This window comes from Capra hircus, chromosome 9 (genome assembly GCF_001704415.2).
Source record: "Capra hircus breed San Clemente chromosome 9, ASM170441v1, whole genome shotgun sequence".
In the NCBI taxonomy this organism is placed as follows: domain Eukaryota; kingdom Metazoa; phylum Chordata; class Mammalia; order Artiodactyla; family Bovidae; genus Capra; species Capra hircus.
Genome location: NC_030816.1, coordinates 80,022,196 through 80,094,284, shown reverse-complemented (window position 1 = coordinate 80,094,284; position 72,089 = coordinate 80,022,196).

Here is a 72,089-nt window from a genome sequence, read left to right as displayed (position 1 = left end):
ATTCTTTTATTTTCTCCTTCAAACAGCATCTATATTACCTACGGATACTTCTCCCATAAAAACAAGCAGATAATACCCCACTTGAAGGATCTAGGATCACATTGGAGCAGTTTTCATGACAGACTTTTGATAGCACTTATATTTTGGCTTCTTACCTGCTTTTCCATTTCTCATCCACAATAAGTATAACTGTAGCTTAGAAGTCATTTTATGGTTCTCATTATACCACAGGGACTTCTCCACACTGTAATAAAAACTTTGGTTATGATTTAATCTACCTCATAAAGTTTTAACAACTGAAAAATACATAATTTAACCCCTTTTGTATTTAACTTAGGTGTCTCCATTTTTTCTTTGGCTTTAGTACTGCAATGAATATTTGTGCATCTGTCTTTTTTGTTGCTTTTGATTTTTTTGGAAGAGAAATTTCTAAAAAATGTATTATTTGGTATATCTTGATCGCTTATTGTTTGATTCAGATTGGGATCGGGGTAGCTGAATCCTTCCAATATTGTTATTATTGAGCTTATCATTTAAAATTTTGTTTTAAATGGTCTTTAGTTATTTTAACTCAAACTTGAAAAACAGGTCAGCTTATCTTTCTTTCACAGTTGTTAAAAACCCTTGAGAAGGAAGTAAGATTGAATTAGTTGCATAACCCAGTATTTAAAGTTTCCTGAGTTGATATGGTTGCAATAAGTTTTGTTCATAATATTCACATTTTCAAACTTCATAGTTAAAATTAGGTAAAAAATTAAAATACATATGTTGTTTTATTAGCATAATTATAAGTTTGTGAGAGAAAAGACCCAGGATGTGTAACTTCTTATTTTAATTAAATAGCATCATTGAAGCGTCTGCTATGCATGGTGGTGTTTTCCCCCTAATTTGCCACAGTAAACACATGTCCTAAATACTCACTACAGACTTGTTGAATATAAGATGATTCACCCCTTAATGAATTCATAAGTATCTGCTTAAGTTAGCTTTAGTAAACAAAATTGTCAGCTTATCATTCACTTTCCTAAAATGACTGCTGCTAAATTAATTTTCAGGCTTATCAAATTGCATTATGATTTTAAAATGTATAGTGATCCACATTGATTATGAATTTCCCTTTATATGGGATTTCTGACATGTGTACATTTAAGATAGTATGTCTAATTAAAGTTCAAGGCTTCCCTAATAGCTCAGTTGGTAGGAATCCACCTGCAATGCAGGAGACCCTGGTTTGATTACTGGGTCGGGAAGATCCACTGGAGAAGGGATAGGCTACCCACTCCAGTATTCTTGGGCTTCCCTTGTGGCTCAGCTGGTAAAGAATCCGCCTGCAAGCAAGAGACTTGGGTTTGATCCCTAGGTTGGGAAGATCCCTTGGAGAAGGGAAAGGCTACCCACTCCAGTATTCTGGTCTGGAGAATTCCATGGACTGTATAGACCAGGGGGTCACAAAGGGTCGGACCTGACTGAACAACTTTCACTTATGGTTTAAAAAATATATATCCTCAGGGATAGATGTTTTAAATCATGTCTACTTTATGTCAGTTATTTATTGTGATTGAATCCAAGAGTAGTCTGCTGAGGACTGACTGGCAAAATGGGATTTTATTTAACCATTATACTTTATTTCAAATTAATTATGATTTTCAAATTCTGCTATTTTTTACTGCAAGCATGGAGTTAGCCCCAAACTCAGAGTCAGTCTGGATACTCAATCTTACATTTATTTAATGCCAGTCTCCTTGTTGGCTTCTACCCACAGACTCAGAGTTGCCTTAGGTTTAGGAGACCTGGCCACTGCCAAATTAGACAAGAACATCAACCTCCATGTACTGAACTCAATATATAATAGGTCTTGATTCTGGTTCTCTTCTGATCCCAGAACCACATCACAGAACCAAGCAACCACACTTCCTTCTTATATATATATATATATATATATATATATATGTATATATATATATATATTCCTGCGTGTGCATATATATATATATATATTTATGTGTGTGTGTTTGCATATATTTAAATTTCCATCTTATCTCTCTCACGTTCTAGGCTTGTTTTGCAGTTCTAAAGTGGGTGGATAGTCAAATGTTTGTAATAGAAAAGGAAAAAGAATGCTATTAAAACTAACTTTAACTCCAAAAGGAAGAATCATCATTTACTCTTAGACCAGACGCCTTTTTGTCTAAGCGAAATATCTTGGTTGAACACATGCTGCCACATTCGAATGCTCAAGCGACTGAACTGGGAAGAAACAGTGACCCTGAGAGATAGCAGAGCTCCTTTGCCTGAAAAATGAACTTGACTTTGTGCAGGTGGGTGAGGCAGAAAAGAGGGGATGGGAAGGAGAAAGGGGGAGAGTGGGAGGGGCCGTCTGGAAATCTGAGGGGATGCTTGGTGAGAAATTTCTCTTAATGGTGGTGACCAGAGAAATGAAAAGGACAAGGAAGGCCTAACATTGAATTTGAACTTGTTACTTCAGCGTGTTCCTGTTTCCATCTCTCGGTGTCTTTGGGGAACCCAGAGAAAGAGCCCGTGTTCCCTATCGGGTCTGACATGAGCACAGTGAGTGGAGACTAGGCAGGAAAGATATTCTACTTCTTGAGAAATAATGACCTTGCTTTTATGGACCCATCATCCCCTCCCTTGAACTCTCTTTATTATAGAGTTTTTGCATTAGCTAAGAAGGCCTCTATTTGAGTCAACACTCTTCGCAGATAGTTTTGTCTGGTCCCAGATGGTTCACCTGAGTGTAGCAAGGGTTGACCTCAGCTTGTCCAGCACACAAGCCAGGTCCAGGAGGCTGTAGGACCCTGAGCATCACACAGCTGACATTCAGGTCTACACTGATTGTAGTCTGCCACACTGGGCTGTGGAATCCTCCAGGGCCTGTGATTCCAGTATCTGCCTGCTTACTCCTGAGCTGTTCCTGGCCACATGGAACCTGCTGGTCATCAAGCTCCCGGCTTAGACAGACTGGTCCTTGGACTCTGTTTTCTCACTTCTCTGTTATTTCTACTATATGCTTTGTCTGGTTTAAACTCTATTTTTTAAAAAGAAATCTACCTCCATATTTGTAAAATAACAGATGCCCACTCATGTTCCTTGGTAAATCGCTTGCCTTTGCCCACAGTTGAAGGATATCACCTGAATTTTCAGTCTTGGCCTTCCATGAAGGACTTTTAGAGGCATCTCCCTAATTATTACACAAAGTAGGACTCAAACCAGATAGGGACTCAAGCCTGTGTCTAGGGACTTCCCTAAACACAGCCCTCCTGACTAAGCTACAACTCAGCATTGGTCCAACTGGCTTCATCACCTCACTTTCCCCTAGTGCCTTGCAAATAAAATGCACTCAAAGTACATTTCTGAATAAATGGATGAATGTTTTATTCTGATGGGAAAACAAAGGGAAGAAGAGAAATGGCAAAGGCATTATAGTTGAAAAGGAATGCTATTAAGGCTAAATGTATTCATTTGTCTTTTTACCTAATAGGCAATAAAAGATTGCCCCGTTCGAAGAGAAACTCAAGGCTGGATGAGATGCCAAAGGGACTTTTGTACAAAGTTTCCTGATATCTGTAAGCTTGTCATAGTTTCCCCTGGAGCATCTTTTTTAAAGTTCAAAGGCATCAATTATAGATTCAGAAGGAAAAACACAAAAAAGGGAAACAAAAACATAGAGTTATATTCAGCAGAAATTAAGTATGAATAGAAATTCATTAGTGAGCTACCTGCCTTTACAACAGGTTTGTATTTTTATAGATCACACTCTAAATTATCCATTAGGTATTTGAGAGAAAGGACTGAGATGTGGAAACAAGCAAGCAAAGAACCATGATTTAGGCTTTGGCCAATTATCTATAAATTATTTGATCTTAAACAGTCACCAGCCCCTTGAAGTTTTCAGTTTCCGCATCTGAGTATTGGAAATAAAAATCATTGCTCTACTTGCTTCCAGAAATAATTTTCATTATCAAGATGAAGGTAATAGTAACCGGTTCAGTTCAGTGGCTCAGTCATGTCCAACTCTTTGTGACCCCATGGACTGTAGCACGCCAGGCCTCCATGTCCATCACCAACTCCTGGAGCTTACTCAAACTCATGTCCATTGAGTTGGTTATGCCATCCAACCATCTCATCCTCTGTTGTTCCCTTTTCCTTCTGCCTTCAATCTTTCCCAGCATCAGGGTCTTTTCCAATAATTCAGTTCTTCACATAAGGTAGCCAAACTATGGGATCTTCAGCTTCAGCATCAGTCCTTCCAATGAATATTCAGGACTGATCTCCTTTAGGATTGACTAGTTTGATCTCCTTGCAGTCCAAGAGACTCTCCAGAGTCTTCTCCAACACAATTCAAAGCATCAATTCTTTGGCACTCAGCTTTCTTTATGGTCCAACTCTCACATCTATACATGACTAATGGAAAAACCATAGATTTGACTAGAGGGACCTATGCAAGCAAAGTAATCTCTCTGCTTTTTAATATGCTGCTATGTTGGTCATAGCTTTTCTTTCAAGGAGCAAGCATCTTTTAATTTCATGACTACAGTCAGTCACCACCTGCAGTGATTTTGGAGCACAAGAAAATAAAGTATGTCTCTGTTTCCATTGTTTCCCCATTTATTTGCCATGAAGTGATGGGACCAGATGCCATGACCTTAGATTTTAGAATGTTAAGTTTTAAGCTAGCTTTTCACTCTCCTCTTTCACTTTCATCAAGAGGCTCTTCAGTTCTTCTTTGCTTTCTGCCATAAAGGTGGTATCATTTGCATATCTGAAATTATCGATATTTCTTCAAGCAATCTTGATTCCAGCTTATGCTTCATTCACTTTTCACTTCCATGCATTGGAGAAGGAAATGGCAGCCCACTCCAGTGTTCTTGCCTGGAGAATCCCAGGGACAGGGGAGCCTGGTGGGCTGCTGTCTGTGGGGTCGCACAGAGTCGGACACGACTGAAGTGACTTAGCAGCAGCAGTCTGGCATTTCATATGATATACTCTGCATAGAAGTTAAATAAGCAAGGTGACAATATATAGCCTTTATCTCAATTTGGAACCAGTCCGTTGTTCCATGCTGCTGCTGCTGCTAAGTCACTAGCTCCACTAGCTTTGTTTGTAGTGATACTTCCTAAGACCCAATTGACTTTGTATTCCAGGATGTCTGGCTCTAGGTGAGTGATCACACCATCACGGTTATCTGGATCAAGATCTTTTTTGTGTAGTTCTTCTATATTTTCTTGCCACTTCTTCTTAATATCTTCTGCTTCTGTTAGGTCCATATCATTTCTGTCCTTTATTGAGCCCATCTTTGCGTGAAATGTTCCTTTGGTATCTCTAACTTTCTTGAAGAGATCTCTAGTCTTTCCCATTCTATTGTTTTCCTCTATTTCTTTGCATTGATCATGGAGGAAGGCTTTCTTATGCCTCCTTGCTATTCTTTGGAATCTGCCTTCAGATGGGTTTATTGTTACTTTTCTGCTTTGCCTTTTGTGTCTCTCCTTTTCTCAGCTGTTTGTAAGGCCTCCTCAGACAACCATTTTGCCTTTTTGCATTTCTTTTTCTTGGGCATGGTTTTGATCACTGCCTCCTGTACAATGTCATGAACCTCTGTCCATAGTTCTTCAGACACTCTATCAAATCTAATCCCTTGAATCTATTTGTCACTTCCACTATATAATTATATGGGTTTTTATTTAGGTCAAATGGCAGAAAGTGAAGAGGAACTAAAAAGCCTCTTGATGAAAGTGAAAGAGGAGAGTGAAAAAAGTTGGCTTAAAGCTCAACACTCAGAAAGCTAAAATCATGGCATCTGATCCCATCACTTCACAGGAAATAGATGGAGAAACAGTGGAATCAGTGTCAGACTTTATTTTTCTAGGCTCCAAAATCACTGCAGATGGTGATTGCAGCCATGAAATTAAAAGACACTTACTCCTTGGAAGGAAAGTTATGACCAACCTAGATAGCATATTCAAAAGCAGAGATATTATTTTGCCAACAAAGGTCTGTCTAAGTCAAGGCTATGGTTTTTCCAGTAGTCATGTATGGATGTGAGAGTTGGACTGTGAAGAAAGCTGAGCACTGAAGAATTGATGCTTTTGAACTGTGGTGTTGGAGAAGACTCTTGAGAGTCCCTTGGACTGCAAGAAGATCCAATGAGTCCATTCTAAAGGAGATCAGTCCTGGGTGTTCTTTGGAAGGAATGATGCTAAAGGTGGTACTTTGGCCACCTCATGCGAAGAGTTGACTCATTGGAAAAGACTGTAATGCTGGGAGGGATTGGGGGCAGGAGGAGAAGGGGACAGAGGATGAGATGCCTGGATGGAATTACCGACTTTATGGACGTGAGTCTGAGTGAACTCTGGGAGTTGGTGATGGACAGGGAGGCCTGGCATGCTGCAATTCATGGGGTCCCAAAGAGTTGGACACGACTGAGCGACTGAATTGAACTGAACTGAATGGTCTAGTGGTTTTCCCTACATTCTTCAATTTCAGTCTGAATTTGGCAATAAGGAGTTCATGATCTGAGCCACAGTCATCTCCTGGTCTTGTTTTTGCTGACTGTATAGAGCTTCTCCATCTTTGGCTGCAAAGAATATAATCAGTCTGGTTTTGTTACTGACCATCTGTTGATGTTCATGTGTAGAGCAGTCTCTTGTTTTGTTGGAAGAAGGTGTTTGCTATGACCAGTAAGTTCTCCTGGCAAAACTCTGTTAGCCTTTGCCTTGCTTCATTTTGTACTCCAAGGCCAAATCAGCCTGTTACTCCAGGTATCTCTTGACTTTCTACTTTTGAACTACAGTACCCTCTGATGAAAAGGACATCTTTTATTTGGTGTTAATTCTAAGAGGTCTTGGAGGTCTTCATAGAACTGTTCAACTTCAGCTTCTTTGGCATTAGTGGTTGGGGCATAGACTTGGATTACTGTGATATTGAATGCTTTGCCTTGGAAATGAACAGAGATCATTCTGTCATTTTTGAGGTTGCACCGAAGTACTGCATTTCAGACTCTTGTTGACTATGATGGCTACTCCTTTTCTCTAAGGGATTCCTGCCCACATTAGTAGATATAGTGGTCTTCTGAATTAAATTTTCCCATTCCTGTTCACTTTTGTTCACTGATTCCTAAAATGTCAATGTTCACTTTTGCCATCTCCTGTTTGACCACTTCCAAATTACCTTGATTCCTAGATCTAACATTCCAGATTCCTATGCAATATTGTTCTCACAGCATCGCACTTCATCTCCATAACCAGTCACACATCCACATCCACTACTATTAATAACTGATTATTAATAGTAAAACAGTTCAGTTCAGTTCAGTCGCTCAGTCGTGTCCAACTCTTTGTGACCCCATGAATTGCAGCACGCCAGGCCTCCCTGTCCATCACCAACTCCTGGAGTTCACTCAGACTCACGTCCATTGAGTCCGTGATGCCATCCAGCCATCTCATCCTGGGTTGTCCCCTTCTTCTCCTGCCCCCAATCCTTCCCAGCATCAAAGCCCTTTCCAATGAGTCAACTCTTTGCATGAGGTGGCCAAAGTACTGGAGTTTCAGCTTTAGAATCATTCCTTCCAAAGAAATCCCAGGATTGATCTCTATTAATAGTAACATGTTATTAATAATTATGCTCCTTTAATATAGTTGTTTTGGGTTAAAATTGAATGAGGTGTGGTCCCTCCACAAACTTGGGTTAGGGATTTGAGGTTTCTACTAGGAAGAGAAGTTGTAGGATGAGAATGTAAGGTCTTGGGCAGAAAATAGGATTTAAAGAACCATAGTCTCATGTCTATGAAAATCTTTGTTGTTTCTACTTGATTAAGACAATAAAGATAGCACTTGGGCTTCCCTGGTGGCTCAGTGGTAAAAAAAATCTGCCTGCTAATAAAAGAGACAGGGTTTGATCCCTAATCCAGGAAGATCCCACATGCTGCTTAGCTATTAAGCCCATGCTCTAGCGCCCAGGAGCCACAACTTCTGAGACCTTGCAGTGCAGCCATGGAAGCCTGAGGGCCCTAGCACCCAGGCTCTGGAACAAGAGGAGCCACCACAATGAGAAGCCCGCACACCACAACTGGGGAGCGGCCCCCACTCACCACCACTAGAGAAAAGCCTGTGCAGCAGCAAAGACCCAGCACAGCCAAAAACAAAGAAATAAAATTGTATAAAAAAGACAACCCACTAAGCAAAGACAATCTAAATGTCATTTTACAAATATAGGCGATGGATGACTCTGGGTCCTAAACTTTCTAAACCTCAGTGTCCTCATAAATATAAAATGACAAAAATAGTGACTCATACATTTGTACCTTTCCTTTTTGCCATTTCTTTTCTGCTAGACACTTTCCAGGATTTTTCAAGGAGATTATTTTAACTTTGTTTTGCTTTATGTTTTCTTTCAAAGATGCATATATTAAGATGTGCTTGGTTTTTTTCTATCCAATCTTTTTACAAGAGACTCAGTGTCTCCTGGATATTCTTGGGATATTTTCCCAGTCCTGCCTCCCGGGCTCCCCCAACCTCTAAAACTTCCCCCCCCCCAAGAATGCAAGGTAACTGAATGCTTTAGCTGGGAAAGTCTTTAGTTATGTACCCATCTCAAATTTTTTTTTTTTCTCTTCTTGGATATCACTTCTAAGCATGAGTGTGCTTAGAAGTGTGCTTCTAAGCATGAGTTGACTTTTCCTATTCTTCTGTTCTGCCACTTTCATTCCCCCACCTCCTCGCAGCTCAGCCACTCCACAACTGAAGGCTGAGATGCAATCTTTTTCAGTTGGAACGAAATGTTGAAATGTTGAAGATGCCTCAAAGCCATGTTGAAATAAATTGGATTACACTAGAACTCCGTGTAAGAGAATCTCTCGTTTTTTAGAAGGTTTGCTATATTGGCTTAACTGCAGGTGCTTCCTTTCTTGGGGTAAGGAAACTTGGTCCAGACTGGGAGTCTAGTGGCCTGAGGGGCAAATTACAAGTCTGGTCATTGGGAGAAAGTCACAGCATCTGAGGACTGCCAGCTACACCAAACTCAACACCCCACGGGAAAAAGAAGCTGCCTCCTGTCCTCCTCCTAGCCCTCCATGTTCCTGTTCTTCTCCTCTCTTCTAAACCTATGTGAAAGGAAATCAGATCCACTTTCTTAAAGGAATTATCTCTCTTCCGAGTTCACTTTAAACCTATATATATAATCTTTCAGACTATTTTCACCATGACAATTTGATATGGACTTGGCAAAATTAGTGACAAAGATTATTTCACACTTTAGATTCCAAGGTAGTAGTCAACGTTCAGTGTCAAGACAGTTTCACCGTATTTTGAAGGTTAGGAGGAAACACTCACTCAAGTGGAATGTCTCTGCAGCACTGTGATTTCTTTCTTTCGTTCTTTCTTTTCTTTAATACTTAACTACTCTTAAAGTTCACACCTGAAGGCCAGGTGAGGGTAAGTAGGGTTTCTGATTTCAGTTCTATCGAATGTTGAGCGGTAATTAGATGATCAGATCTCTAGATTTATAGCACAAATGCACATGTATGTATAAATAATTACAACAAACATTTTTCTTTTCAAAGTGATCAAATTTTAAGTTAAAAAAAGAAGTCAACATCTAACAAATAATTAAATTATTAAATCAGAGTTGATTATTCACATTAAAAAATTTTTTTTTTTTGGCTTTAGAGAAGTGCTCAAATCAGGAAGCTTTCAAGCTTCTACCATGCAGTAGAAGTTAGTCATGTATAATACAATGATCTAATATTAGACAGCAATGGATCTTATATAAGAACTGAAACAAAGTTAGAATTGAAATGATTTCATGTGAATGTGAGGGGGTTGGAAATATTTTTAAAAGAATGTTTCTCATTGTTGCATGGATAGTGAGAATAACTGCCAAAATGTGGGCAAAATGAGAGAATTATACAATGGGAGGGAAGAAATCAAAATGTGTAACATAATTTTGAATCTATTGTTATCAGATGTTTTAAAAAAATTAATAATAAAACTGAGCAGGTGGAATGAGTCAGTTGATGACTCCGGAAGGCCCATGGGAAACTTCAAACCGTTTAGCAAAACACTCTTCCTTAGCATAAATTTCAGTTTCTTTAAATGGCCTTCTAACAGAAAACCTTATCTGTAAGGAGATCTGTCCACTGGGGTTAGCATCAAGCCACCTGTGCCCTGAAATGGTTTTCTAACTTGTCTCATGCTCGATTCTCTCTCCTGTATTCCCACCACCCTGCAACAAGAATTTTCTTTCTAGACTGTGACGGTGATCATGATGAAAACTACCAGTAGCCAGTCCATGGCCCCCCCAGGCTCTGACGACACGGAGCTCTTTCCAGCTGCTTTCAGGCTCTGTCCAACCTCGTGCTCTGGGGACACACTGTTGCCCCATCAGAGATACCTTCGCTTCATGTGTCATTTCTTCTTCATCCTTTCAAGCATTGCCTGCAGGTCTTCTCTGATCTCGTAACTGACGTGCTGTCCATTGCGCCTTTCTCTCCGTTATCACAGTGTTCTCTATTTACCTTATTTAGCACTTTATGGGGTTCTACAATCTTTCACATGGTTCCTCCCCTTCTGGATTGTGCGTTCCTGGCCCCTATGGACCAATCTTTCTGTTTTGGTGATCTTAACATTCCCTGGGCCTCTGCTAGGTTTCAGATGAAGCCATGAGAAGGGTTTAGTGTAGATTCCGCTGGCTGATGAAGGACCTCAGCTTTCCTGATGGAGTCTCTTCTTGATGTTCTTGGCCTCTGGAAATGCCTCCTGTGGGTGGATGTCACCCACCATGCCTCTCTGCTTGCACTTCTGTGGAATCTGTGCAGCTGTGTAGGAGCCCTAGCCGGGTTCCCACTCCTCAAGGCCTCACATGTCTGCTCATGCCACCCCCACAGGCCCCAGAAGATCCTGTGCTCTGTGTAGCAATGCGGGCAATGTTTTCTTCATCTCAGGGGTCAACCTTGGTCTGTGGAGCCAGGGCCAGGCTCAGAACCACACACTTGATTCTCTTTATTGTTTTTTCTGTGAATCAACTCCCGTGCAGTCGCTCAGGAGGAGCCATTTACCAACTGGTTTATCAAATTCACCCAAGATGTGCATCCAATTTCCATCTCAGTGGGGACACCCCAGTGCATTTATATTTCCCTCATCACCTTGACAATGGCTGGTATTTAGGGGCTTTCCTAGGCATCTCTGGGACTCTCTTAAGAAGGCTTTTATGTTCCTCAAAACCTCCCTATTGACACTTGCCAGTTGGCCTGGGATTCAGTACCCAATGCTGCCATTTTTCTTTGTGTGGATCGTAATCCACACCCTTGGAGCTGAATTCTCAGACTAAGCCTTACTTCCAGGTCCCTTAGCTAAAGGCTGGGAGTAACCTATAGACAATAATACAAAGCAAGAAATAAAACTCTTAAAATCAGATGCTAGTAACAGCTGCCTTTGTGAGGGCCTCTCAGACAGGCTTTGATGAACTCTCTGAGATCCTCAGAAAATAAAATACTTATTCTAAATAAAAACCACATACATCAACTGTGCCTTTTTTGACATTATTAAAATTTAGATCTTCATTGACATCTCAGCTCCTTATTCTAGGAAAAGATATTTACTTCGTTTTGACGTAATTGAAAGGAATCCCTAAAATAATCCCACAGGAACACAGGGATAATTTGCTTCCATATCCCAATCTCCTTGCAGAAGATATGCTTTCAGTCTTCAAGTTGTTAAAACCTCCTGGGGGACCCCTCCTCACAGTACAGGTGGCACAGTCCATGACTAATCAGTCAGGGTGCCCCTCTGTTATGAAAAGGATGTGTCTAGGATGGAATGCTATATTTTAGAAATGCTGGTCTGGAAAAGTGTTAAAGACCTCACATATATTCAGTTCAGTTCAGTTCAGTTCAGTCACTCAGTCATGTCCGACTCTTTTTGACCCCATGAACCGCAGCACGCCAGGCCTCCCTGTCCAACACCAACTCCTGGAGTTTACCCAAACTCATGTCCATTTAGTCGGTGATGCCATCCAACCATCTCATCCTCTGTTGTCGCATCTCCTCCTGCCCTCAATCTTTCCCAGCATCAGGGTCTTTTCAAATGAGTCAGCTCTTTGCATCAGGTGGCCAGAGGATTGGAATTTCATCTTCAACATCAGTCCTTCCAATGAATACCTAAGACTGATCTCCTATAGGATGTACTGTATTACCACCATCATACTTTGAAGGTGGGGTGGAAAGGCTTGTGTGCTGCTTCCCACGTGATGCTAGTGGTAAAAAACCTGCTGGCCAATGAAGGAGACATAATGAGATGTGGGTTCAATCCTTGGGTCGGGGAAGATCTGCTGGAGGAAGGCATGACAACCCACTCCAGTATTCTTGCCTGGAGAATCTCATGGACAGAGGAGCCTGACAGGCTTCAGTCCATGTAGCTGCAAAGAGTCAGACATGACTGGAGTGACTTAGAACACTTAGAACAGTGAAATAGTAGATTATGCTAGTATGATATTATTTTTATTTACCACTAGACTTTTAAGTGGAAATTTGTCAGTATTTGTCCACAATCATTTTTCTGAAAAACGTTCATGCCAGATGTGTTTCAGAGTCCAGAATTATTCAAATTTTATAATTTGTGTAACATTTCCAGTGGGATAAGCAGTGTCCCTAGTTAGACACCACCATTGCAGATCAGGGATATTGTGGCCAATGGCTTAAAAGCAGAAGTATCCAAGGCAGGTTTTGGAAAACATTCTGAAGAGATGGCTGGCACTCACCCTTGCTCTCTACATCTTCATCCTTGTCTCTTATTTGCCTTGTCTAGAAAATGGATGCTGCCATCTTGGGTTCTGAGGATGAGGAATGAGGAACATGAGCTGAAAGGACCATCAAGCTTCATTTGTATAAGGAAGAAAACAATTTTTATCTCTTTTAAGCCACAATTATGTATGTGTGTATTTTCTGTCACATACAACCAAAGTGAAAATGAAAGTCACTCAGTCATGTCCAACTCTTTGTGACTCCATGGACTATATAGTCCATGAAATTCTCCAGGCCAGAATACTGGAGTGGGTAGCATTTCCCTTCTTCAGGGGATCTTCCCAATGCAGGGATCGAACCCAAGTCTCCCACGTTGCAGGCAGATTCTTTACCAGGGGAGCCACAAAGGAAGCCAAAGAATATTGGAGTGGGTGGCCTATCCCTGCTTCAGCACAGCTTTCCTACCCAGGAATCAAACCGGTGTCTCCTGCATTGCAGGCAGATTCTTTACCAACTGAGCTATCAGGGAAGCCCACATACAATCAAACCTAACCCTAAATAATTCAGATCTAATGGAGAACATAAGTTCTAGATTTGTAATTCCTTACTGGACTGACACAGTCAATCTACACCTCAATTTGTGTATAGAGAAAGCCACATATAAGTGCATTACATTTCAGTTCAGTCGCTCAGTCGTGTTTGACTCTTTGCGACCCCATGAATCGCAGCATGCCAGGCCTCCCTGTCCATCACCAACTCCTGGAGTTCACTCAGACTCACGTCCATTGAGTCCGTGATGCCATCCAGCCATCCTCTGTTGTCCCCTTCTCCTCCTGCCCCCAATACCTCCCAGCATCACAGTCTTTTCCAATGAGTCAACTCTTCGCATGAGGTGGCCAAAGTACTGGAGCTTCAGCTTTAGCATCATTCCTTCCAAAGAAATCCCAGGCCTGATCTCCTTCAGAATGGACTGGTTGGATCTCCTTGCAGTCCAAGGGACTCTCAAGAGTCTTTTCCAACACCACAGTTCAAAAGCATCAATTCTTCAGCATTCAGCCGTCTTCACAGTCCAACTCTCACATCCATACATGACCACAGGAAAAACCACAGCCTGGACTAGACGGACCTTAGTCAGCAAAGTAATGTCTCTGCTTTTGAATATACTGTCTAGGTTGGTCATAACTTTTCTTCCAAGGAGTAAGCGTCTTTTAATTTCATGGCTGCAGTCACCATCTGCAGCGATTCTGGAGCCCCCCAAAATAAAGTCTGACACTGTTTCCACTGTTTCCCCATCTATCTCCCATGAAGTGATGGGACCAGATGCCATGATCTTCGTTTTCTGAATGTTGAGCTTTAAGCCAACTTTTTCGCTCTCCTCTTTCACTTTCATCAAGAGGCTTTTTAGCTCCTCTTCACTTTCTGCCATAAGGGTGATGCCATCTGCATATCTGAGGTTATTGATGTTTCTCCCGGCAGTCTTGATTCCAGCTTGTGTTTCTTCCAGTCCAGTGTTTCTCATGATGTACTCTGCATATAATTTAAATCAGCAGGGTGACAATATACAGCCTGGATATACTCCTTTTCCTATTTGGAACCAGTCTGTTGTTCCATGTCCAGTTCTAACTGTTGCTTCCTGACCTGCATACAGATTTCTCAAGAGGCAGGTCAGGTGGTCTGGTATTCCCATCTCTTTCAGAATTTTCCACAGCTTTTTGTGATCCACTCAGTCAAAGGCTTTGGCATAGTCAAGAAAGCAGAAATAGATGTTTTTCTGGAACTCTCTTGCTTTTTCCATGATCCAGCGGATGTTGGCAATTTGATCTCTGGTTCCTCTGCCTTTTCTAAAACCAGCTTGAACATCTGGAAGTTCATGGTTCACATATTGCTGAAGCCTGGCTTGGATAATTTTGAGCATTACTTTACTAGCATGTGAGATGAGTGCAATTGTGCGGTAGTTTGAGCATTCTTTGGCATTGCCTTTCTTTGGGATTGGAATGAAAACTGACCTTTTCCAGTCCTGTGGCCACTGCTGAGTTTTCCAAATATGCTGGCATACTGAGTGCAGCACTTTATATTTAGCACTACATATTTAGTATGCACTAAATATAGTGCAGATAATTAGATTTTATCCATGAAAATATGAAGACACCACAATAGAATCCAGAGTAGAGTAGGTCCTTTACAGGTTTGATGTGGGCTCTCTGTATTTTCCTCATTTATTTTTGGAATGACATTTTTTTTAAAACAAAACAAAACCAAACACGTTATACAAAATTAAGTCATCGTAGTAGAGGAAACCATTTCCTCATCTAAGGATAAGTTTAACAAGTAGTTTATTTTATCTCAGCTTTTCTAATTCTCACTGCATTGGTGATTAAACAGTGACCAAAAGATACATTCAGCTCGGAGTGGTCAAGGAGAGGTACCTATTTGACTATATTTACTATGGAGAAGATTAAGGGCAATCCTGGAACAAAATTCCTTTTCCTCATTCATTTAGGGCTTGATTCTTCCTGTGCATGGAAGTCACAACTATTATGTGTATCTAAAATCTGATTGGCCATAGTGGAAGGGTTGACCACTCTCAACAGCTCATTCCAGGCTGGTTTGTGGGAACTCCTTTAGAACTGTTTTTGAGAGGTCATGCTTGGCAGAATCTAGAACAGTAGGGCTCCAAACAGCTGTGAGTCAGGAGCTGCTAGTATTGGCACTTAACCATTTTTATTGATGGGCTTTATTGCTACTGGTATTTTTAACAAAATATTTTCTCTCCTGAAAAGGCCCAACTTATCCTTCAGTTTTATTTTATTTAATGCATATGCTTTTCCAAGATAGTTTCTTTGACTAAGGACTCAGATGGTTAGCATGCAGCACTCATGAGAGGTATACTGTCTGTGCATAATGAAGCTTTTTCCTTGTTACCACGACCTCTCTTGTGCACTCATTGGTTTGTTTTGCCTGAATGCCTGGGGCAGAGGTCTGCAAACTCTGCCCTCAGAACTGGTAGGATTCCATAGAGATCTCTCATGTGCTGCCAAGGAATATAAGATGGTTCCTGATCCCACTACCTACTCTTCTCATAACGGATCGAATTTTGTCTACTTTATGTACTTTACATATCAAACGACCATGTAGACTTCTGTTTGAATAAAAGGGCTCTGCTGCTGGAAGAGAAAATAAATTGGAAAGCACTGGCAGGGGGAAAATCCATCACTGCTATTGAAAAACAGCCTCCAATGTATATTCCATTAAGTGTGGATTAACATGACCAGTATTTAAGCATTTGAAGTACAACAGATTAATTTAATCAGTTTTGATATGTCATGGGCCGATCGAAGCAAAGAAAATAGGTTATTACTTTCTGTTCTTAGCAGGAAAGCCATTTTCCAATACTTTCCTTGTGAATTTGGGATGCTGGGAAGTCTAAGGGGTTTCAGGGCAGAGAGACTTAGGAGACACTGATGTCCTGAGCTGCTGCAGTGACCTAAAGAAGACTGAATCTGTTTCCACAATGCTTACGGCACAGGGTAAGACATAGACAGAGGGTGAATTGGGTGCCTCAAACTCTAAATTAGGTAAGCGTGAGTAGAATCATTCTTCCCTTTCTGAAGGATATGACATGGCTGAACCTCAGCGTGGCTGTCTTGACCACATCCATGTATCTGGATTTTATCAAGGCCGTTGGAGAAGCCCCTCAAGCACAAGTAGGTTCCCCTTCTCAACACAGTCTGACCGCGTTTTCTCCTTCCTCGCTTAGCATTCTCCACCTGTCTCCTTGGTGCCTCCCAGCCCTTTGCTCTCTGCTGCTGCCCTTGTCTTGTATGTCTGAGATGAAGCCTCTAAGAGGGAACCCCGTCTGTTCTCATCTCCATCCAGCCAAGCACTCAGGGAGCCTGACTGCCCTGGTTTGCCTGGAACAGAGTTGCTTACTGAGACCTGGAACTTTCAATGCTGAAACGAGGAAGGTCCCAGCAAACCAGAGGGTTAGTTATCTCACCAGCTCCATACTCATCTTCTTCTTATCTTTGACAACTCACTACCTTTAAGACTCTGTCTTTGGGTCAAGAAAGCTCACCAAGAGCCTGCTTAAGAGGTTCTTTGTAGTAAATCCCTGAATTGTTGATTTCACCATTGAACTGTCCAGATTCTTCAGCTCATACCTGGTTCTACTCAAATGACGTCTCACTGCTGGCAGGTCCCATTTGTCTGCCTTGCTTCGGCTGAGACCTGCTAGATCTGAAGCTCCAGCCTTTAGATTCCTCTGACCCTGCATTCTTGTCAGTACTTCTGTGGCTGCAACTCCAGGTGATGATGCCTGGCTTGGCAAATCCTGGCTCCCCATGCCCATTTTGATGCCTGTGGGTGTAGACAGGCATGCTGTCTGTCAATGGCCAATGAATGGGTTTATGTGAGGAATGAATTGAAATTAAAAATAACCTTTACATTCAAATTCAAATAAATCTCTCTACTCTTAGCTGGAACTAAAGCCTACAAGATTCTGGAGCCCCAGCTAAATCATCAACAGGGGATGTGATCTTTGGAAAAGTTTAGGCTGTTTTGGTTAACCTTAGTAGCCTAAAAGTGGGCTTCCCAGGTGGCATTGGTGGTAAAGAACCCTGCCAATGAAGGAGACTCAAGAGACATGAGTTTGATCCCTGGAGAGGGAAGAGCCCCTGGAGGAGGAAACGGCAACCTACTCCAGTATTCTTGCCTGGAGAATCCCATGGACAGAGGAGCCTGGTGGTTACAGCCTATGGGGCTGCAAAGACTCAGATACGACTGAGCACACAGCACACACACAATCTAAAAGCTATCTTCTGATCAGGTAATGGGAATGGTGGTAGTTTTCCAAAGATAAGTTCTCTGAGCTTTGCATAATAAGTCAAGTCTCAGTTTTGGTTGAAGTGGCACTGGGAACTGAGGAGCCCTCCAGGTGTTTAGTGACAAGGTTCTTACTTAGAGAGGACACAGATGAGGAATAATGCACTCTCACTGTCTCTCAGAAATAATTGCTGCAGCAGGTCATCCTTCATTCATTCATCCACTCAAGAATTATTTTTGAGCCAGTGCAGGCACTGTTCTGGGCACTGGAGGTATGGTGGTAACCAAAATAGACACATTTCTTTGTCCTCATCTAGCTTGTCAGTGAGGGAAAGAGGCAGACAATTAACAAACAAAGAAAGAAAATGCTCTTTTTTTGTGATCCAGTCGCTCAGTCATGTCCAACTCTGCAACCCCACGGACTGCAGCATACTAGGGTTCCCTGTCCTTCACTGTCTCTGGAGTTGGCTCTAACTCATGTCCATTGAGTCAGTAAAATGCTGTAGAGAAAAGTAAAGCTGGTAATGGAAAAGCATGAGGCTGGGGGAGGGGCTGCAGTTTTAAAAGGGCAAAGGGCATTCTCAATGAGAAGGTGACATTGACGCAAAGACGTGAAGGATGTGAAAGAGCTGATTGCATGGACATGGGTTGGTGGAGGGAGGATGTTGCCAGCAGAGGAGGGGTATCGAGGCCAGTGTGATGGTCAGAGGGAGGAAGGGGGACTGAAGACAGCACTGCCTTGCTCTGATGCCCACCTGGCTGCAGACTGGCCCAACGAGCCCCCAGCCCATCTGGGTTGGGTGGTATGAGCAATACCCCTTTTCCTGATCACTTCTCTTTGACCATTGTGGGCCATGGAGCACAGACTAGGCAATGGGCAACCTGGGTTTGAATCTCAGCCTTGTATCTAACTCACAAAACCCTTGTGACCTCTCCTGGCCCAGATTTCCTCATCACAGGACAGAAGGCTGGGCCAGTAGATTTCCAGCTCCTCCCCTTCCCAGAGCTGAAGTTCCCTGTTCTTTTAGAAGTACACCTTAAAATGACAGCATTTTATTTCATATGCTAATATGCCCTTTTCTAAACAATTTATTGTGGACATCCTTAATACCTACAACATACAAGTGAACAACAAAAGCAAGAGCTTTTGAGCTACAATGAAATATTTTGCATTTTGTTAGTAGTATTGGTATTATCGTTGGCACATTTATAGGAGAAGCTTGGTTAGATGAGGAAGAAGCAAAATTTAAGGAAATTCAATGAGACTATCATTTCCTTGTACAACCATTACATTCTGTCACATTGATTAGTTTTAAAAAAAAAAAAAACACCTCAAAACATGTGAGATAAAGTAGAGGAAAAAACAACACCAATGACTTTGACAGCTGAGGAAACTGACAGTGAGTAAATTTTAGGACAACATTCAACCAGTTAACGGCAGAAGCAATATTAGAACTGATGTCTCTTGGGTCTGAGTCTTATGATTTTTCTACCAAGTTGCAGTAAGAGGCACAGAGGCATTTAATGAGAATGTCGGCAGACATTGTCACTAAAATAACACCCTGTGACGAAGCTGATCCAGTCGACTGGCTTTTGGCTCCTTGATTCTAGGCTGTGTGACTCCTTACTGAAATGTACTTTCTCCCGTCTTAGGTGACCTTCATTCCTCCCACCTGCAAACATGGATGGAACACCCAAATTTAGCACAGTCTGGAGGGGAAGACAGGATAAAATATCTTAAGTGCCATGAGTGAGATCGGGGTTGTTTGCAGGGAAAACTTCTGGGGGAACCTGTAACAACTGCTGACTGAGAGATGGAGAAGGTTTCAGAGAAGATGACATTTCTGCTGGCTTGGCGGAGATGAGCAGGAGTCTGCCAGGCACAGGGAAGAGCAGACGGCACAGAGGCAGCATCACAGACAAATTATGCTTCTGGGGAAGTGCGGGGCACGTGGCACTCAGCGGGGATCCATCCTGGTAGGGCCCAGAGTAGGTTGTGTGTGGAAGGGGAGTGAAGCTTGAGAAAGCAACTGGAGAGAAGTGTCCTGAGATAAATGTCACATATTCTGTGTTTTAACATCTGGGAGGGGCCTCAAAATTCTCATGTCGCTTATGGGTGGGCAGTCTGGGTGTCCTGGTGTTTTCTCCTTCTCCCTGGGGTGTGAAGTGACCCTGAGGCATCTCTTCATTCCCTGCCCTCCTTTGCTCTCACATCCTTTTCTTCCTCTGATCATCAGGCTCCAAGTAGGTACATGCTTTTCTCTTCTCTGCTTTTCTCACGAACGTTCCAATCCTTCTGAGAATGCTGGGATATCACAGATACATGCTTATTTCTAACTCAGTTTCTCTGAGTGCCAAAACCCGGGAGGGAGCATTGAGCCTGATGGGAGGCCTTCCTCATGTGGGCTTGATGTTCTGGAGGGACCCTTACCAAGGGCAGAGTGCCAAACGTGCCTGTCCTCCACCCGCTGTGCTCCATCAGGAGCTCCAGAGCCACTTTTTCTACAGAGAACACTCTGAATCTCTGAACCTAGAAGAAGCTACCTGCCCCTGGGCCCATAATATGCTTTTCCAAATTGGAAAGAAAAAAAAAAAAAACAATCGTTCTTTTTAAATGGGGTAACATCTCTGGAATATATCATTCCCAAAATAAGATCCTCCAATTTGGAAAAATCTAGCTGAAATAAATGAAAATAACAGATGGAAGAGAAATAACAGAAGCTTTCCAAAGAACAGCAAGAGATATGACGGGGGGAATCATCTGTCTAGAAAATGGTACTCAGTTGTACTTTTGAAATTAAAGGTACATTGACTTCTGAAGAGATTGCGATGTTTCTCTTGACAGTTCCCCTTTACACATTACGTCCTTTCTGGGCCAAGGTTAGCGCGGGAGAGGTATGGTTTGCTTTGCTATTCCTGTGTCTCCCATTTGTGCACTTTCCATCTGTTCAAAGGTGTTAAGATCAACCGTTCTGGTCTCCTGGATAAAGGCTTGGGCTTTTGGCAGAGCACTGGATAAATACAGACTCATGCTGTTAGCATCGGGATGTTTAATAACAGATTTTTATGTCCTCTGAGGCTTGCCTGAGTGCAACCGCGGGCAATCCGGGCCTCCTCGGCAGCCTGCTTGGGCCCACGACAGCAGGGCTGGGCCTCCCACCCCAGCTCAGCCGCGGGCGCCCAGCGCATGGCAACAGCACGCGCATCCTCCGCCAGCTCCTCCCACGGTCCTCCTCTGGAAGAACACAGTTCGGCTCCCCCAGACAGAGGAGCCTACAGGTTACATAATTCATGACCCCATTCCTGCTCTTCCCTTAACTGTGAGCCTTGGCACACTGCCGACTTCCTGGGTTGCCTGCATACCCCTCGCCCACACCCCCTTAAACTCCCTTCTGATGACCCAGGAAAGCCTTTGAGGGGTCCATGCACCCTCGGGCACTAGGTGGGGCTTTGCCCTTGGCTCCTCGGGCACCCTGTCCAGCTGCTGGCCCTTCCCTTGGGTTGCTGAGAGAGGTTGATACCTGGAAGAAGGGAGAGAGTTGGTCAGACCATTGAGGTCTCCAGTCCCTATCCTATTGTGTCCCATCTAGAGAAGGCCACCTCTCACTTTAAGTTTAGGAAGAATAAGTCATGAGCCACTAGTCTTTTTCTCCTCCCCCCCACTGACTCTGTTGCCTGCTTTTCTTCCTCCAGCTCTCTGCACCCCTCCACAGACAAAGGCACTCCTGGCTGGAAATCTCTTCATTTAAAATGCTCCTGTAGAAGGAGGAGAGAAAAGAGAAAGAGAGAGAGTGGTGTCAGGAGCATTTCAGCAGTCCAGCGTTTCCCGTGAGATCTTGCCCCTTACCGATTCCTAGATTTAGAAGATCCTACAGAAACGACTGCTTTTCAGTCCCAGAGGAGGTGTATTTGCACCTGAGCCCCCCGGTGTCCTGGAGAGAGCTTCTGAGAAGACTGGGGTGAGAGTCACTAGGGTGGCATGGCCATCACCATTTATTTACTTCCCACCTCTTACAAAATAGGCATCAAGCAACTTCAGGGCAATTTTAAAATGGGGCAACTGGAGCATCTCCCTGAAATTTCCCTGTAATCTCTTCCAGAGTGAAAGCTGAAGGGCGGGTCCCAGAAACAAGGTGCTGTAGAACTTCTAGCTTTCCCCTGACTTCTCCTTTTACAACTTTATAAGGTCTTAGAGCAACAAGTGATGTAGGTACATCCTCACTCCCCAGTGTCAGCTTCAGGTCCTGAGGTCCATGTTCCCCAGTTACCATCTGAGGTGGGAAGTTACCCATCAAGGCTCTCTGAAATGCCTTGGCTCTTTCTGCCCCATTCCTCACCGTCATAAAGGGGTGGGTGGTGGCTGGGAGAGAAGAAGGGCGAGGAGGAGGTGCTGAGAGATAGAACTGTGTTGTGGAGCAGAGTGGAGAAGAAGGAGACAGCTAACTGCCCCCTGGAAATTCCCAAGCAGACAAGCTGTTGGAGCAATAGTTTGGCATCGAGTCTGAGCGTTAGGCTGAAGCGGTACATCTGCTTGCCATCAAAGCTTCCCAGATCATTGCTTTTCTTTTTGTTCCCTCCAGCTGCTAGGAAAGAGCATGTTCTTTCCTCATAGTCTGCATCTTTGGAATTTGCCGTCACTATTCTGCCTTCTGCAGCAACATTAACTCAACAAAGACAGCGGGCCAGGGTAACCAATCTTTTTCTGCAAGGAGATGAGAGAGACTTTGAAGAAGAGCAAACTCATGTCACTCTGTATGAGGAAGACTTTTTCCGCCTGACTCCATTTCTTGTTTTTCACATTGTTTTTTATCTTAATCATCAAAAACATCTGACAACATTGGACAGTTGCCTCCCTCGAGTTGTTGGTGGCCAGTTGTTTTTTCCTGATGAGGTCTACCCATCAGAGGTCAAATTCCTGTCTGGTTGATCCATGGAACCCAGGTCCTCACTACTAAACTTCAAAAAGGATGTGTCACCCATCCTCTGTGCCCCTTTTCTCCCAGTCACAGCCCCTCGCTTCTACTTCTTAATGCATGGCTTCTCCCTTTGCCATTCTATTGAAACTGCTCCTTTAAAGATCACCCTTGGTCTCTGAATTGTAAACTGTTTTAATATCTGCTCTCTTTAACTCTCTGCAACACTGTCACTCCTTCCTAAAAATGTCCTTTCCCCCTTTTCAGAGCCTCTCTCTCTTCTCTACTTCCTGCCCTAGAAAGAGGGTTATCTCCTACACTTTATCTTCTTCCTTTTTTCTCTTCCCCTTGGTAATTCCATCCACACTATGATCTCCCCATTTACCTCTCTGTCTCCAGAGCTGAATCATGCCTCTTATGAAGCCATGCATGCATGTGTGTGTGCATGCTAAGTCGCTTCAGTCTTGTCTGACTCATCGTGACCCTGTGGACTGTAGCCCAGCAGGCTCCTCTGTCCATGGGATTCTCCAAGTAAGAATACTGGAGTGGGTTGCCATTTCTTCTTCCAGAGGATCATCTGGACCCAGGGATCAAACCCACATCTGCTGTGGTTCCTGCATTGCAGGAAGATTCTTTACCACTGAGCCACTGGGGAATCTCCCTCCTCTGCTCGTAAACATCTCTAAAATTCTGTCTACCAAGCAACTAAAACTCATATTTCTAAGTGAACTTGCCTACGTTTCTCCAGCTTCTTCATGTTCCCTATTTCCAAGGCATTCGGGACGATCACTGAAACCTTTAATCTACCTTTTTTCCATTCCATTCCCACTTTCATTACCCAACTTAAGCACTTTATATCTGTTATCCACATCATTGCAGTGATGAAGCTGATGTCCTTTCCTCCATGCTTTTCTCGACTCAGGCATCACCATAGTTTGCACACTACACGTAGGTCTTACAAAATATGGCTCTGGTTATGCTTCTCTTCCTGTTCAGCAACCTTCGGTGATGGCTCTTCATTAACTCTCAAGTTAAATTTTGCCTTAGCTTTTAATACCCTTGATAAACTTGTCCCAGTCTACTATTCCACTTTTATTTCCTACCGCTCAACTAAAACCTAAATGTATGATTTTTCCTCTCTATAGTTTATATTTCAGGAGTGTTTGCATTTACCTTAAGATGCATGGCCATTAATGCTGTTTTAAATTATTTATTTGATTATTCTAGCATGTGAGTCTTCTCAAGTTTGGGACTATTGACTGTCAATTCTCATGATAACTGATCAAATTTTCTTGAGAATTTCAATCTTTCTCCTGAGTAGAGTACCATCACTCTATTCAATCTATTCTTTCTGCATTTCCCCCAATAATTAAAATTCAGCATCTCACTTTTCCTTGAAGGATTCCATCTTTTCATGAAGTCTATGTTGATTATCCTATTCTACGTTCCATTGCAGAATACTCATTATGGTTAATACTGATGACTTGGTGTTATCACACTTCAACTTATTTTAAAACTTTCGTGTCTAAGTTACTTGTCCTGCCAAACTCCTAGAAATAGGGAAACCTGCCTTACACGTGTTTTGAAATTCCTCCAGCATGTATTACACAGCCTTCCTTTCCTAGTAGGTGTTTTGTTTGTTAGAGAAATGGAATTCATCTTGATTTTTCTTACCATACTTGGTTAACAATCAAAACTACCTTTATCCCCTTCTCTCTCACTCCTCCTCCGCCCCCTACCCCATTTATATATAAAACACAGACTGCTACCATATGGTGCCTTTCTAATCACATGCTCGTAGGAGAGGAAGAGACATGTTCTTATAGACTACCAATCCTTCAGCTGTATGAAACAATTCTAACTTAAGAGCAGATAGTTGATTTAAAGTTTTGTAGTTTTAGTCTTATTCTGAAAAGTGGGCTCTTGAACCTTCTTTACCAGGAGGTTGAATGATGGACATATATCATAAAGACTGTGTTAATGTAACTTTACAAAGATTTTAATATATAATGTCATTTAACAAACTGGAAAATCAAAAGCCCATGGTGGGTGAAAAGTGAAAGTGTTAGTCACTCAGTCGTGTCCAACTCTTGGTGACTCCATGGACTGCAGCCCACCAAACTACTCTGTCCATGGAATTCTCTAGGCAAGAATACTGGAGTAGATATCCACTCTCTTCTCCGAGGGATCTTGCTGACCCAGGGACAAAACTTGAGTCTCCAGCATTGCAGGCAGATTCTTTACCATCTGAATCATGAGGGAAACCCTCATGGTGGGTGCAGGCTAAGTTGCTTCAGTCGTGTCCGACTCTGCAACCCTGTGGACTGTAGCTCACCAGGCTCCTCTGTCCTTGGATTTCCAATGCAAGAATACTGGAGTGAGTTGCCATTTCCTTCTCCAGGATATCTTCCTGACTCAGGGATTGAACCTGAGTCTCTTATATCTCCTGCATTGGCAGGCAGGTTCTTTACCACAAGTGCAACTGGGAACCATAGGTATAATTCTTGAAGGAACATTACTTTCTCTTAACTTTATTAAAGTAAATGCTGTTACAAAAAAAAAAAAAAAGTTAGGTAGGTGATGAGTAAGAAATAACAGTGGGAGAAGCCAATAGGCAAAGTGTTCTATATAGTGAACCTATGATGTACTTCTGGTATCAAACAAGTGGAGTGGGCCTTCTGACACCTACAACTTCTCTTTTGTCCCGCTTATGAAAACACAGACCTCTGGACAGAATACAAAAGGCAATTATTTGAAGACTCAGAAAAGTAACAGCAGTCAGGCAGGGGAGGGGAGTCAAAACTTTGAAAAACAGCCAGTACTGGTTGTTACTGAAAAGACCAGGGGTATAAAAATCATAGAGAAAATGAAAGAAACTTTAAAAGAAAAGAGTAGTGGTAAACTTCTGGCTAGGCTGACAAAGGAAATATGAAGACACTACAAATGATAGCAATCAGGAATAAAAGGGAAGCATTTAAAATATAATAAGTTCATAATACAGTTTATAATAAAGAAATCTTTGTGACATGGGGTTAGACAATGAGTTATTTATTGTTGTTGTTCAGTAGCTATGCTGTGTGAACTATTTCCAACCCCATGGATGGCAGCATGCCAGGCTTCCCTGTCCTTCACCATCTCCTGGAGTTTGCTCAATTCATGTCCAGTGAGTCAATGATGCTATCTGTCTCATTCTCTGCTGCCCCCTTCTCCTGTTGCCTTCAATCTTTCCCAGAATCAGGGTCTTTTCCAATAAGTCAGTTCTTCACATCAGGTGGCCAAATTATTGCAGCTTCAGCTTCAGCATCAGTCCTTCCAATGAATATTCAGGGTTGATTTTTTTTTTTTTTTTTTAGAATTGACTGGTTTGATCTTCTTGTAGTCCAAGGGTCTTGGACAACGGTCTTCTCCAGCACCACAGTTTGAAAGCATCAATTCTTTGACACTCAGCCATCTTTATGGTCCAACTCACATCTGAACATGACTACTGGAAAAACCATTGCTTTGACTATATGGACCTTTGTCAGAAAAGTGATGTCTCTTTTAAATATGCTGTTTAGGTTTGTCATAGTTTTTCTTTCAAGAGGCAAGTGTCTTTTAATCTCATGGATGCAGTCACCATTCACAGTGATTCTGAAACCCAAGAAAATAATATCTGCCACTGTTTCCATTTTTTTCCCCATCTGTTTGCCATGAAGTGATGGGACCAGATGCCATGATCTTAGGGTTTTGTTTTTTTTTTTAACTTTATTTTACTTTGCAATACTGTACTGGTTTTGGCATACATCAACATGAATCCACCACGGGTGTACATGAGTTCCCAATCCTGAACCCCCCTCCCACCTCCCTCCCCATACCATCTCTCTGGGCCATCCCAGTGCACCAGCTCCAAGCATCCTGTATCCTGCATTGAATCTAGACTGGCGGTTCATTTCTTACATGTTTCTTACATGTTTCAATGCCATTCTCCAAAATCATCCCACCCTCTCCCTCTCCCACAGAGTCCAAAATTCTGTTCTATACATCTGTGTCTCTTTGCTGTCTCGCATACAGCGTTATCATTACCATCTTTCTAAATTCCATATATATGTGTTAGTATACTGTGTTGGTGTTTTTCTTTCTGGCTTACTTCACTCTATATAATAGGCTCCAGTTTCATCCACCTCATTAGAACTGATTCAAATGTATTCTTTTTAATGGCTGAGTAATACTCCATTGTGTATATGTACCACAGCTTTCTTATCCATTCATCTGCTGATGGACATCTAGGTTGCTTCCATGTCCTGGCTATTATAAACAGTGCTGCAATGAACATTGGAGTACACGTGTCTCTTTCAATTCTGGTTTCCTCGGTGTGTATGCCCAGCAGTGGGATTGCTGGGTCCTAAGGCAGTTCTATTTCCAGTTTTTAAAGGAATCTCCACACTGTTCTCCATAGTGGCTGTACGAGTTTGCATTCCCACCAACAGTGTAAGAGGGTTCCCTTTTCTTCACACCCTCTCCAGCATTTATTTCTTATAGACTTTTGGATCACAGCCATTCTGACTGGTGTGAAATGGTACCTCATTGTAGTCTTGATTTGCATTTCTCTGATAATGAGTGATGTTGAGCATCTTTTCATGTGTTTGTTAGCCATCTGTATGTCTTCTTTGGAGAAATGTCTATTTAGTTCCTTGGCCCATTTTTTTGATTGGGTCATTTATTTTTCTGGAATTGACCTGCAGGAGTTGCTTGTATATTTTTGAGATGAGTTGTTTGTCAGTTGCTTCATTTGCTATTATTTTCTCCCATTCCGAAGACTGTCTTTTCACCTTGCTTATATTTTCCTTTGTTGTGCAGAAGCTTTTAATTTTAATTAGATCCCATTTTTTTTACTTTTGCTTTTATTTCCAGTATTCTGGGAGGTGGGTCATAGAGGATCCTGCTGTGATGTATGTCAGAGAGTGTGTTGCCTATGTTCTCCTCTAGGAGTTTTATAGTTTCTGGTCTTACATTTAGATCTTTAATCCATTTTGAGTTTATTTTTGTGTGTGGTGTTAGAAAGTGTTCTAGTTTCATTCTTTTGCAAGTGATTGACCAGTTTTCCCAGCACCACTTGTTAAAGAGATTGTCTTTAATCCATTGTATATTCTTGCCTCCTTTGTTGAAGATAAGGTGTCCATCGGTGTCTGGATTTATCTCTGGGCTTTCTTTTTTGTTCCATTGATCTATATTTCTGTCTTTGTGCCAGTACCATACTGTCTTGATGACTGTGGCTTTGTAGTAGAGCCTGAAGTCAGGCAGGTTGATTCCTCCAGTTCCATTCTTCTTTCTCAAGATTGCTTTGGCTATTTGAGTTTTTTTTGTATTTCCATACAAATTGTGAAATTATTTGTTCTAGCTCTGTGAAAAATACCACTGGTAGCTTGATAGGGATTGCATTGAATCTGTAGATTGCTTTAGGTAGTATACTCATTTTCACTATATTGAGTCTTCTGATCCATGAACATGGTATATTTCTCCATCTATTAGTGTCCTCTTTGATTTCTTTCACTAGTGTTTTATAGTTTTCTATATATAGGTCTTTAGTTTCTTTAGGTAGATACATTCCTAAGTATTTTATTCTTTTCATTGCAATAGTGAATGGAATTGTTTCCTTAATTTCTTTTTCTACTTTCTCATTATTAGTGTATAGGAATGCAAGGGATTTCTGTGTGTTGATTTTATATCCTGCAACTTTACTATATTCCTTGATTAGCTCTAGTAATTTTCTGGTGAAGTCTTTATGGTTTTCTATGTAGAGGACCATGTCATCTGCAAACAGTGAGAGTTTTACTTCTTCTTTTCCAATTTGGATTCCTTTTATTTCTTTTCTGCTCTGATTACTGCGGCCAAAACCTCCAGAACTATGTTGAATAGTAGCAGTGAAAGTGGGCACCCTTGTCTTGTTTCTGACTTTAGGGAAAATGCTTTCAGTTTTTCACCATTGAGGATAATGTTTGCTGTGGGTTTGTCATATATAGCTTTTATTATGTTGAGGTATGTTCCTTCTATTCCTGCTTTCTGGAGAGTTTTTCTCATAAATGAATGTTGAATTTTGTCAAAGGCCTTTTTTGCATCTATTGAGATAATCATATGGCTTTTATTTTTCAATTTGTTAATGTGGTGAATTACATTGATTGATTTGTGGATATTGAAGAATCCTTGCATCCCTGGGATAAAGCCCACTTGATCATGGTGTATGATCTTTTTAATGTGTTGTTGGATTCTGATTGCTAGAATTTTGTTAAGGATTTTTGCATCTATGTTCATCAGTGATATTGGCCTGTAGTTTTCTTTTTCTGTGGCATCTTTGTCAGGTTTGGTATTAGGGTGATGGTGGCCTCACTGATTGAGTTTGGAAGTTTACCTTCCTCTGCAATTTTCTGGAAGAGTTTGAGGAGGATAGGTGTTAGCTCTTGCTTGAAATTTTTGGTAGAATTCAGCTGTGAAGCCGTCTAGGCCTGGGCTTTTGTTTGCTGGAAGGTTTCTGATTACAGTTTCAATATCTGTGCTTGTGATGGGTCTGTTAAGATTTTCTATTTCTTCCTGGTTCAGTTTTGGAAAGTTGTACTTTTCTAAGAATTTGTCCATTTCTTCCATCCACATTGTCCATTTTATTGGCATATAATTGGATCATAGTCTGTTGTGATCCTTTGTATTTCTGTATTGTCTGTTGTGATCTCTCCATTTTCATTTCTAATTTTATTGATTTGATTTTTCTCCCTTTGTTTCTTGATGAGTCTGGCTAATGGTTTGTCAATTTTATTTATCCTTTCAAAGAACCAGCTTTTGGCTTTTTTGAGTTTTGCTATGGTCTTTTTGTTTCTTTTGCATTTATTTCTGCCTGAATTTTTAAGATTTCTTTCCTTCTACTAACCCTGGGGTTATCCATTTCTTCCTTTTCTAGTTGCTTTAGGTGTAGAGTTAGGTTATTTATTTGACTTTTTTCTTGTTTCTTGAGGTATGCCTGTATTGCTATGAACTTTCCTTTTAGCACTGCTTTTATAGTGTCCCACAGGTTTTGGGTTGTTGTGTTTTCATTTTCATTCGCTTCTATGCATATTTTGATTTCTTTTTTGATTTCTTCTGTGATTTGTTGGTTATTTAGAAACGTGTTATTCAACCTCCATATGTTGGAATTTTTAATAGTTTTTCTTCTGTAATTGAGATGTAATTTTACTGAATTATGGTCAGAAAGAAATGCTTGGAATGATTTCGATTTTTTTGAATTTATCAAGGCTAGATTTATGGCCCAGGATGTGATCTATCCTGGAGAAGCTTCCATGAGCACTTGAGAAAAAGGTGAAATTCATTGTTTTGGGGTGAAATGTCCTATAGATATCAATTAGGTCTAACTGGTCTATTGTATCATTTAAAGTTTGTGTTTCTTTGTTAATTTTCTGTTTAGTTGATCTATCCATAGGTGTGAGTGGGATATTAAAGTCTCCCACTATTATTGTGTTATTGTTAATTTCCCCTTTCATACTTGTTAGCATTTGTCTTACATATTGCGGTGCTCCTATGTTGGGTGCATATATATTTATAATTGTTATATCTTCTTCTTGGATTGATCCTTTGATCATTCTGTAGTGTCCTTCTTTTTCTCTTTTCACAGCCTTTGTTTTAAAGTCTATTTTATCTGATATGAGTATTGCTACTCCTGCTTTCTTTTGGTCTCTATTTGTGTGGAATATGTTTTTCCAGCCCTTCACTTTCAATCTGTATGTGTCCCTTGTTTTGGGTGGGTCTCTTGTAGACAACATATATAGGGGTCTTATTTTTGTATCCATCCAGCCAGTCTTTGTCTTTTGGTTGGGGCATTCAGTCCATTTACGTTTAAGGTAATTATTGATAAGTATGATCCCATTGCCATTTACTTTATTGTTTTGGATTCAGGTTTATATACCCTTTTTGTGTTTCCTGTCTAGAGAATATCCTTTGGCATTTGTTGGAGAGCTGGTTTGGTGGTGCTGAATTCTCTCAGCTTTTGCTTGTCTGTAAAGCTTTTGATTTCTCCTTCGTATTTGAATGAGATCCTTGCTGGGTACAGTAATCTGGGCTGTAGGTTATTTTCTTTTATCACTTTAAGTATGCCTTGCCATTCCCTCCTGGCCTGAAGAGTTTCTATTGAAAGACCAGCTGTTATCCTTATGGGAATCCCCTTGTGTGTTATTTGTTGTTTTTCCCTTGCTGCTTTTAATATTTGTTCTTTGTGTTTGATCTTTGTTAACTTGATTAATATGTGTCTTGGGGTGTTTCGCCTTGGGTTTATCCTGTTTGGGATTCTCTGTGTTTCTTGGACTTGGGTGATTATTTCCTTCCCCATTTTAGGGAAGTTTTCAACTATTATCTCCTCAAGGATTTTCTCATGGTCTTTCTTTTTGTCTTCTTCTTCTGGGACTTCTATAATTCGAATGTTGGAGAATTTCATATTGTCCTGGAGGTCTCTGAGATTGTCCTCATTTCTTTTAATTTGTTTTTCTTTTTTTCCTCTCTGATTCATTTATTTCTACCATTCTATCTTCTATTTCACTAATCCTATCTTCTGCCTCCATTATTCTACTGTTTGTTGCCTCCAGAGTGTTTTTGATCTCATTTCTTGCATTATTCATTATATATTGACTCTTTTTTATTTCTTCTAGGTCCTTGTTAAACCTTTCTTACATCTTCTCAATCCTTGTCTCCAGGCTATTTATCTGTGATTCCATTTTGATTTCAAGATCTTGGATCATTTTCACTATCATTATTTGGAATTCTTTATCAGGTAGATTCCCTATCTTTTTCTCTTTTGTTTGGTTTGGTGGGCATTTATCCTGTTCCTTTATCTGCTGGGTATTCCTCTGTCTCTTCATCTTGTTTATATTGCTGCGTTTGGGGTGGCCTTTCTGTATTCTAGCAGTTTGTGGAGTTCTCTTTATTATGGAGTTTCCTCGCTGTGGGTGGGGTTGTAGGGGTCGCTTGTCAAGGTTTCTTGGTTAGGGAAGCTTGTGTCGGTGTTCTGGTAGGTGGAGCTGGATTTCTTCTCTCTGGAGGGCAATGAAGTGCCCAGTAATGAGTTATGAGATGTCAGTGGTTTTGGAGTAACTTTGGGCAGGCTGTATATTGAAGCTCAGGGTTGTGTTCCTGTGTTGCTGGAGAATTTGCGTGGTATGTCTTGCTCTGGAACTTGTTGGCCCTTGGGTGGTGCTTGGTTTCAGTGTAGGTATGGAGGCATTTGATGAGCTCCTGTCGATTAATATTCCCTGAAGTCAGGAGTTCTCTGGTGTTCTCAGGATTTGGACTTAAGCCTCCTGCTTCTGGTTTTCAGTTTTATTTTTACAGTAGTCTCAAGACTTCTCCTTCTATTCAGCACCATTGATAAAACATCTAGGTTAAAGATGAAAAGTTTCTCCACAAGGAGGGACACCCAGAGAGGTTCACAGAGTTACATGGAGAAGAGAAGAGGGAGGGGGGAGTTAGAGGTGACCCGAATGAGATGAGGTGGAATCAAAAGAGGAGAGAGCAAGCCAGCCAGTAATCACTTCCTTATGTGCACTCCACAGTCTGGACCGCTCAGAGATGTTCACGGATTTATACAGAGAAGAGGAGAGGGAGGAAGGAGACAGAGTTAGCCAGGAGGATGAAAGAGGGGAATGAAAAGGAGAGAGACAGATCCAGCCAGTAATGAGTTCCCTAAGTGTTCTCCACCATCTGGAACACACAGAAATTCAGAGTTGGGTACAGAAGAGAAGGGGAAGGGAGGAGACAGAGGCGACCTGGTGGAGAAAAAGGAGAGTCCAAAGGGGGATAGAGCAGTCAAGCCAGTAATCTTGCTCTCAAGTAAAAATGGGTACTGAAGATTGAGTTTTTGAAGGTACAAATTGATAACAAATACCAAAAAGCAAAGATCAAAAATCTAGAGCAGAAGTTGGATTTTCAAAAATACAATATTAAAGAAAAGAAGAATAAGAAGGAAAAAAAAAACAAAGTCACAAGAATTATTATAAAAAAATATATATATACACGAAGTTTGCTTTAAAAATAGGGTCTTTTTTGAAAAGTAATAGTAGGTTATAAAAATGAAAATTAAAGGATAAATAGAGGACTTAAAAATTAAAAAATGTTTTAAGAAAAGAAGAAAAAGAAAAGAAGAGAAAACAAACAAACAAAAAGAATGATCATAAAAATAGTGAAGATATATCTAGAACTTTCTCTAGTGTTGTTGTGGGCAGTGTGGGGTCAGTTTATTTTCAGATAGTTCCTTGGTCCGGCTTATATTTCTCAGGATCTATAGGCCATTTCCTATGTAGTCGGAACCAACGACAGGGTTTTAATCTATTGCACCTGTCACTTCCAAGGCGGTTCCCTCTGTTTTAGCTTTTCTGTTTGCTGGTCTCTTCAGTGTCTGATTTCCGCCCTGACACATGGGGGCCGGTGGTGGACACATTTTTTAGGCTCACTTGTTCAGTCGCGCTGTGGGGAGGGAGGGATGCTGCAAACAAATAGCACTGGTGTGTGCTCGCAGTGTCTTAGCCATGTTGGGCCTGCCCCTGCCCACGGTGCACACAGCTCAGGCTCTAGGTTGCTCCGCCGGGAACTGTCTGAGGCCGGCCCTGGGCTACATGCATCTCCCCAGTCTAAACCGCTCAGGCTCAGGCACTCAGGTTGTCCTCAGGGGCACAGACTTGGTTGGGCCTGCGTTTTGCGCCCTTCCCAGGTCCGAGTAGCTCAGGTGTTTGGCGAGCGCGGTCGATGTGACTTATCGCCTCTCCCATTCCTGCTGCTCAGCTTTCTGGGTGTACAACTGGTGCACCTTCTCAGGCGGATGATGACTGTCCAGAACCCCAAGAAGTCTTAGTTAGCAAAGAAGCCTGCTTGCAGTTTGGTAGTTAATGTCTCTCTGGGGCTGCTATTGTCCCCTTCCAGCCCTTCCGGCTCTGGCTGCCTGTCACTGGAGGGGGATGGTCTGCAGCCGGCTAATTCTCAGTCCTTTGTTCTGTGCACAGTCCTCACGGAGTCTTATGTTAGAGCTTTTTGCGTGGTAGCTATCCCACTGTCTGGTATGCTAGCCCAAGTTAATTCGCTCTGGTTACACTCGGGGCATTTGGGCCTGATCCTTAAAAAGCACTGCAGCCTGCACCTCCCTGCCCAGCCCCCGCTTGCTAGTGGTGGATGCAGGCATCTGCGCTGCTTCTCCACTGGGGGAGTTACCATTGGGCTCATAATCTGTGGGTTTTAATTATTTATTTTTCCTCCCTGTTATGTCACCCTCTGTGCTTTCAAGGCTCGCCACAGACTATGCAATGAGAGTGTTTCCTGGTGTTTGGAAACTTCTCTCTTTTTAAGACCCCCTTCCCTACCTCTTTTATCTCTTTTTTTTTTTTTTGTCTTTTATATTTTTTCCTACCTGTTTTCAAAGACAATGAGCTGCTTTTCTGGGTGCCTGATGGCCTCTGCCTGCAATCAGAAATTGTTTTGTGGAATTTACTCAGGGTTGAAATGTTCTTTTGATGAATTTGTAGGGGAGAAAGTGGTCTCCCTGTCCTATTCCTCCGCCAACTTAGGACCGCCTTCCCATCTTAGTTTTTTGAATGTTGATTTTTAAGTATGCTTTTTCTCTCTCCTCTTTCACCTTCATCTTTGTTTCTTTCTCCTCTTTCACCTTCATCTTTATTTTCTTTGTTCTTTAGTTCCTCATTGTTTTTTGCCATTAGAGTCGTTCAGTTCAGTTCAGCCACTCAGTCATGTTCAACTCTTTGTGACCTCATGGACTGTAGTACTCCAGGCCTCCCTGTCCATCACCAACTCCTGGAGTTTACCCATACTCATGTCCATTGAGTCAGTGATGCCATCCAGCCATCTCATCCTCTGTCATCCCCTTCTCCTCCCACCTTCAATCCTTCCCATCATCAGGGTCTTTTCCAATGAGTCAGTTCTTCACATCAGGTGGCCAAAGTATTGGAGTTTCAGCTTCAGCATCAGTCCTTCCAATGGACACTCAGGACTGATTTCCTTTAGGATGGACTGGTTGGATCTCCTTGTAGTTTAAGGGACTCTCAAGAGTCTTCTCCAACACCACAGTTGAAAAGCATAAATTCTTCAGTGCTCAGCTTTCTTCACAGTCCAACTTTCACATCCATACATGACTACAGGAAAAATCATAGCCTTGACTTAGACGGACCTTTGTTGGCAAGGTAATGTCTCTGCTTTTTAATATGCTGTCTAGGTTGGTCATAACTTTCCTTCCAAGGAGTAAGCATTTTTTAATTTCATGGCTACAATCACCATCTGCAGTGATTTTGGAGCCCCCCCAAATTAAGTCAGCCACTGTTTCCACCATTTCCCCATCTATTTGCTATGAAGTGATGAGATCAGATGCCATGATCTTAGTTTTCTGAATGTTGAGCTTTAAGCCAACTTTTTCACTCTCCTCTTTCACTTTCATCAAGAGGAAATCACTTTAGTTTTTCTTCACTTTCTGCCATAAGGGTGGTGTCATCTGCATATCTGAGGTTACTGATATTTCTCCCGGCAATCTTGATTCCAGCTGATCTATGGAGTACATACATACATGATGTACTCTGTATAGAGGTGAAATAAGCAGGGTGACAATATACTGCCTTGATTTACTCCTTTTCCAGTTTTGAGCCAGTTCATTGTTCCTTATTTGGTTCCAATTGTTGATTCCTGGCCTGCATACAGATTTCTCAGGAGACAGATAAGATGGTCTGGTATTCCTGTCTTTAAGAATTTTCCAGTTTGTTGTGATCCACACTGTCAAAGGTCTTAGTGTAGTCAATGAAGCAGAAGAAGATGTTTTCTGGGATTCTCTTGCTTTTTCTATGTTCCAGTGGATGTTGGCAATTTGATCTCTGGTTCCTCTGCTTTTTATAAATCCAGCTTGTACATCTGGAAGTTCTTAGTTCATGTAATGCTGAAGACTAGCTTGAAGCATTTTGAGCATTACCTTGTTAGAAGAGAAAATGAACACATTTGTCTGATAGTTTGAACATTCTTTGGCGTTGCCTTTCTTTGGGACTGGAATGAAAACTGACCTTTTCCAGTTCTGTGACCACTGCTGCTTTCCAAATTTGCTGATGTATTAAGTGCAACACTTTAACAGCATCAGTTTTTAGGATTTGAAATAGCTCAGCTGGAATTCTGTCACCTCCACTAGCTTTGTTCATAGTGATGCTTCCTAAGTCTCTCTTGACTTCACACTCCAGGATGTCTGGCCCTAGGTGAGTGACCACACCATTGTTGTTATCATTAAGACCTTTTTATTTATCAATAAAATTGATAAATTTGATTTCTTTGAAATTAAGAGCTTTGGTTTTTCAAAGGACACTAGTAAAGAAATGAAAATACTAGCCATATGTTAAGGGAAAATATTTTCAGAGTATATATCTGTTGAAGTAAGCCAAATATATAACCAATTCTCAAAACTCGACAATAAAAAGTGAATATGTTAATAAGAAATGGGAAAAGGATTTGAAAATATATTTTTAACACAGAAGATATATGGGTGGCATTTAAGGACCTGAAAAGATCATTCAACATTGTTAGTTATTAAGATAAGTCAATTTAAACCATGATGAGAGACCACCATACAATTACTGAAATAAGAAAGAAAAACAAACAAAAACTAACCTGATAAAGCCAAATGCTGGTGAGGCTGAAGAGCAATTTGAGTTCTCATACATTGCTTGTAGAAATACAAAATGGTAGGGCTTCTTTGATAAACATTATGATGTTTTTATGAACTAAGCATACATTTAACATATGACAGTAATCTCACTCCTAATTTACTAAAGAGAAATAAAAATATTTCACACAAAAACTTAAAGATGAGTTTTTATTACAGCTTCATTCATAACTTGATCTCCAAACTGTGGACAGCCCAAGTATCCTCCAAGTGGTTTTATTAGTTTTATTTTATTTATTAGTTTATCCCAGTCCTGTTATAACAAAGTACTATAAACTGGATGACTTAAAACAATAGAAATTTCTTTTCTGACAGTTCTGGAAGCTAGAAGACAAAAACCAAGGGGTTGGCAGGGTCATATCCCCTTTGAAGGCTCTAGGGAAAAGTCCTTAGGAGAAGGCAATGGCACCCCACTCCAGTACTCTTGCCTGGAAAATCCCTGGACAGAGGAGCCTGGAAGACTGCAGTCCATGGGGTTGCTAAGAGTCGGACACGACTGAGCGACTTCACTTTCACTTTTCACTTTCATGCATTGGAGAAGGAAATGGCAACCCACTCCAGTGCCCTTGCTTGGAGAATCCCAGGGATGGGGGAGCCTGGTGGGCTGCTGTCTATGGGGTCGCACAGAGTCGGACACGACTGAAGGGACTTAGCAGCAGCAGCAGCAGCAGCCGGGAAAAGTCCTTGCTTGTCTCTTCTCAGCCTCTGGTGGCACTCAGCAATAATCCTTGATGTTTCTTGGCTTGTAGATGCTTCTCCCATAGGTCATCTCCGTTTTCACATAGCCTTCCTCCCCATGTCTCTCCCATGTCTCTGTATTCAAACCTCTCTTTCCCTTTTCTTATAAAGATGACAGTTATTGGATTTAGGTTCTACTCTAAAGTGTGTAGTCTCATTTTAACTTGACTCATCTGCCCAGCCCCTAGTTTCAAATAAGATCACATTCACAGGTAATGGGACATTTTTGGAGACATAAGTCCACATGTTAAACTGAGGATGGGATAAATACACTGTAGTGTAATATCCAATTCTGGAATATTACTCAGAAATAAAAATGAGTGAACTATTTATACATGCAGCAACATGAATGAATCAGAAATGCATTGTAGTAATGAAAAAGCTACATATCGTATGATTGCATTTATATGATATTTTGGAAAATGTAAAGTGACAGAGAGGGAGAACAGACCAGTAGCTGCCATAGGTTAGAGAAAAGAGGGAGGGTTTGATCACAAAGGGGCAGCATGAGGAAACATTTGCAGGGAAGTTTTCGGTTTCCTGGTTGGGTTGAATGTTACATGACTGTGTGTTTGTTAAAATCCATAAACCACCTACCAAAAAGAATAAATTAAAAATACATTAAAAATAAAAAGCATACCTGGATGTTAATTGGACTTATTTTGATGACTTTTTGCAATATATGCAAATATCAAATCTTATGTTGTATATCTGAAACTAATAATGTTATATGTCATGTATCTCAATTAAAGGAAATAAAAAGCATAAGGACAGAGTTTGGAGAGTACAGAAAGCCAGATGCTCAAGGAGGATCACAGATGCAGTGAGACAGAGACTTCTATAAAGGATGGAACTGTAAGGAAAGAGAGTAGTGTAAGAAATACCTTTTTATAAATCTTGTTGATGCTGTGAAATATGTTTTCTGCCTCTCTATTAAAAGAAAAGTTCAATTGGGATGTATGCTATTCATCAGTGCCTTTGGAATCACATTTTTGTTTGATTGTTTTTGGAATTAAACAATTTTGAGTCTGGCCTTAAGAGAAGAGCAAGTTTATTATTGGTTATAAAGTAATCAGGGGCCTAAATGAGTTGAGGCACTTTTTCATGTCAGTTATTTTCAAATGTGACGCACAGCTTCACCCCTGGAATGTTGAGCTAGGATGAGCTTCCTACATACAAGAGCACAAGATATACCATCTATATATACACATTTTCAAAAATTACTTCCACGTGTATTTAGACCATCAAGAAAAGAACCAAAATCCAACATATAAGTCAGGCAATTTCTTGGCTTAAAAGAATCTGCAGAGTGAACCTCAATAATTATAAATGTAAGGATTTATAATGTTTGAAAGTGTCTAACACTTTAGTGCGATTTTAAAACCTTTGAAAGAAAAGTTACATAATGTAAAATTATAATTTAGTAGAACAAAAAGTTTTAAATTTTATATTTAAATTCATGAATACCAAGAATTAAAATGTGGTCGTGTAGGAGAGGGGCTGTGGGAGAAGAGAAGCAGCAGCAGGCAAACACTTTCACTCTTGACTTGGGCAACCTTAGAAATAATGGGTAGGCAATTTCTGTTCTGCTAAAATATATTCTCCCTTCTTCCTGACTAAGGAAAACCCAGTTTTGTTCAGACTGACAAAGTACCCAGATAAAAATCCTCTTTCCTAGCCTCCTTGCAGAGAGAAGTAGTGTGTGACAGAGTTCTAGGCAGTGAAACAGAAGGGGGAGTTGACTGAGGTTCTGGGCGAGTTTCACTGCACAGATCTAGACAATGCCTCTTTCTTCCTGTGTGCTCCTTCTCTGTTTTTTTCTTCCTCCTCCTTCTTTCCTTGCTCCTTCCCCCGTTTTTCTTTCCATTTGGAATGTGGTTGGGAGGTCGAAGATATAACCATCCTTTGGGACATTGATAGCTTTGTGGGGCGAAAGTTTATGCTTAGGATGACGAAACAGAGAGAGAGGAGGAGCCTGAAATATGGGGACCCTGGGGAGCAGCTGCACAAGTTCTCAGTGTTCTGACTTTCTGTTTCATGAGAACAGTGAGTCCCAGTCTGGATGATTTTGTATTTCAGTAACTAAACTCAATCCCTAATGAACAATGTTTTTGAATGCATAAATCTAAACAATATGAGAGTCTTAAGTAAAATATATATTTACCCACTACCAAAGAAGATAAAGGCAGAAAAATGTTTTCTGAATAGCAAAAAAACAGAAATCATCTTAAGAGAACCTAAAAATAAAAGTGATAAAATGATAAAAAGTAAGTCCACATAGATCATGTATGACAATAGAGAACAAAGATTAAAGTAAAATAAAACCCACTATAATCTGTTTACAGGAGTTGGTTCTCAGTTAAGAATGAACAGAAAAGTTAAAATCTTTTTCAAATATCAGGGACACAACAACAGCAAAGCATATGTGGCAGAATTAACACCAGACAGACAGAAATTGAGGCACAAACATTAAGACAGAGTTCCTTTATTTTGATAAAATACACATTAATTATGAAAATGTTCTTTTAAGAGACATTTATCTAAACTAAACAAATTAATTAAAATGTATTAGAAGGAAAAAGATGAATTGATTGAAAAGTCTTGTGAAGGTCTTTAACATAATCTTCAAAGATCTTGGAGATAAAAAACAAATAATGGCATAGAAAATTTCAATATATACTTGAGATTGAAATAATGATTTATATTATGCTAAGAATGTATGTTCTTTTTGAGGGTTGAGTGCATTTTCAAAACTCAAAAATTTTAATATCTTAGGTTATATATATTATATATATATATATATATATATATATACACATATATATATATATCTTAGGTTACCACTGACTTTTATGCAGTGGGAAAGCACAAAACTTGAGTTGTGTGGCACTGCAAACCATATTTTGATGATCTGGGAAATATTCCTAATATTATGAAAATACAATGGTGTGAAAAATGTACAGTTCAAAATTATGTATCTTATTATGCAAATTTTTTTAATGTGAAGAAGAAATAGTACAATTTTCACAGTGGCTACCTTTTGTGAAATTCGAGGAAATATAACTTCTGTACTTCGGAGCTTTATGAATTTTCTACCAGTGAGTAGGTACTATATTTAGAATACATGAAAAACAGTCATCCGTCATAACAACAGAAAACCAAACTGAATGTACAGCAAGAACTAATCTCTTCAGCATGTGTCTGCGTATAAATTTATAGACACGAAAGTTTGAAAGAAATATGCTGAAGTATTAGCAGTGGTTATCTCAGAGCTATGGGATTTATATGTTTCAACATTTTCCAAATTTTCTGCAATGAATATCCATTATTCCTCTAATTGGGGGAAAAAATAAAAATTAAGCAGTCATTGGAAGCCCCCTTCTCAGAATGGCATAGAGGTTCATGCTTCAGAGCACACTGTCTTTCCAAATATACGGCAATTTAAGCTTAAACATTCTTTAAAGGAGCATAGAAAAAAAAATAGCTGGGGTTAAAAAACAATAGCAATTTAATGTGCTGAGTGGAGTTGACCTATAGCTCTATAAGCCAGAAGAGGGGATCCGTGGCTGAGAGTTTAACTTTGGTGGGAACTAACATCTAAATGTGTTCCCTATGAGACAAGCCCGAACAACAACAATGATCAGGCAAGCCATGTAAACCACATTCATTGATTAGAGCCTATGGCACCACCCACTCCCCAGGCCCCAAGAGAGGCATCTGGACACGTGGCACCTGACCAGCCTAGGATCTATGAGGACCTACTGCCTAGACCTGTAGTAATGGGAGCAAGGATGGACGAGGACAAAATGACTACCACATGTCCAAGGAATGAGCTGGGTGGTCAGCTGGACTGGAGGTTGGATCTGGGATAGCCCTGGTATCACCATGGATTAGGAGCCCAGAAATGTCATCTTTAGAACTAGCTCAATGGTGACAGGTGTGCTGAGAAGGAGGCAGGGAGAATCAAAAGTTCCAGAAAGAAGTGGAAGGGTGGTCAATAAGTGAGGAGGAGAGAGAAAGAGATATAGGGAGAAAAAAGAAAGATTGAGAGAGAGGGGGGAGAGAGAATAACAGATAACTTCTCACTCAAAATTCCTAAACACATGCTGCTGCTGCTGCTGCTGCTGCTAAGTTGCTTCAGTCGTGTCTGACTCTGTGTGACCCCAGAGATGGCAGCCCACTAGGCTCCCCTGTCCCTGGGATTCTCCAGGCAAGAACACTGGAGTGGGTTGCCATTTCCTTCCCCAATGCATGAAAATGAAAGTGAAGTCACTCTGTCGTGTCCGACCCTCAGCGACCCCATGGACTGCAGCCTTCCAGGCTCCTCTGTCCATGGGATTTTCCAGGCAAGAGTACTGGAGTGGGGTGCCATTGCCTTCTAGAAAGACCCAATAAACTCATCAGTCAAGGCATGAGTTCATTCCATATGAATTGTTGCAGTGGATGTCGAGGGAAGTCCAGTAAGCAGCTCAGCATTAGTCCTGTTCATCATTCACTAGAACTCCTTTAGGGAGTGGTCAGTGCCTGTTAAAGGGCTTCCCAGGTGACACTTCCCAGGTGGGTAAACATCCCACCTGCCAATTCAGGAGACGCAGGAGACCTAGTTTCCATCCAAGGGTTGGGAAGATCCCCTGGAGAAGGGAATAGCTCCTCACTTCAGTATTCTTGCCTGGACAATTCCATGGACAGAGGAGTGTGGTGGGCTCCAAGGGGTCACAAAGAGTTGATGGACCCAATGTAGTTATTCTAGTTTTCTAACGGCTGTTCTTGTGAAGTGCTTGTTACAAAAAAGGTTAATTTAACATGGTTCTATATCAGTTCAGTCCAGTCACTCAGTCGTGTCCGACTCTGTGAACCCATGAACTGCAGGATGCCAGGCCTCCCTGTCCATCACCAACTCCTAGAGTTTACCCAAACTCATGTTCATTGAGTCAGTGATGCCCTCTAAACATCTCATCCTCTGTCGTCCCCTTCTCCTCCTGCCTCAATCTTTCCCAACATCAGGGTCTTTTCAAATGAGTCAGCTCTTCGCATCAGGTGGCCAAAGTATTGGAGTTTCAGCTTCAACATCAGTCCTTCCAATGAACACCCAGGACTGATCTCCTTAAGGATGGACTGGTTGGATCTCCTTTCAAACCAAGGGACTCTCAAGAGTCTTCTCCAACACCACAGTTCAAAAGCATCAATTCTTCTGTGCTCAGCTTTCTTTATAGTCAAACTCACATCCATAAACAATTACTGGAAAAACCATAGCCTTGACTAGATGGACCTTTGTTGGCAAATTAATGTCTCTGCTTTTTAATATGCTCTGTAGGTTGGTCATAGTTTTCCTTCCAAGGAGCAAGTGTCTTTTTATTTCATGGCTGCAGTCACCATCTGCAGTGATTTTGGAGCCCCCAAAAATAAAGTCTGCCACTGTTTCCACTGTTTCTCCATCTATTTGCCATGAAGTGATGGGACTGGATGCCATGATCTTCGTTTTCTGAATGTTGAGCTTTAAGCCAACTTTTTCACTCTCCTCTTTCACTTTCATCATGAAGCTCTTTAGTTCTTCTTCACTTTCTGCCATTGGGTGGTGTCATCTGCACATCTGAGGTTATTGATATTTCTCCCAGCAATCTTGATTCTAGCTTGTGCTTCATCAAGCACAGCATTTCTCATGATGTACTCTACATATAAGTTAAATAAGCAGGGTGACAATATACAGCCTTGATGTACACCTTTTCCCTATTTGGAACCAGTCTGTTATTCCATGTTCAGTTCTAACAGTTGCTTCCTGACCTGCATACAGATTTCTCAAGAGGCAGGTCATGTGGTCTGGTATTCCCATCTCTCTCTTTTGTTTTTAATTTTTATTTTTACTTTATTTTGCTTTACAATACTGTATTGGTTTTGCCATACATTGACATGGATCTGCCACGGGTGTACATGAGATCCCAATCCTGAGCCCCCCTCCCACCTCCCACCCCATATCATCTCTCTGGATCTTCCCCGTCCACCAGCCCCAAGCATCCTGTATCCTGTATCGAACATAGACTGGCAATTCGTTTCTACATGTTTCTTACATGTTTCAATGCCATTCTCCCAAGTCATCCCACCTTCTCCCTCTCCCACAGAGTCCAAAAGTCCGTTCTATATATCTGTGTCTCTTTTGCTGTCTCGCATACAGGGTTATCATTACCATCTTTCTAAATTCCATATATATGTGTCAGTATACTGTATTGGTGTTTTTCTTTCTGGCTTACTTCACTCTGTATAATAGGCTCCAGTTTCATCCACCTCATTAGAACTGATTCAAATGTATTCTTTTTAATGGCTGAGTAATACTCCATTGTGTATATGTACCACAGCTTTCTTATCCATTCATCTGCTGATGGACATCTAGGTTGTTTCCATGTCCTGGCTATTATAAACAGTGCTGCGATGAACATTGGGGTACACGTGTCTCTTTCAACTCTGATTTCCTCGGTGTGTATGCCCAGCAGTGGGATTGCTGGGTCCTAAGGCAGTTCTATTTCCAGTTTTTAAAGGAATCTCCACACTGTTCTCCATAGTGGCTGTACGAGTTTGCATTCCCACCAACAGTGTAGGAGGGTTCCCTTTTCTCCACACCCTCTCCAGCATTTATTTCTTGTAGACTTTTGGATCACAGCCATTCTGACTGGTGTGAAGTGGTACCTCATTGTGGTCTTGATTTGCATTTCTCTGATAATGAGTGATGTTGAGCATCTTTTCATGTGTTTGTAAGCCATCTGTATGTCTTCTTTGGAGAAATGTCTATTTAGTTCTTCGTCTTCTTTAGTTCTCTTCCCATCTCTTGAAGAGTTTTCTACAGTTTCTTGTGTTCCACACAGTCAAAGACTTTGGCATTGTCAATAAAGCGGAAATAGATATTTTTCTGGAACTCTCTTGCTTTTTTGATGATCCAGCAGATGTTGGCAATTTGATCTCTGGTTCCTCTGCCTTTTCTAAAACCAGCTTGAACATCTGGAAGTTCATGGTTCACGTACTGCTGAAGCCTGGCTTGGAGAATTTTGAGCATTACTTTGCTAGTGTGTGAGATGAGTGCAATTGTGTGGTAGTTTGAGCATTCTTTGACATTGCCTTTCTTTGGGATTGGGATGAAAACTGACATTTTCCAGGCCTGTGGCCACTACTGAGATTTCCAGATTTGCTGGCATATTGAATGTAGCACTTTCACAGCATCATCTTTTAAGATTCGAAATAGCTCAACTGTAATTCCGTCACCTCCACTAGCTTTGCATAGTGATGATTTCTAAGGCCCAGTTGACTTCACATTCCAGGCTGTCTGGCTCTAGGTGAGTGATCACACCATCGTGATTATCTGAGTCGTGAAGCTCTTTTTTGTACAGCTCTTCTGTGTATTCTTGCCACCTCTTCTGAATATCTTCTGCTTCTGTTAGATCCATACCATTTTTGTCCTTTATTGAGCCCATCTTTGCATGAAATGTTCCCTTGGTATCTCTAATTTTCTTGAAGAGATCTCTAGTCTTTTCCATTCTATTGTTCTCCTCTAGAACATAATTCCACCAAGTCATGCCCTTGTGGGATGGTCTGTGCACTTCCTTCCAGCTGCTCCTCCCTTCCAGAGGCTCACTTGACTTCCTCTTCACCTCCATCTGCCTGCAGCCCAGGCTTGGTGATCACCAATTCTGTTTGCTGTCTCCCAGATCTTGCCACTTGTGCCCTTGAACTCACGCTTTCAGTTAGACTCCCTTCTTTCAGGAGCACACACCCCAGGGACTGTTTGGGAAGAGCATTAGGGATAACCTCTGAGCTGTCCTCCAAAGCCTTGTCCATAAAACCGGTCCCTTGACTTTCTCATATGTGGAGATGGCTCCCACCTCCCCAGAGACCCTTCTCAGCAGTTTATCAGGATGGCTTTTGACTCTCTTTTAAAAGAGCCTTAATCTAGGCATAAGAGAGCCTGACTGTAAGCTGCAGGGTATCCCCCCAACAAAGGTAGGAAATAGAATAGAATCCCCAGGAAAATAAGTTACTCCTCTCCCACTGCCTGACTCCATTTCCCAGGGTTCAGATGGTTGCTGTCTGGACCACTAATGAATCACACAGGAGAGGGTGTGTAGCCATTTCCCTCTTCAGTAAAAACAGAGCAAGGAAGAAAGGGTCTGACCTGCAGCAAAGAGAATTTTAGGTAGACTGTCAGTAACAATTTTCTACTGTCAAAGATTGCTAATCATTAGAATGCCTGTGAGAGATACGTTTCTAAGTGAATAGATCCACCAACAACTGATTCTCCTGTGCCCATCCTCTAGGGGCTGGGGATTCAGAGACATCTAAGAAACAATTTCTGTGGGCTTATTATGGTTGGATGATGGTTCTTCTACAGGAAGGTTTCTCAGCCTCCTCACCATTAACATGTGGGACCAGATACATTTTTGTGCCAGGAGGTTGTTTTGATATTTTGAGATAGGAAGCAGCATCCTTGGTCTGTACCTACTAGAAGCCAGTAAAAACCCCTCCCCCAGGTAGTGACCACCCAAAATGTCTCCAGACATTGCTAAATGTCCTCTGTAGAGTGGGCATGGGATTGAGGACACAATTGCCCATATTTGAGAATTGCTAGTCGAAGAATATATTAAAAGCCACCAATCCTGATTTTTCTCTCATGGGACATGTATTTTGGGGAAAGAGAATTCTCTTCATAAATGCTTGTATCTTGAACTGACCAACTAAATGGGTAAATGGAGAAAGAGGGGAGGCGGTAACCTGTTGGAACCCCAGAGTTATAACCCTGGCAGGCAGACTTTAGTCTGCCCCTAAAATAAGATAATGGAATAAGGGCTACAATCACTCATGGAGGATAGGGAAGGCGCCTGTAGTGATCAATCGCATCCAATGTAGCATTAAGGACCAAGAAGGCAAGCCGTGAAAACAAGTCCTCACTGGCATCAAATAAAAGGTTTTAAACCACATGGAGCAAATCATTCTCTGCACTGTGCCAGGAAGGAATCTGGAAGGGACACAATTATGGAGATTATGACTAGAGAGATGATTAGAGACTTGGGGAATTCTTTTTTCAAGGACTTGCTAAGGAAATGGGACTGTAATTAGAAAGGGAAGCAGAATGAAGGCTTTCTCCCCCCTCTCTCTTTTAGGTGAACTAAAAAGCTTCTGTAAATACATAACAAGAGCCTATGAAACTTCCAAATCAGTGGGAAAATGTTCTGACTTCAAAAGTCACTGATGAATACATCCTCAAGCGAAGTATACTGCATGTGAAAATCAGTCTCTTGGTTACCTGTCATGTCCGAGCCTTCAGGAGTTTTAGGTGTTTCCTGAAATGGCAGCTGACAAGTGATTGAAATAAAAATTCTGAATAAAATTAGGGCAGCCCATTAGCCCAAACAGGGGGAAACATGGTAAAAGATTTAACGGATTTCTGAGCTGTGATAGTTTGTCACTGATATTCTTACTTTGAAAAAAATATAGAAAGCAATTTGTGCCCTTTTTTGGGGGGGGTGGCGCGGGGGGAGTGGGGTGGCTGGTGGATAAGAACCCAAGCTAAGATATGAGGTTTTTCTCTTTTGGCAAATTTCAAAGATATGAAAGCAGAATTTTTGGCACTCAAGAATTGAGAGGCAAATGACATCATATGGCTTAAGGGAAATAGAGAGCTAAAAAAGTACATTTGGAGACTTTCAGAAGCTGGCTGCCACTGAAATAATTTTGAATTTTTTTCCAGTAAATTTAGTTGTCACAAAAGGTGCTAGATTGACAGCCCCGCAGAGGAAATCATGCAAGTCTGGGGGATGCGATGTCAGCTCCTGGCTGAGAGCACGATGGCCAGGATCTCTGCATGTTCCTCATCAGAGCTGGCCTTCCAGGGGCAACTCCCCGCCTTGGTGACACACTGGGGGGAGCTAAATGATACACCTGCAGTCCCGCTGTCTTGTGGAGAGGAAGTAAAGCAAGTTCTCACCAGCCAGACTCAGTTTCTGGAGCCTTGTGGCATCCCGGAGTGTTACTGGGGTGAATTGGAGTATAGTCACCTGGGGATTAGGGTGGGTCCTCTCTGGAAGCTTCTATGTTAGCATTGCATTCCCTAGAGAGTTCATGGAAATGGTATCATCTTCAAACCATGGCAGATGAATTCAAACACGGAACACAAAGATGGTGAGAAAGGATGAGTGGGCATAGTATTGCCCCATAAAAACACTATGGACTCCTTTCCCCATCCCTCAGTGCATGAGGGAAAAGTGATGGTAAATGGAGATCATCCATGGTCAAAAGCTGAAGTGGCACAAGGATGGAGAGCTGAGCCAAGAGGAATTTTTCTGTCCTCCCTTTTCTCCCCAAGTCTGTTAATTCTCAACAACCGACTGAGAGCGTGTGGCTTTGCAGAGAGATGGCAAATGAAAAGTCATGTAAAAAACATCCTTAAATGAGAAAAAAAGGATGACAATGGGATAAAAATAACGGGGAAGGGTTAGAAAGTGCACTCTTAGAAATGGGAAAACTCTGAAGGCACCACACGAAAAATCAGGATGAGTAACATATAGTGATTTTCTGTAACATCCGGCCTGTGTTCTGTTGTTGTATTCAGTCCTCCAAGTTGAGCTCTGGACTGCTTGAAAAATTCACCTTGGTGTTGATCCTCAAGTTGGAAATGCAGAACTGGGCCATGGGCTATGCTCATCTATGTGTATGTGTGTGTTAGTCGCTCAGATGTGTCTGACTCTTTGTGACCCCACAGATTGTAGCCTCCCAATCTCCTCTGTCCATGGAGTTTTCCAGGCAAGAGTACTGGAGTGGGTTGCCATTCCCTTCTCCAGAGAGTCTTCCTCACCCAGGGATAGAACCCAGATCTCTTGCACTGCAGGCAGATTCTTTACCATCCGAGTCACTAGGGAAGCCCAGCTCAGCTATATATTAATATATAATCAATGTCCTACTTGTTTTCAAGTCTTGACTCAAAATATTTGATTTCCTTCCCTTATTGTCTGCCATGGTGCTGGATTGTCCACAGCCATGACCAGATAGGACCTGTGTCAAGCTTTCCCCTCTGTAACCAGTTTAGGGATGTTGCCTTCTGATTTCAGGCCCCTCGTTGTACTTTCTCTCCGGGTTCCACCTCCCACCTTGCTTGTTCCAGGATCTCACTGAACTGAAGAAGAGAAAAGCTCTGAGCGGTGGAAACTGAGTACTCCCTCCCTGCTTCTCTTCCTTGCTGCCCTGAAACCATGGGGATGAATGCTGTCTACTACTTGCGCTCTGATTTACCAGCTTGGGTTTTGTTTTGTTTTTTCTCTTCCTTCCTTTCCCTTTTGTTGCAGGCTAACTGAGAGGAGCTACCCCATGTCCGAAGTCAGGGGCGGTGGCCAAGAGTGTCAGGCTGCAACGGCGCAGGAGCGGCTGAGAGGAGGTATCACACATCCGAGGCCAGGGGCAGCAGCTGGGAGGAGCTACGCCATGCCTGAGGCCAGGGGCAGCAGCCGAGAGGAGCAACCCCGCGTCCAAGGAGCAATGGCTGTGTGGAAGGAGGAGGGCAGAGAAGAGCTACTCCACCTTCAAGGTCAGGAGGGGCAGCCGTGAGGAGATACCCCTCATCCAAGGTAAGGAGCAGCAGCTGCGCTTTGCTGGAGCAGACGTGAAGAGCTACCACACGTCCAAGATAAGAGAAACCCTAGTAAGATGGTAGCTGTTGCCAGAGGGCATCAGAGGGCAGACACACTGAAACCATAATCACAGAAAACTAGTCAATCTAATCACATGGACCACAGCCTTGTCTAACTCAATGAAACTAAGCCATACCATGTGCGGCCACCCAGGACTGGCGGGTCGTGGTGGAGAGGTCTGACAGAATGTGGTCCACTGGAGATGGGAATGGCAAGCCACTGCACTATTCTTGCCTTGAGAACCCCATGAACAGTATGGAAAGGCAAAATGATAGAATACTGAAAGAGGGACTCCCCAGGTGGGTAGGTGCCCCATATGCTACTGGAGGTCAGTGGAGAAATAACTCCAGGAAGAATAAAGAGGTGGAGCCAAAGCAAAAACAATAACCAGCTGTGGATGTGACTGGTGAAAGAAGCAAGGTCTGATGCTGTAAAGAGCAATATTACATAGCCACCTGGAATGTTAGGTCCATAAATCAAGGCAAATTGGAAGTGGTCAAACAGGACATGGCAAGAGTAAAGGTCAACATTCTAGGAATCAGAGAACTAAAATGGACTGGAATGGGTGAATTTAACTCAGATGACCATTATTTCTACTACTACTGTGGGCAGGAAACCCCTAACGAGAAATGGAGTAGCCATCATGGTCAACAAAAGAGTCTGAAATACAGTACTTGGATGCAATCTCAAAGATGACAGAATGATCTCTGTTTATTTCCAAGGCAAACCATTCAATATCACAGTAATCCAAACCTATGCCCCAACAAGTAATGCTGAAGAAGCTGAAGTTGAACTGTTCTATGAAGACCTACAAGACCTTTTAGAACCAACACCCAAAAAAGATGTCCTTTTCATTATAGGGGACTGGAATGCAAAAGTAGGAAGTCAAGAAACACCTGGAGTAACAGGCAAATTTGGCCTTGGAGTACGGAATGAACCAGGGCAAAGGCTAATAGCGTTTTGCCAACAGAACACACTAGTCATAGCAAACACCCTCTTCCAACAATGCAAGAAAAGACTCTACACATGGACATCACCAGATGGTCAACACTGAAATCAGATTGATTATATTCTTTGCAGCTAAAGATGGAGAAGCTCTATAGAGTCAACAAAAACAAGACCGGGAGCTGACTGTGGCTCAGATCATGAACTCCTTATTGCCAAATTCAGACTGAAATTGGAGAAAGTAGGGAAAACCAATGTACCATTCAGGTATGACCTAAATCAAATCCCTTATGATTATACAGTGGAAGTGAGAAATAGATTTAAGGGACTAGATCTGATAGACAGAATGCCTGATGAACTATGGACGAAGGTTCCTGCCATTGTACAGGAGACAGGGATCAACAGCATCCTTGTGGAAAAGAAATGCAAAAATGCAAAATGGCTGTCTGGTGAGGCCTTACAAATAGCTGTGAAAAGAAGAGAAGCAAATAGCAAAGGAGAAAAGGAAAGATATAAGCATCTGAATGCAGAGTCCAAAGAATAGCAAGAAGAGATAAGAAAGCCTTCTTCAGCGATCAATGCAAAGAAATAGAGGAAAACAACAGAATGGGAAAGACTAGAGATATCTTCAAGAAAATTAGAGATACCAAGGGAACATTTCATGCAAAGATGGGCTCATTATCGGACAGAAATGGTCTGGACCTAACAGCAGAAGATATTCAGAAGAGGTGGCAAGAATGCACAGAAGAGCTGTACAAAAAAGATTTTTATGGCCCAGATAATCACGATGGTGTGATCACTCACCTAGAGCCAGACCCCCTGGAATGTGAAGTCAAGTGGGCCTTAGAAATCATCACTACAAACAAAGCTAGTGGAGGTGATGGAACTTCAGTTGAGCTATTTCAAATCCTAAAAGAAGATGCTGTGAAAGTGCTGCACTCAATATGCCAGCATATTTGGAAAACTCAGCAGTGGCCACAGGACTGGAAAAGGTCAGTTTTCATTCCAATCCCAAAGAAAGGCAATGCCAAAGAATGCTCAAACTACTGCACAATCGCACTCATCTCACACGCTAGTAAAGTAATGCTCAAAATTCTCCAAGCCAGGCTTCAGCAATATGTGAACCGTGAACTTCCAAATGTTCAAGCTGGTTTTAGAAAAGGCAGAGGAACCAGAGATCAAATTGCCAACATCCGCTGGATCATGGAAAAAGCAAGAGAGTTCCAGAAAAACATCTATTTCTGCTTTCTTGACTATGCCAAAGCCTTTGACTGTGTGGATCACAAAAAGCTGTGGAAAATTCTGAAAGAGATGGGCATACCAGACCACCTGACCTGCCTCTTGAGAAATCTGTATGCAGGTCAGGAAACAACAGTTAGAACTGGACATGGAACAACAGACTGGTTCCAAATAGGAAAAGGAGTACGTCAAGGCTGTATATTGTCACCCTGCTTATTTAAATTATATGCAGAGTACATCATGAGAAACGCTGGACTGGAAGAAGGCACAAGCTAGAATCAAGATTGCTGGGGGAAATATCAATCACCTTAGATACGCAGATGACACCACTCTTATGGCAGAAAGTGAAGAGGAACTAAAATGCCTTTTGATGAAAGTGAAAGAGGAGAGTGAAAAAGTTGGCTTAAAGCTCAACATTCAGAAAACACCAGAAGATCATGGCATCTGGTCCCATCACTTCATGGGAAATAGATGGGGAAACAGTGGAAGCATTGTCAGACTTTATTTTTTGGGGCTCCAAAATCACTGCAGATGATGATTACAGCCATGAAATTAAAAGGCGCTTACTCCTTGGAAGGAAAGTTATGAGCAACTTAGATGGGATATTCACAAGCAGAGACATTACTTTGCTGACAAAGGTCCGTCTAGTCAAGGCTATGGTTTTTCCTGTGGTCATGTATGGATGTGAGAGTTGGACTATGAAGAAAGCTGAGCACCAAACAATTGATGCTTTTGAACTGTGGTGTTGGAAAAGACTCTTGAGATTCCCTTGGACTGCAAGGAGATCCAAAAAGTTCATTCTGAAGGAGATCAGCCCTGGGTGTTCTTTGGAAGGAATGATGCTAAAGCTGAACCTCCAGTACTTTGGCCACCTCATGGGAAGAGTTGACTTATTGGAAAAGACTCTGATGCTGGGAGTGACTGGGGGCAGGATGAGAAGGGGACGACTGAGGATGAGATGGCTGGATGGCATCACCGACTCGATGGACGTGAGTCTGAGTGAACTCCGGGAGCTGGTGATGGACAGGGAGGCCTTGCGTTCTGCAATTCATGGGGTCGCAAAGATTCGGATACTACTGATCGACTGAACTGAACTGAACTGTGGCACTTGTGGACTTGATTTTATCTCCTTTTCTTTCCCCAAAGTCTGCTATGTCAGTTATTCCCCATCTTCAATTACTCTTTCTCTACACTGGCTTCTTCTGCCTCTGGCCACAAATATACCTAGATATCCTTCATCTTCAGAGAAAACACATCCTATGAAAGCGTCTGTTTCTCCCTCAACTTTCGAAACTCCCTCTAAAAGGAATGCTTCTTTTTCTTAACGTACACTTGACACATCAACACAATTTGATTCTGCTGCCAGCCCTGCCCCCACCCCACCCCTTTCCATGGAAACTGCTCTGGGAAAAGTCAACAGTGATCAGCTCCTAATAGTCAAATCCAGTCATCTGCTGCGGTCTTCCTTTTAACTGACCTCTCAGTAGCCTGACATCAATATTTATTTTTCCTCTTGGAACTCTTTTCTTCTGATGTTCCTCCCACAATGGATACTCATTCATGTAATCCCATGTGCCTTGTGAGCGTGTGAGTGTGTGTATGTACGCACGTGCGTGCACATGCATACGTGCATGCATGTGCTCAGCTGTGTCCGACTCTTTGTGACCACACGGACTGTAGCCCAACAGGCTCCTCTGTCCATGGGATTTTCCAGGCAAGAATACTGGAGTAGGTTGCCATGTCCTCCTCCAGGGGATCTCCCCAACCCAGGGATCAAACCTATGTCTCTGCGTCTGCTGCATTGCAGGCATGTTCTTTACCACTGCACCACCCCCTGGCACCCTTCCTCCCCCTAAATGTTGACCCTCCCCCTCACCTGCTTTGCTTCTCAATCTACAAGCTCTGTCTGGGCAGTTTTATTTACTCTTTTGTTTTCAATAGTGTCTTTCCTGTGTGTGCGCAGTCGCTCAGTCATGTCTGACTCTTTGTGACCCCATGGACTGTAATGCCCCAGGCTCCTCAGACCATGGAATTTTTCAGGCAGGAATACTGGAATGGGTTGCCATTTTCTTCTCCAGGGAATCTTCTCGATCCTGGGATTGAACCTGAGTCTTTTAGAGTCTCCTGCATTGCCAGGCGAATTCTTTACCACTGTACCACCTGGGAAGTCTTCCCTGTGGGTTGACGTTAAAATTATATCTCCAGCCCTGACCTCCTGCCTGAACTCCCCTCTCATATTTCCCGTTGCCTTGTGATATTTCACATTCAAGCTGTCGAAAACTGAGCTCATTATCCCCAGAATCTAGCGTGCTGCTTGGCATGAGGCAATCTTGCTGACGCAAACGAGGAGAGTTTGCAGGTTGACCACATCTGCATTCTCCTTTCCCCTGGAGAGCTCAAAATCAGGCAGAAACAAACTGGCAATTCCCATCCTGACTTATCTTCAGATTCTCCACAAGTTTTGTAATTCCAGAAAACAATGAATTCAATCTCTTGTAGAAACAGATGTGTTGGCCTGCTTTGTTGTAGGACCAGAAGGCCTTGAGCAGCCTGACTTCTGGGCCGGTATAGAATTGCTAGAAGCTTCAGAATTATCTCTGTGTGTCTTAATCTATTCTTGTTACTTCCCTCCAAAGAGATAACAAGTACATCCTAGAAATTCTGGCTCTGGAATTCTGCTATGGATGTACTCTGCTGAGTCTCTGTTATGTGTCAAGGTTCAGCTCTGCTATTTTCCTAATACAACATTTATTAACCAAGTTATTTTAGTCTAGGTTCATTATCCTTTCTGGTAGAGACTGACAAGTCAGTCTTCACCCGAGATTTTGAGAGGCAGAGAGGGGCACTCTGTCAGCATGTGGTACTCCTGATCTCGGACCCCATCAGATGAGTGATAGTTCTCCTGAATGCCTGTCCCATGAGACCCAGAAAGCAGAGCAGTAAATGTGTTTAGGGTGAAGCTCTGGGGGCTCACCTCAGTCTCCTTTAAAATACAAGATGTCTCCATCACAGTGGTCACATCTTTCAGTTCAGTTCAGTTCAGTCGCTCAGTCGTGTCCGACTCTTTGCGACCCCATGAACTGCAGCTTGCCAGGCCTCCCTGTCCATCACCAACTCCCAGAGTTCACTCAGACTCACGTTCATTAAGTCGGTGATGCCATCCAGCTGTCTCATCCTCTGTTGTCCCCTTCTCCTCCTGCCCCCAATCCCTCCCAGCATCAGGGTCTTTTCCAATGGGTCAGCTCTTCGCATGAGGTGGCCACAGTATTGGAGTCACGTCTTCAGCTAGTGCCTATTTATAATAAAGCTTAGTGTTAGCGGTAGTTAGTTGGGGCCACTTGAAGTGTTCCAGAGGCTCTTTGTGGGTTAGTGTGTGTGTGTCCTCAGTCACTCAGTCGTGTCCGATTCTTTGTGGCCCCATAGACTGTAGCCTGCCGGGCTCCTCTGTCCCTGGGATTACCCAGGCAAGCATACTGGAGTGGGTTGCCATTTCCTACTCTAGGGGATCTTCCTGATCCGGGGATTGAACCTGTGTCTCCCACACTGCAGGCAGATTCTTTACCAACCGAGCCATAAGGGAAGCCCAAGCATAGCGGAGTGGGTAGCCTATCCCTTCTCCAGCGGATCTCCCTGACCCAGGAATTGAACATGGGTCTCCTGAATTGCAGGCAGATTCTTTACCAACTGAGCTATCAGAGAAGCCAAAGGAGTCTTGAACCAGTATTTTAAAAAATCAAGATTAGGAGACACTCAGGGCACTAGGACAAACACTACTGCACTATTTTTCCTTGGGGTCAGCAAAATCACCCCAAGATTTCTGGCAATAAACAGCTTAGAGAGCATCAGGAGGACTCATTATTTCCCTTGGGAACACTGTTCTATGTTTGAATTTGTGCTGCATCAGATCTAATAATGATAAAGATACCCATGGATCAAGCACATCAGGCTGTCAAGGTTTTGCATTAATATTAGAAGTGAGTGTTACCAATGGAAGGTTTACCTATGGATGGAGATGAATGTTGGAGTCCTTCTAAGAATACAAAGACCTTCCTGGCTTGATGGGAGGGCAATGCAAACAAGGATAAAATACATAATGATTGATTCCATAATTCCTTTCTGTCTTTAGTATTTTTATCTGAACCCACATTTAAAGGTGTGGTTAAGAGATCTATCGAAGATAGATGTCAGATGCTTCTCAGGGGTCGCTGAGCAGAGAGGTGGGGAGGGGGAAGGCCAGCTGTCCGTGCAGGAGGATGGCTTGGCTCTGCTAACTCTTGGAGAGCACTTTCTAGGGGAGAGGGCCAGGTGGAACCTTGCTTAATCCTCTCATGGCGTTTCCCTCTCAGATCTTTTGAACTTGACGCTTTTATCTTACACTGACTCAGTCGATGCAGATGAGACAGTCCTGTGAGGCAGTCATGTCACCAAAGAGCCTTCTGTCCTCAGCTCTTATTGTCGTAATTGCATCTGCCCCATCAGGCATTGGAATTGACACAGCCTGATCAATAATGACGACTCTTAAGTGAGGAACCTTTCTTGGAGACGCTGCTGCAGCATTGCAGATTTACAGATATTTTCTCATTCAATTAAGAAGATGGAGACCATTCAATCCCTGCTGGCCTGAGGTCTGGACTTCCTGTAACAGACTTCTACCTGGCTAAATTTGGCTGCAGACTTCCTTCAGAAGAGAAATTTGGGGCCTTGGCCCCTGACTCGACGCCCAGTGCTTTAAATACTCAAAGGAACTGTGTGTGACATGTAACAGAATGTCCTTGCAGTCTACCGGGAAGACGGTCTCCTCTTCCAAGCTCTCCTTCTGACAACTTTGCTGGCAGAAGGGAAAACGGTGTCCACAGATGATACAAGCTGTCTCTTAACAGCTTGTATCTGCTCTTTGTGACCAAGGAGAGGGGATCACCCAAACTGTATTGTCCCATAGAGAAGCATAAAGGGTTCAATCTGAGTATGGGAAATAATTTGAATTTCTGAATTTGGTTATTTGATGTAAACTCTGTCAACCTACCATGGACAGAGGGGTTTCCAACTGTAGAAGATGCCTCGAACCTGAGGTGGAGACTATGGCAGGTAAAAGCAGCAGGAGTAATTAAGATACCCAGGGTTCAAAGTAATTTAAGCAATTACTTCTATTAAGATATAATACATATACAGTAAAGTGCTCAAATATTACTTGTATAGTCTGATGAATACCCCCAACCCTACATACAATACTGCCAGTATTCCAGACAATTCTATCTTATCTTCTCCTAGTAAATACCCTCTAAAGCATATCATTACTTTGCATCTTTTTTCTCCATACATTACTTTTGGCTGTTTTTGAATTCTTTTGCATTTTGCTTTTTATCTCAACATTGTGTTGGTGAGATTCACTGTAATGATGTTTGTAGCTTAAGTTTGTTCCTTTTTATTGCTACTTAGTATGCCACTGTATGAATGTACTGAAGTATATTTACCTATTCTACTGCTGATAGACATTTTGAATTGTTTCCAGTTCTTGGCTCGTGAAAATAACTGCTGAGAATATTCTTATACCATTGTATACATGGCCAAAATTTTCCCCAAATGATTATAATAACTTATATTTCTACCATCAGAGGAGGAAAAATTCAAATGTTCTCCATTTTCATCAGTACTTAGTATTTTTAGTCTTTTATATTTTAGCCATCTTGACAAGTGTGTAAGTGATATCTCATTGTGGTTTTTAAAAAAATTATTTTGATGTGAATTGCTTTTTAAAAAGTCTTGGGAACGCATGTAAGAATTAAAGATTTTAAAATTTAAAAAATAAAAAAAATAAAAAAAATAAAAATAAAGAAAAAAAAAGTCTTTGTTGAATTTGTTACAGTATTGTTTCCATTTTATGTTTTGGTTTTTGGCCATGAGGCATGCGGAATCGTAGCTCCTCCACCAGGAATCGAACCTACATCCTCGCATTGGAAGGTGAAGTTTTAACCACTGAACTGCCGAGGAAGTCTCATCATTGTGTTTTCAATATGCACTTTTCTAATGAATATACCACTTTGCATTGAGCATCACTTTATGTGCTTATTGGTCATGTGGATGCCCCATTTTTGAAGTATCTGTCCAAGTGTTTCTCTCATTTTGAAAAACTAGGTTGTATGGTTTTTTCTTATGGATTTATAGTAATTCTGTGGATAGTCTAAGAAAGAGTATTGTGTCAGGTATACGTATATGGCAAATACCTTCTCCTAGACTATTAGCTGCTTCAAAAGTGTTCTCTCTCCAGAACTTTCTCTCATTGATACTGATGGTTACGCATAATTCCAGCCTTCCAATACTGAAATCCAATGGAAACAAGGACTCCCCAGTGAGGGAGTGGACATTCTCACATTAGGGGTTATCCAGTGGGAAAGTGCACTTTCTGTGAAGCTGTCCCTAGCCCCCACACCTCATCTCCTTGCCTTGTGCCACGTCTGCTGGCACACACGTCATACTGCAGTGGGTGTCGTGTGAGTCTCTCGTTGGACTGTGAGCTCTGGGAGCCCCAGAATAGCTCTTTTTATCCATGCAGCCTCAACAACCTACTCAAGGCGAGGCACAAAGTCTTCTTCGCTGTTACTCAAATGCCATGTTTGGAGCAAATAAATGAATGGGATGATTTTAAGCATGGAAGGGACATGACCAGATCTGCATTTTAAGTAGATAATTCTGGCAACAGTACAGAGAGAGAGGCTAGAGGTCTCAAATATTAAGTGGCAATTTAGATCACACTGGTTTAGACAGTAAAGTCAGAAAAAAATATGCTGAACAATAACAGAAAAGGTCTGCCTGTGTTTTTCTTCTACAGATAAGGGATGCACAATCAACCCCAAGGCAATGATGATGTCAAATTTTGTTAGAGAATTTACCAGCTCTGACTGTGATAGATGACAATACAAGACCAAAAAGAAAAAAAAAAACTTTGTCACCAAGCTCCGATGCTAAATGCCAGTTGAATGGTACAGACAGTCAAAGCCAAGAGTTCAGAGGAGCTGGCGATTATGAGCCATGATGAGCAGGATTTTACAGTCAAGTTTTCCCTTAATAGGGCTTCCCTTGTGGCTCAGCTGGTAAAGAATCCGCCTGCAGTGCAGGAGACCTGGGTTGCATCCCTGGGTTGGGAAGATCCCCTGGAGAAGGGAAAGGCTACCCACTCCAGGATTCTGGCCTGGAGAACTCCTTAGACTGTACAGTCTATGGGGTCACAAAGAGTCAGACACGACTGAGCGACTTTCACTTTCACTTTTCGCTTTTCCCCTTAATACTATGATGTTAGCTGACATGCATTTATTATTATTATTATAATGATAGAAATCTGGGACTAGAGTGAGTTGAATGAGAAAATATAAAAGATGAAGCTTGCTGTTTCTCCGATCTCTCAGTCTAGGTATCAGCCCGGGGGAGGGAATGATGCAAGCTTGCAGAGCTGCAAGGATCAGTACCTTTGAGCTTGGAACAGCAAGCTGTTCACTGCAGACTGCAGGTTCTTGGGTGTGGATGACTCGCCCTCTCTGAGCAGTGGGCCCTCCCTCTGTGCTTCTGCTGGGATCAATGGTTCCAGCCACGAGGATGTGCTGTGGGCCCCTGACAACCCTGACCTAGGCTTTCTGGGGTTTGACACATGGGGGACTGCATGGCTTGGAAATTCTTAGGTTATATTTCTAATTCAGAATTGCTAACATTCAGAAGACCCCCACCAACTTTAATTAACCTTGAAAAAAGAGGTACATTTCCTTTTATTATTGCAGTAAAAGATACGTAACACACGTTATCATTTTAATCATTTTAAAGTGTGGAGTTTTGTGGTTCAAGTACATTCACACCATTTGCCAGTATCACCACCATCCATATCCAAAGCTTTGTCATCTTCCCAAACTGAAACTCTATCCCCATGCAACAACCCCTTCTCTTTAACTCCTCCCCCCAGTCCCTGGCAACCACCCTTCTACTTCCTGTCTCTATGACTTTGATTATTCTTGTTGCCTCATATGAGGGCAGTCATTCAGTACTTGTCCTTTTGTGGTGATTGGCTTATTTCACTTAATAATGTCTTCCAGATTCATCCATATGGTAGCATGTGTCAGAATCTCCTTCCTTCTCAAGACCGAGGAATATTCTGTTGTATGCAGGTACCACTTTCTGTTTATTCCTTCATAAAGCTTCATTTTATTACTCCTGCTTCTCTGAAGTGAATGTGGATATTTTTATATCTTTTAATATATTATCAGAAGAAGAAATAAAATAAGGAGTGAGGGGAATGAACATTTATTGAGAAACTATTATATGCTTGGCACCAAGCACTATTCTTTATAGTGCACGTTGGAACACAAAGCTCATTCATTTCCCACTACTTTGCTGTCCATAAGACAAAGCCCAGCAAAAGTCAGCACTGTCCAATTTTGAAATGCATAAAGTTTATATTTGGTTTTTCCTTTCACTTTTAACATCTTTCCACTTTCAGTACCATCTCCCACATCTCCAGGCAATCTCTCATCTGAGTCAGCCCTGATTCTAGCATTATTAAAGAGGAATCATTTTCTTTTATTGAACAAGCACATGGCTGAATACAGAAAATCATATGATTACTTCAGTCAGTGCTGAAAAGCATTTTAATTCTTCACATTAATTGTTTTAAAAATCCAACAGCTCTAACCCTTAGCAAACTGAAGGACAACAGCCAACTCCCTTGACCCCAAATTCTTCATCTATAAAATGGGAACTGGGTCTCTCCAAGTCTTAAACTTCCCTTCTCTCTTTTAATTCAATGCCATGCTTTTTTGTTTTGTGAATTACATTGCTCTTTGTTTCTGTTATGCTTGACAATCCTGGAAGGTACTTCAGTGATGGGAACACTGAGTCATACAGAAGAAAGATTGAGTTTGGGGGCTGGGAGCTTGCACTGTAGACTAACTGTAGAAAGCATCAACCCAAGAACATGGGCCCAGTTTTTGACTGACTGAGCAGCTAAGCCATGGAGTGCTGCTGACTGATGGGTTCATTCAGTTTTGATGGAGGAGTCTTATGACTGACTTTAGGCCTCTCCTATAGCTTTGCCCTATGCTACGTTTTTTTGTTAATTACTTGGATGAGGGGTCTGCTAGCTAAACGATCAAATTTATAGGTGACATGAAGCTGGAAAGGATAACCAAATTAGGCTTCCAAAGTTTTTTATAAGCTGGAAACACGGCTTGCATCTAAAACTATTAAATAGATGTCAGAACCAACACTTACATCCAAAAAGCCAACCAATTGTTCAAGCAGAGATAAGGTAGTAGTAACTTAGAACTCCTGGGGTCACAAGTGACAGAATCACAACTTTCCTGGACGTGAAAGTGGGAGTTTTTTGGCTCTTACAAGAAACTATGAGGGCGTTAGACTTTGAGTGCGGCTGTAACTCGATTTGTCTCAGTTATGACTCTCCTTTGTGTTTTTTAGTTTTCTCTATCAGGAGGGAGGAACTCTGGCCTCAAACTACATTCAGACTCACACGTTTCTGATTTAGTTAACAGAAATGAAATAAATCTGTTGCTACACTTAAAAATATCCCTGGGAAGGATTCGAATTGACTTGAGTCAAGTCTCCCTCTAGGCCAAGGAGGGGAGTCTCTAAAGAGCAGTCGCTTGTCATGCGAACACACAGTTATACAGTTTTTCTAGAATGATAGGGCTTCCCAGGTGGCACGCGTGGTCAAGAATCTGCCTGCCAAAGCAGGGGATGCAAGATGCACGTTCAATCCCTGGGCCGGGAAGATCCCCTGGAGTAGGCAATGGCACCCCACTCCAGTACTCTTGCTGGAAAATCCTATGGACAGAGGAGCCGGGGGGGCTGCAGTCCACGGGGTCACACAAGAGTCAGACACGACTGAGCACTGAGCGGCAGCGCAGAATGAGAGGGAGCATCAGACGGGAGGTCAGAAGCAAGAGCGCGTGGTGAGTCTGTCGACTGTAAGATGAAAGGAGTTGATGGTGATACGGGGTTGCCCAAGAAAGCTACAAGTTTTCTAGGATGGATGCAGAGTAGCCAGAGCGAGGATAGGATGGGAGGCTGTTCTCTACTCTTCAAGCCATTTCCTGGTGAATTGGACCTAGTTTCGGTTGCCATGCTTGGAAAGAAACCTGGGCAAATGAGGATGTATTCATAAGAGTGTCCACAAAAAGGTGAAGAAACACAAACTTTATGATGTGCACAAAACGAATGAAGGATCAGGGATATTTAACTGGAGAAGAAGATGTCAGTGACACGATGATCATGTATTTGAGGAGGTGTCCTATAGAAACAAGATTGCGTATGCCCTCTGCTGTGAGTGAGACGATTTGGTACCATTACCACCTGGGGCCTGTAAGTCCTGCTATACAGTGGGAAGAGAAAGGGACTTGGAGCCACATAGACCAGCCATTCCCTGGTGGCTCAGATGATAAAGCATCTGCCTACAGTGCAGGAGACCTGGATTTGATCCCTGGGTCAGGAAGATCCTCTGGAGAAGGAAATGGCAACCCACTCCAGTACTCTTGCCTGGAAAATCCCATGGACGGAGGAGCGGGGTGGGCCACCGTCCATGGGGTCACAAAGAGTCGGACACGACTGAGCGACTTCACTTCACTTCACTTCATTTGGTGTCCCACGTGAACATATGAGTATCTTATAAGGTTGTCTTAAAGATTCTATGATGTAATGAGTCTCCCACTGCTAAAAGATGCCTCACATCTGTGGTAGCTTCATTCCTGGTAGCATTAGTATTAACAGACTTCGCATAAACACAAGGAAGGCAATTTTCAGCACACAGTGTGATCCCACAGTAAATGAGAGCCTTTTCAGGTAGTGAGATTGCTGTCACTGGTGGCATTTAAGCAGAGGCTTGAAAACCATTTGGTATTGTGAATTCAAGCACCTTCTCCGGTATTGGACTAGATGGCTTTTGAGGTCCCATCTGATTCAGAGAATTAGTGATTCTAGATCCTTATCCAATTCTTAACTCCTTAAATAATTTTTTCAAATTCATATTCATAATTTATCTGTTTTCAAAAATTTAACAAGTAACAGTTTTAGCGATAATTATTGCATTTCTGTATTTATAGATAACTGGCACATATGGAGGTGGCATAGCACAATTTGATATTTTCTCATGTGCCAGATTCCTTTTAATAAATATAGAAAACCCTATAGTTATGAAAAACTATTTGTTAAAATTAAACATATATGCAACTGGGCATCTGTTCTGATATATCCAATCTCTTGAGAACCAGTTTTCCTGTTGCCATTGATTAGAATCCAGTATTAGCCCAGAGTTTAAGGGCCTTAAGGCTCAGAGTGCTCAAAAATGGAGAAAAATTTTAGTAATCCCTGCATGTAATGCATTCCTATTTATTCTGGTTAAAATTTAACTTTGAATCTATAAACATTAAAAAATTTCCCTCCTTACAAAAAGCTATTGTAGGATTTTTTTCTTTCCATTTCTCAACAATAAGAATTTCATATGGACTGTTTGGCAGAGTAGACGATTGGCTTTTAAAGTCAAGTAGATTTGGATATAAACTCTGGATCTCTTTCTACCCGTGTAATCCTGGGCAAGTTGTTTAACATTCTTGAATATTCTTTTCCCACCAGGATAATATGTAGAGTAATATGTGTGCTTGCATGCTCAGTCACATCTCACTCCTTCTGAAACCCCACTGTAGCCCACCAGGCTCCTCTGTCCATTGGATTTTCCAGGTGAGAACACTGGATCGGGTTGTCATTTCCTCTTGCAGGGGATCTTCCTGACCCAGGGATCTAAGCTGCCTGCCTTGGGTCTCCTGAATGGCAGACAGATTCTTTATCACTAACACCACCTAGGAAGCCCTCCTGCTGCTGCTGCTAAGTCGCTTCAGTTGTGTCCGACTCTGTGCAACCCCATAAACGGCAGCCCACTAGGCTCCGCTGTCCCTGGGATTCTCCAGGCAAGAATACTGGAATGGGTTGCCATGCCCCTCTCCACGGATCTTCCCAACCCAGGGATCAAACCCAGGTCTCCCACACTGCAGGAGGATTCTTTACCACCTGAGCCACAAGGAAAGTCATATCTACCAATTATCAAGTACTTTTGATGTGCTAGGCAGTTAGATTTAACAGTTAAAATGTGTATGCATGTCCACTTTCTCAGTTGTGTCCTATTCTTTGCAACCCCATGGACTGTAGCCCACTAGGCTTCTCTGTTCTTGGAATTTTCCAGGCAAGAATACTGGAATGGATTGCCATTTCCTTCTCTCGGGAATCTTCTCAACCCAAGAATCAAACCTGTGTCTTTTGTGTCTCCCACATTGGCAGGTGGGTTCTTTGCCACTGAGCCACCTGGGGAAACCCAACATTTAAAATGTATGTCTTTTAAGCCTATCAGCAGTTCCATAGGATATATGACAGCAAGACCATTTTACCAGAGAAGAAAACTAATAAAAGAATTAACTTCTTGAAGGTCCTGAAAGTTTCAAGTGGCAGAATTGGATTTCAGACCCAGGACATGCTGATTTCAGAATCTGATTTTAAACTTAACTCTATAATGCTTAGCTAATATTCTAGAAGATTCTTTAAATGAACTGAAGTCATGGTGCTTTATATTGAGCATAGATGATGCTCTCCTTTTCATTTCATTCAGGTGACAGTTCTTCCTTTGCATGGTTAAATTTTCATGACCTGCCATCTTTTTTTGTAATCACAGTCCCCATAGATTTTGATAGGTAAGCATTGGACCTGGGATTCCTTGCTGTTGCCATGGTTTTCAGTCTCCCATTAGGCCTGTTTCTGCCACTTTTGTGTCTTACTTATGGTATAGAACCAAAAATATGTATTTACTGTTCTCAGCTTCTTCATATGCAGTGTGAAATATTCCAGGCAATGTATCTAGACAAAATTAGGGATTAGTGAGTTTTATGTTTTGTCTCCCTTCACTTGGAGGATTTCACTTTGTCTGTTGTGCTCTCTCCCTTCATCAATAGTCAAACTCAGATGCATTCATTCCCTTCTGAGTGCCCATAGGGTGGGAGGCTCACCCGTGGTGGGCTCAGCAGAATGACTGGTGCTTGCTGCTTTGGGGCTCCCTGTGACTACAGACAGCTTCCAGAGGTGCTCAGAACACTTGTTCTTTTGGGCTAGAAGGACACAACTCTCAGTTTTCACTGAATGTCAATGTTTAATTTGTTAGCTTCCAATTTGGGCCTCTTCTTGAGAATTCAAATCTCCTTTCTGACAAATGAGGTTAAACTGCTCATGGTGAGGGAGCTTCTTGACCTTGAGTCATTTTCTTTTTCCTTCTTGAAGGAGAGTTGACAAAGGGGCTGACAGATGAGATTTAACACGCTCTGGAGAAACCAGAGAGAGCTTATGATCATAAACATACAGATCAGGGAGCAAGTAAATATGTCAGAGACTGGTGCCATCCTCTCCAAAACAAAAACAATCCACACCTTTTCAATGATTATGTCTAGGGCCAAACGAATTTCATGGTATGTATTTTAAGTGATTTTCTGTGTTTGACTTTTTTATATTTAACAGATTCTAAGCAAAATTATGGCTAGGTAATATAAAAAATATGAAAAGACTCAAGAATGGCAAGAGTCTAATATCTTATGTGAAATGTAATTGTACTTCTTTTATTTTTAGTTAGATAAGCATTTTCCCTACATCCATAACAAACACGCTGCTCTTAGGTTTAAGGAACTCGTGCCTCTAACGTCACACAGAAGGTCCCTAAAGAAAATCATGTGGTGCTTCAGTTTCAAACTGTCAACCACCTGGAAGAGATCAGGAAGATTCATTTCAAAGGGAATATATGATGGTCAGGAGGGTTTGTTAAAGAGGTGACTGCCCCTACCCCCCAATTAGATTTGGTGAGTTTGGAGTGGGGCCTGAGAGCTTGCATTTTTAGTAAGCTACCAGGTGATACTGACACATCCTACTTTTGAGAACCACTGATCTAGAACAGTGCTGTCTAATAGATTTATAATATGAGCCACATACGGAATTTTAAATATTCCAGTAGCCTTCCAAAAGCCTTGTAAAAAAGTTAAAAGGAACAAGTGAAATTAATTATAGGCAATATATTTTATTTAACCTAAAATATCCAAAATATTATCATTTCAACATAGAGTCAATATAAAAGTGATTAATGAGATATTTTGCATTCTTATTTTGGTATTAAATCCTGAAGGTCTGGTGTGTATTTTATGTTTACAGCTCACCAGATTTCAGACTAAACACATTTCAAGTATTCGCTAGTCACATGTGGCCATTGGCTACTGTACTAGAGAGTGAAGAGTGACTCGTCTCATAAATTACATCGCAAATAAACAGCTTAGAGAGGTCAAGGGTGATTATTTTTAGCTCTGGCAGCACATCAGAATCACGCGGGGAACTTCTGAAATCTACTAATGCTTCAGGCCCACTCCCAGGAAAATCTCATGTAGTTGGTCTGTGGTAGGGATTAGGCACCGGTATTTTAAAAACCCTCCCCCCAGGTGACTCTAATGTGCAGCCTGGTTGAGACTCACTGGGGCCAATGGAAACACAACTGAAGATGGGACCAACCTGCATACCTGGGATCTTCCTCCATGTGTTTTTGGCGATTTGGTCTAAATGATTGTGTCCCCCAGAAATTCATATGTTGAAGCCCACAAAGGTGATGGTATTAGGAGCTGGTGCCTTCAGGTCACGAGGGCAGAGCCCCATGAATGCGATTCATGTTCTCCTGAAAGATACAGCACAGAGGCTCCTAGCCTCTTCCTTCCGTCGTGGGAGGACACAGAGAAGTGGTCAGTCTGCAACCCAGAGGGCCTTCTCCAGAATGAGACCATGCTGGTGCCATAATCTTGGGCTTCCTGCCTCCAAAACTGGATGAAATAAATGTCTGCTGTTTATAAAGCCCCCTAGTTTGTTTATGTGTTTTTTCTTTTTTTTTGTCATAGCAGCCCAAATGGACTAAGATATTTGGCAAAGGGGAAAAGAGAAAAGTACTACTACGAATAGGACATCTATCCAATACAGTTGAGAGGCAGACACTTTCAAGAAGAGTATTTAACCCTCATAACTCTGTGAGCAGATCTCATTGCTGCTCCTCAGAAGAGTCAGAAAGCAGGAAGGTCAACATGGTCTTCCAGCTTCAGTGGTACTGAATCAACTGCAGACACTAAGTTGCAGATGAAGCAACTAATTCTAAGACCCCCTCTTTCTACAGTATTAATATTAATCTTATCTGAATTGTCTTACTTAACTCAAACTCAAATGTCCCTTCAATTAAAACTGTGGATTCAAGCTCCCTTACTCACCTGTGGGACCGAATGCAGTTTCCTCACTTTAAGGGAAGTGTTGTTAGCCGCTCAGTCGTGCCTGACTCTTTGAGACCCCATGGACGGCAGCCCACCAGGGATTTTCCAGGCAAGGATACTGGATTGGGAAAAACAAGCACAAATTTCATCAGTAATAAGAAAATGTAGTCAGTGGCTCCTTTCCATGGAGAATCTATATACTTTTCCAAATGTCTGGGGAGGTTGGTAAAAATAAGATGACTAAAACAAGCTGGCTATTTCCACTAACTCCCTCTGGGTCATCTTTATATTAATATTTGATTCTCTGAGTTGAAAGACATGTTCATGGGATGTCTGAGACATTTTCTAACCTTGACTTATGTGTTTAAACTTCCCTTTCTTAGAACTTGCCAGAACTTTTCAGGAACATAGAACCATTGGTAGTGGGGTGAGCTATGGTTTCTGGCATCATGGTTAGAGGAGACTCTGCAGGACATCATTCTGGGCATCGCTGTCACTCAGGGTCAAGGGCAAAGGGCTACTGACTCACTGGGAACTACTGTTTCACATTCTCACATATTTTTATTATGAGCTCTCCTGGATTAAAATGTTTGTCTAAAGGTCTTTTGTGATTTTCCCCTGTATGGAATTTAGGATATTTAATATGTGATTTGAATCTCCCTAAGTGACTTAAGCCCTTATTTATTTCAATGTATTCTCTTCTGCTTGCCCATTTTAAGTTTAAATTATGTCTATTTGATGCTAAGAATTATAATTACCTTCCAGTATTTCACTTATAGTGTTTTCCTGGCCCTTTTTTTATGTACTTAAATAAAAATGATTTTAAAAAAAACTAGGAATTTGGGTCTCTCATTGATTTTGATTGTCCTCAATTTCTCCTTTAATAGTGTAAGTAGACCTACCTAATGAACCCAATTATTTGTTATTCTTGCCATTTAGGCAATGAGTGTGACCTTGGAATCCCACTGCTAAGAACCTTAGCCCTGAAATACTTTCTTGAAAACTTCTATTTATTTTTGAATGCCTGGATCTAAAAAAGAAAAAAAAAATCCAGTAATAACCCTGTTCAAATCCATGTCACACAGTTCTAAAATCTGGTAATTACTAGTTCAAATAAAGGCATTTAATCCATCATTTTAAAACTTATTAGCAGGTGGTCTTCATTATGAATTTTAGGACCTGACAGGGAAGTAGGGATTTTGAAAGGTACCAATATGGAGGTTTGGCCAAATTATACTAGATTCCAGTCAACAAAAAGAAAAAAAAAAAAGAGAGAGAGAGAGAGAAAATTTCAGTTTGTGAACAATCTTGTCCACAAACAGAAAATGAGGTTGAATGGTTAGGTCTGGTTGAATTAGGTAAACTCAGATAATTACTTTTCTTGCAAACTTTTGTTCCTGATAAGAAAAGGGCATTGCAAGTTATCTCATTGGGTGAATTATGGAAGCGAGTTGAAGTCACATGTCAAGGGCTCCTTGGTGGTCATGTGGAAGGGGACCTCAGCCTAACAGATGAAAATAGTGTCTTGCTCTCTAAGTTCCCTAGGTCCCTTCTGGTCAGACTAGATTTCCTCCTTATGGGACAGGATGCTAAATGTGACTTCTCCTGAAATCTGTCCTTTCACTCAGCTCAGGCTTCCCTAGCTGAGGACCACGTGAGACTTGTGAAGCATCCCCCTCTCTAAAGGACCACCTCCTGCACACCAGGAGGTCACGAGTCCAGCTGTCAGCATCAGCCATCCACCCATAGCCTTTCCAAAGAGGTGTGGTCCTGAGGACTGCTAAGGGACCATGGTCAGGGTGTGATACATTCTCCACCACCCCCAGCAGGCATTCATCTCCACCACTGAAGAGCTTCAGGAAAGGCCAGCAGCCAGTTTGCCGTGTCTTCTGGAGTTTGGGAAACACAGACACTCTGGGGAGGTATGCGCTGGTCAGAGATGGCAGGGACAGAGAGGCCTGAGTTCCCAGCAGAAGTCATGCCCCCTGGGGCAGGGGGAAGGGGCAAAGGCCACTCGAGGGCCTGACAGATGGAGTCAAGCTGGAACTGACTTGAAGGGATTTTGCCCAGGAAGGCCACTGGGAGGATCAATCTGACTTCAAGGAGGGATGCACTTTCACTCAGGGTCAGGAAAGAGTAAGCCCGAGGTAGGTATTTGAAAGGAATGCAACAGAAAATACAAAGCTGATTTCTAAATTCAATGTTGTAGCATCCTACAGAGTGATGCTTCAATAAAATGTTTATAAAAATGCAATTTCAAGTCACCCCCATATAAAGATATAATAAAAGTAAAATTATGGCTCAGGGGCAAAGAATCCACCTGCAATGCAGGAGGCACAGAAGACACAGGAAACATGGGTTCAGGCTCTGGGTTGGGGAAATACCCTGGAGGAGGAAATGGCAACCCACTCCAGGATCCTTGCCTGGGAAATCCCATGTCAGAGGAGCCTATGAGGCTACAGTGCGTGGGGTCGCAGAGTCCCAGTAGCACATGGAGCACAAAGGCATGGGAACTTCGCTGGTGGTCTGGTGGGCGAGAATCCATGCTTCCACTGCAGGGGGCTAAGGTCTGATCCCTGGTCAGGGAACTGATTCTATATGCCATGTGGCCAAAAAAAAAAAAAGAAGAAGAAGAAGAAAAGAAAATTTCTTGAACTGAATAAAAAATTAAAATACAACACATCGACTTCAAAAATTATTTTTTAAAAATGAAAGGTATGGTTAATATTATAGCTCCCCTTGCTTTCTCTAAATCAACGGTCCCTACGGACTTTCGGAGCTGTTCCACTAATTGTATTGTGCTAGAAAGATTTGTCTGCAGTGGTCAGGGGAGCTAGACGAGAGATTTGAATTCCTGCTTCTCTTGGTCTTTCCCTTCACTTCTCCTCATCAGATGTCCTTATGTGGAGCTCCCATAGTAAGCATCTATGTATTCTACTGTTGCACTTGTAAGAATTATTCTTAGTTAACTGAGTGTAAATTATCTCCTGAACTAGATGCTCAGGACAAAAGTGATAGAACTCATATTTCAATTCGTATTCACAGCACCTCGGACAGCTCCTGCCCCATGTTTGTGTTCTAGGAATGCCAGTTGTGAAGATCAATGAGTCTGCATCCTGCCTTTTAAGATTGGGGCCTTCTTTGAAAATTTATTTTTACTTGGACTCCGGTATTTTCAGTTGAAGAAGGATTGGCCTCAGTTTCTAATTTTCTTTCAAAACACAAATCTTCAATGCAATAAGTAAAGAAGGATCAAAAAACAGTCAAAGATGATGCCAGTGGTTGTCAGCTTGAAAGAATATGGGAAGAAAGTGCTACCAATAGACCAAACTGATTTCAGAACTAAGTTTGGACCCTAGGAAGGTGCTTTTGGGAACATGTTTATCTGAGATAAAGGGATCATATCTAGTTAAAGACCAGTCTGTATATAAAGTTTAAGTTGGAAATTTGGGGAACTATCCTAGTATTTTGAGCACTGAAAAGTGGATGCTTTTGAATTGTGGTGTTGGAGAAGACACTTGAGAATCCCTTAGACTCAGTTCAGTTCAGTTCAGTCTCTCAGTCGTGTCTGACTCTTTGTGACCACATGAACTGCATGCAGCACCCCAGGCCTCCCTGTCCATCACCAACTCCCGGAGGTTACTCAGACTCATGTCCATCGAGTCAGTGATGCCATCCGACCATCTCATCCTCTGTCATCCCCTTCTCCCCCTGCCTTCAACCTTTCCCAGCATCAGCATCAAGGTCCCAGCCTTCTTTAAGCTCCAGTTCTAATGTCCTACATGACTACTTGAAAAAATGTAGCTTTGATTATATGGATCTTTGTTGGCAAAGTAATGTCTGTTTTTTAATATGCTGTCTAGGTTTGCAGGAGACCTGGGTTGGGAAGATCCTTGAGTTGGGAAGATCCCCTGGAGAATGGAAAGGCTACCCAGACCAGTATTCTGGCCTAGAGAATTCCATGGACTGTATAGTCCATGGGTTTGCAAAGAGTTGGACAAGACTGAGGTACTTTCACTTTTCAGGTTTGTCATAGCTTTTCTTCCAAGGAGCAAGCATCTTAATTTCATGGCTGCAGTCACTATCTGTAGCAATTCTGGAGCCCCTCAAATAAAGTCTGTCACTGTTTCCATTGTTTCTCCATCTATTTGACATCAAGTGATGGGACCAAATGCCATGATCTTCATTTTTTGAATGTTGAGTTTTAAGCTAGCATTTTCACTCTCCTCTTTCACCTTCAAGAGGCTCTTTAGTTCCTCTTTACTTTCTGCCATAAGGGTGGTGTCATCTGCATATCTGAGATTATAGCAATCTTGATTCCAGCTTGTGCTTCATCCAGCCTGGCATTTCGCATTATGTACTCTGCATATACGTTAAATAAGCAGGGTGACAATATACAGCTTTGACGTACTCCTTAGAAGGTTGATAATCAAGCCAATTTAAAGTAGGCAGGATAAAGTTGAGGGTAGACTTAGAATTGGTAGTTAGAAAAGAGAAGAATTCTCCTAAAAGGAGAGGACCAGTAGGATGGAGATCAGGGAGGCACTGTCCCATAGGAACTTGAGGAGAAAAACAGCTCAAAGGATTTTTGTGTGTGTGTGCAAAAACTGAACATTCTTAGTGCTTACAGGTCAGGATGAGAAAATGAAGCTTGCTTTGAATGAATCTACAAACTCCTCACCAATCCTCAGCGATTAGTGTGACCTCTTTACCATTACTGTCCCTCCAAGCACTGTCAATCTGGTATTTTTACTGTAATGTTATGTACACACAGGACAGAAAGTTCCAAACTGAAAGAGAAAAGAAATAAGGATATTTTCAAGTTTGCAATTACTAGGACAAAAAACATGCTAATTACTTCAGGTAGATTTTTCATGGATTATTCTTGGAGCAGAACAATGAGTGATAAAGGGGTTAATTAACTCTTGTCCATATCCGAAGACACATCTGTTCTGCCCCCAAACATCTGTAGGATGTCATGGTGTCAGGCAGATGGGACTAAGTCTAGTTCTTTGAAGAACAACACCAACAAAATCATTTCCCTCAGCAGTTATCATGTGGACAGGTCCTGGCATCCACTCAGAAATTCAGTGGTTGAAGATGCAATTCAGAAGTTGCAGAGGCAACTTCAAGGGGGCAAGTGAGGGTTTAGCTTGGTGAAACTAGATGAACTAACACAGGGAAGGGATGACCAAAACTTTTGAAGGAAAACTAGTATGGGGAAGAAATCTGATAAAAATAATCAAAAAATGCATGTATTAGACATTATAGAATTTATTCTTTTCTTCTTTTCTGACTTTGGGCTCAATATACCTGCAGGTGATGGCTAGTAACTTTGAAAGATTCAACAGAAGCGTTGATGAGAGTTCAGTTCAGTTCAGTTGCTCAGTTGTGTCTGACTTTGTGACCCCATGGACTGCAGCATGCCAGGCTTCCCTGTCCATCACCAACTCCCGGAGCTTGCTCAAACTCGTGTCCATCGAGTCGGTGATGCCATCCAATTGTCTCATCCTCTGTCGTCCCCTTCTCCTCCTGCCTTTAATCTTTCCCAGCATCATGATCTTTTCCAATGAGTCAGTTCTTCACATCAAGCGGACGAAGTATTAGAGCCTCAGTTTCAGCATCAGTCCTTGCTTTAGGACTGATTTCCTTTAGGATTGATGGTTTGGTCTCCTTGCTACTGAGGGGACTCTCGAGAGTCTTCTCCAGCACCACAGTTCAAAAGCATCAATTCTTCAGCACTCAGCCTTTTTTATAGTCCAACTCTCACATCCATACATGACTACTGGAAAAACCATAGCTTTGATTAGATGGGAGATGGAAGAATATGTCCCCAATATTTTTTTCCTTATCTTCATATAGGGGCAAAGTATATCCAGGGAAACTTACGGCAGAGGAAGAAAAAAATGTTTATATTACAAAAGGTTCTTTTGTATATATTATGAGATAGCAAGAAACTCAAGAACAGTTTGAAAACTGCTCAGAATGCTGTGTGAGCAAGCTATACTG